This window comes from Panicum virgatum, chromosome 7N (assembly GCF_016808335.1).
Source record: "Panicum virgatum strain AP13 chromosome 7N, P.virgatum_v5, whole genome shotgun sequence".
In the NCBI taxonomy this organism is placed as follows: Eukaryota; Viridiplantae; Streptophyta; class Magnoliopsida; order Poales; family Poaceae; genus Panicum; species Panicum virgatum.
The window spans coordinates 18,704,006-18,776,094 of record NC_053151.1 but is presented as its reverse complement, the minus strand read 5'-3'; the positions used below and the strand labels follow the sequence as shown (position 1 = coordinate 18,776,094).

Here is a 72,089-nt window from a genome sequence, read left to right as displayed (position 1 = left end):
GAGAAAAAGAATGGTGCTGGCGGGAGCTTAAGAAAAACTTCACGGTTCCAGCTGAATCCGAAGAGATATGCAAGCGCTGGACCCTGAGTAAGATGGCCAAACAACTGCGATCATTCAAGAAAATTTTGACGAAGAAATATATCAAGACCGGGACCACACCCATATTTACCGACGAGCTCGAAAAGCTCAGGAGTCACTGGGATGCATTTGTGGAATACAAGTCTTCAGAGCTTGGGCTTCAGAAGGTGCAGAAGGCCAAAGACAACGCCTCGAAGAAAGTGTACCATCACACTCTAGGCCAAGGAGGCTACAAGCTTGCAGTACCCAAATGGGAGAAGATGGAGCAGGATCTACTTGACAGAGGCATCCAACCTGCGACCATGAACTGGCCTGAAAGGTCAAGGACCTGGTTTTATGGTCACGGGGGAAGCTTGGACCCAATGACTAGTGACTGCATCTATGGCCCAAACATCCAGCGAGCAGCCCAGAGACTACAGGAGGCCATACAAGCAGCGGCCGAGGGAACATTCCAGCCGGATAGAGAGAGGGACGAGCTGACTTACGCCCTTGGGAATCCAGAGCATCCGGGCCGCACAAGAGGCAAAGGCGTGGTTCCGTGGAAGTATGGGTTCAGGGATTACATTGATTCATATAGAAGCCGGCAAAGAAGAAAGAATGATGAGCGGGAGCACCTGCGAAGGCTAGAGGAATGGCTCATGTCACACGATCAAAGATTGGAGGAAGAGGTTCAACGCCAAGTGGCCGTAGCAATAAGCCAGCAACAACAAGCGCAAACGTTGCCTCCAGAGCCTAGTGTCGCAGCCGATCACCTGTCTCAGCGGAAAAGCAGCTGCGCTTCCACAGACGTCGCCGCCGCCGAGCCTACGGGGATCCAGGCCGCAGTTGAAGCGTCGGCCCCGCAGCGATTTCCAGTGGATGAGATCACCCACCGGACACCTTGTGACCTGCAGACTGCCGTTAAGAACTTAATGTTCACTGTTGCGTACGGTACCGCCATGCCAACCGAACCAGGCGACGTGTACCACGGCCAACAAATTCCGCCTAGATACACAAGAGTTGGCGTGGAGCAGGTGTGCCAGGGTTGGGAGACGCTCGAGCTTGATATTCCTGGAGGCGATGGGGAGAGGACACTAGCAGAAGCCATTCATGGCTACATCCTATGGGATAAGCGCTACATTGTCCTAAAGTCGGATGATCAAACACCAAGACCAGCATCTCAGCATGCCTCTCCAAGACCGGCATCTCCGCAAAACTCCCCAAGGGCAGCACTGTCTCGGCAAGGTTCACCGGCACATTCTCCATCACCATCATCTCATGCGCCGATGAACACTCAAGCGTCACCGATGCCTCCATGGTCACCCCCTCCGCCGCCGGCAAAGAAGCAGAAACGGCCGCCGGCAAAGAAGGTAGCTGCACCGGCTTGGGAGCCTCCAAAGAAGAAGAAAACCAAGGAGGCTCCTATTAAACCCTGGGACATGAGCCTTGAAGAATGCGATCGGATAACTCAAGAAAGAGTTAAAGAGCACTTCAAGCCGAAGCCGAAGCCGGAGCCCGAGAAAGTCATAAATCCGATAGATTTGAAATTTTTTAAGGGAATGCGCGAAGCAAATAAGAGAAAATTCATTCCGAGAGACCCCCCTTCAGACTACGAACGCACAATTATCAAAACTACTGAGAAAAAGAAGAGACAATCAAAGTCGTCGTCGTCCGACGTTCCACAGCTCGGAGCCCAAAAGAAACAATCAATAGAGCCTCTCGTAGTGGGACAGACGACGCAAGAACAAGACTTTGTTACATTTCTGAAAGAATCAAACCTGATGGCCGCTCAGATTACAGGGGGAGAAGATATTCCAAAGGCCGATGTGGTCGTCAAATGGACATTTGAGATCGGCAAAACTCTTGTACCCCCCGAAGTAGTGTCTGTGCTTCCAACGCAAATGTATAAGCTGCACCAGCACTACATGCGTGCGATGGCCTATTGCATCTTCATGCAGGGCGCAAAGATTAAAGATGACGATTTCTTACGGGGGGAGGCCATTATATGGATAAACTGGGAAGAAATTTACCAACTATTCCATCAGGAGGCCCTCAACATCTCTATGGTCGGCTTGTGGGTTCTGTAAGTATTTTACTCTCCTTACGTATTGTTTTGCATGATCTCAACATACTGATCTATTGATTTATTCGGTATCATGTAGAATGGAGATAATACTTGCAGAAGAAAGGGATACTCTCACCTCGGCTTCATCGACCCAATTACTTGTAATTGGAGGCTTCTACGGGACAATCCCGATGACATATTCCAAAACTTGTTCAAGTACATAAGCGTTCATCACAACAAGCAAATGATATTGTTTCCTTACAACTTTGCGTGAGTGATTCCTTCCGTCTAACTCTTTCTATTCTATAATCGAATTGTTTAAACCTTAACTACCAAGTACTGCCTCCGTATAATCTTGCAGTGAACACTTTGTCCTAATTGTCATAATTCCCGAGAAGAGCCTACTCGTGGTTATGGACTCATTGAGGAGACCTCCAGAACAATACGAAAATCTTCTTAACATGATGAAAAAGTAATTCTACCACTACTCCGTCCATGATCGATAATTTGAATCACTTTGTTACTTGACTATAATTGTTCTAATTATGCACAGGGTTTGGAAAGAATTCGCTAAAAATCATCCAGGCAAATTTGACGAGGAATTGAAGATCAAGACAGATTTTCCGGTACGCGCTTGGATGATTCGTTGCACGATTCATTAGTTTTATTATATATTCATGTAAATACCTGATAATTTCTTCTCTCTTAAAGTGTACGAGGCAGAAACCAGGCACTGTATTGTGCGCATACTATGTATGAGAGAACATCCATGGTCTGGTAGGTCCTCCAAAGGGCTGGACAGATTGGGAGGAGGAAGTAAGTAAAAAAACTTGTTAATATTTGAACTCGTATTTTAATTAGTCGAAATTAATTATCCCCTTTTTCCATAGGTCGGGGAGATGCGCGATAAACTCATACCGGAGGAAAAGATTATGGCGATTCAAGAACAATTCTCCGGATTTATTGTTGAGCAAGTCCTCGATCTAAAAGGCGAATTCTACTATGATGGAATATCTAATATTGACAATCACAGTAAATATGACAATATACGCGTATATATGTAATTAAGAACGAATATAACTATGTAAATATATATGTGTGTCTATGTATTAAATTTCTATTTATGAGTATGTATGTATGTATTAAATTTCCAAAAGGCGAATTCTACTATGTAATTAAGAATGAATATACCTATGCAAATATGATGGAGTATGTATGTATTATATATATAAGCACTCCAATAATATATATGTGTATATATATATTTATATAATATTGGTCCTAGACATTTTCATATGTAAAGGAATTCACATGTATAGATATGTGTATACATATATATATAAGTGAATTAATTTATATATGAAAACTATCTAGGACAAATATTATATAAGTAACTATATATATATGTATATATTAGTGGAGATCATACACACTGAATTCCAATACATAAGTTTAATTGAAATGCAAAAGTATAATTGAAATAGAAAAAGAATTGAGAAGAGAAAAACATGAAAAAAAAGAGACCTTTTGTCCCGGTTGGTAACACCAACCGGGACAAAAGGGTGCGCCAGCCACGTGGGCACTGGCTGCACCTTTTGTCCCGGTTGCCACACCCGGGACAAAAGGGCACCCCCTTTTGTCCCGGACAGGCGTTCCCGGTTGGGAAACCGGGACAACAGCGGTTTCCCAACCGGGACAAATCAACGTTTTTGTAGTAGTGTACTGATCTAACCCACACCATATCTCCTGCAAATTTGTATCCATTCATCATCTGGTCATATGCCCTGTGTGGCCCATGCATGCTCCTATGATTGAGAGGTAGCAGTAGCAAATCATGCATGGCGACGTGTTTTAAATGAAAGATGCTAAGCAAAGATAGCGCTAATGTTGCCGGGAGACAAATGCATCAAGCCAAAAGATAGCGCCTTCCTCAGACAACGAATCTTGGTGATCAGGATCTCCATGGCAATTTGTGGCGAAGTTTTATAGTCACCCTCCATTCCATAATGCAAGTATTTTCATTTTTGTTCCAAGTCAAAGTTCTAACTTTTTTATAGTAAAACTTCTACCTTTTTATTAATTTTATTAAAATATACCATCCACGTCAAATTAGTTCATTAAGTCCACTATGAAATTATCTTTATAGTGTATTTATTTAGTATTATAGATGTTAATATATTTTATATAAACTTATTTAAGTTATACGAAACTAGCGTCTCAAATTTTAAACCAGAGAAGTCGATCATGGAACAAAATGACGAGGTAAAGCATGTTATACTTATGGGTGTAAAATGTCTGCTTTTGATCACTCAACTAATCAAATTCCAACATATCATTCCTTTAAGGTTGGCCTCAAATGCTAAAAACCTTGGAGAATGTCTAGTGTTCACAGCAAAATCAGCTTTCAAATGAGATGCGCATCAATCTTTGAAATTGGCACGAGAAAAGGCGTATGATAATTGGAGTCCACAATAAAAAGATATGGCAAGAAGAGTTGAACAACAAATTCAAACTTTGTTCATTTACTACTTTCTTCAAGAAGTTTCTTTTAACATGACTACTTTGTCGAACTTAAAACCAAATGTTTGGTTTCATCTGATACGAGCCCTTCAAACATCAGAAGCCTTTATATTACCTAGCTCCATGTGTCCTTGTCTCTTGAAAGATCTCTTTTCTTGAAATTGGATGCATCCTGCATATTGATAATCTCATACCAAAGATTCTTCCCTACAGAAATCTCATCTTAAAGCTAGCATCAAAGTCAATAGGTTAAGATATTTTGATTAGTCTAGCTTAAGAGCAGGGCTGTCGAAGGCCAGGAGCGAGGTGCCCGACCGGTCCGGGCCCCCAAAAATGGAGGGCCACAAATTTTAACTAGCCAAAATCCATACTATGTTGATCGCTTCGATGCTTTCTATTCCTCGTCGCTTCCTATTCCTTATCCAGTGAATCCGTGGTTTCTAAACGAAACGTCGCCGCTGCTATCGCATCTGCGTCTCTTCCACCTCCTTAGCAGATAGTGGCAGTCCGCAAATCGCCATTAGCTAATCACCAGGACCAGACGCCGGCATCCGGCCACCAGCACACCGGCAATAATCATGCTCAGCAAGACTCCAATCTGCAGTCCTACCCAAAGTGAGATGAGTAGTGTTCCCTGTCACGACCAGCCAAATTAAATCAGTTAGTTCAACTGCTTTTTCTTTGATCCGTGAGGTCAGTATTATCCTTAATTTTTTCATATTGATAGTTGATATATTTGAGACATAATGAGGTATTTGTGTGAAAGTGCACCTTAATTTATTAACCATACAATTTAAAAATAGTTAGGGCTCTATTTTGCATTTCGCATCGGGCCTCATATTCTTGGAGATGGCCCTGCTTAAGAGGCGCATTTGTCGGATCGGCTAACATGCTGCTTTTTCTTTCTCTAAATACTTTTTAAAAAGTTAATGTACTGCAGTGGGGACTAGCTTCTCTCAGTCTTTTCCTAAGTAGAAGGATCAACTTATAGGTATGAATTTTACTATATCCATGCAGAGGACAGCAGGAGACGAATGTCAAAGCGCAATGACAAAATAGTAGAGTTACGGTGGAACAATAATCAAGCAGCCCAAATCCACCTTGGCATCGAGGTAACGCCGCCGCTGTACACTTATACTATTGTGGCAGAAAAAGATTCCCAATTGCCCTTTGCCAGGTAGCAGCCCCTGCGCCCTCTAATTTGTTGACTACTCCGATATACTCTCTCCGTCCTCAAATATAAGTCATTCTGGGATTCAAAATTTGTCCTCAAATATAAGTCATTCTAAGTTGAGAGTGAACCCAATCATCTCAATAATGCATCGTTTTCGAATCCTTCTCAATAGAAAGATGTGCATACAACTATGTAAGGGAGGTATATGTGGAGGAGGTACATGAGAAAATGCATGCTAGTTTAATTAACACATTTCTAATGCTTAATAATTAGAGGTATGAGTATTTTTTCTACATAACTATAATCTGTCCTAAAAATTCTAAAATGACTTATATTCTAGAATAGAGAGAGTATGTTCGCATCATCAGCAGTAACCGTCGCTGGTGACCATAGCGGCGGCGGCGGCAGCAGCCTTCTGATGTTTCGAACGCGACCAACCACAAACGACCATCCTGCATGCACTGCCTTGGTGCCACCCGCCAGCAAGGTGGGGTGCCATTGGGCCCATGCGGCGTCAGCCCATGTGGATTGACAAAAGGTGAATTGGTGTATCCCCCATTCCCCCTTAGCTCGTTCCTGTCCCTCTCACCTTTCAGTAAGATTTGCTTTGTTTGCAAAACCAGCAGTGCAAAGATACTATGTGCTCAAAGTCCAATCGGGATCGCCGAAACAAAAGTAACAGGTTCCGCAAAAATAAATGTGAAGGATCCAACAGGGGACCAGAGCGCTTTTAAAAAAATTCTTCCCGATCCGAGAGGTAACGTAACCGTCAAAGTAACCTAAGCCAACTTGTGAAAAGCTCACCCTAAAAATGATTAGGAAAAACATCACTTAACTACTTGAACGTCAAAGTGACATAATCTCAACACAAAGTAGAGGCAATTGTAAAGCGCTTCACTCGAATAAAGTTATGACCAAAACTTCACTTAACCAAGCATGTGCTGGTTCAATAATAATTAACAAAGCTTAAAACTAATTAAACTGAAACAAAACTTAACCAAAAGGCCGATCAAGAGTTTCACCAAACAGACTAAAACTAACACTTCTAAAAAGCAAATGAACCGATGGCTCGGTGGTGGTAGCACGCTCGGGTGGAGCGCTACCCGTTCGTGTTTGACTCCCATAGGGAGTGAACGCGGGTGTTGCACCGGGGATTTCCCTTAAGGCCAGTCTTAGTGAGAGTTTCATTGACACAGATACCTAGACTGAGAACTAGGTAACCGTGCCAGATGAGTTTTCATGGTGATGAAACTCTCCTCACATGCCATGAAACTCCATTCTTCTCTCACTTTGCCATCAGGGGCGGGCCCCATTGAATTCAAGGGTATTGAACGGAATACCCATTATTTTTGATCAAAAAGTTTATATATATAGCCTACCCTATGTATTTGACTGAAAAAAACAAAAATAATACAACAAAACAGGCTTCATGTGTCCTAATCTCTACTTTGGCCCAAAAATCTAGCAGCCCAGCTCTTCCCGCCGGCCCACACAAGCTCATGCGGCCCAAAAACCATGCTCCAGACTGGTGCCCCACTCCTGACCTGCCTCCAGTCTCCCGATCCCCACCAGCGCCGCGCCGTCTCCTGCCCGTCTTGCCCAGCTGCCGGCCGCCGCCTTGCCTTGCGCCTGCTACCCGGCCGGCCATCTTGCCCCCGACGCAGCAACATTGCCTGGACAGCGGCCGGAGAAGGGTGGCCAGCGAAGGCCAAGTGCTAGGCCTGCAGGCTGCAGGGACTCTGCGTCTTTGCAGGGCCGGCGGTAGCCGAGCGGCCACTACTACAGAACAGGCCTTTGTTCCAGGCCATTTGTCCCGGTAGCCTTTGGGCCCGAGACAATAGGTGGCTTTTGTTCCGGGTCCAACGGCTAGCCGGGTCAGCGGGGGGGGGGGGGGGGTGGGGACAGGGGCCTTTTGTCTCGGTTGGAGGCACCAACCGGGACAAAAAGGTGGCCTTTTATCCCGGTTGGTGGCTCCAACCGGGACAAAAGGCTGTGCGGGTCTTTTGTCCCGGTTGGAGCCACCAACCGGGATAAAAGACCCCCCTTTTATCTCGGTTGGTGTCTCCAACCGGGACAAAACTCCTTGGCCCCCTTATCCCCTTCCCTCTCCCCCCGCCCTTGCCATTCAGCTCACTTGTTCTTGCTGTTCTTGGCTCGGGAGCGAGGAGTTCTTGCTCATTTCTTCACCACATTTGTGAAGATCTTTGATTCCCCGTCCATCCATCGGCGCTAAAGGTTTGGGGCTTGTTTTTCTCTTCTTCCTTGGCTTGTATAGCTCATTTCATGCTTTAGAAATAGAGAAAATGTGTAGCTAGCTCATTTCTTGGACATTTAGATTGCATATGTAGGTGTGATTTTCTTTTAGATTTAGATGAGTATGTGGATAGTAGAAATTTTTAGAATGAGTGTAGACACTTCATGTGATGTACTTGTATATATGATCATATTGTGGATAGTTGATTTTTGTATTCATGAATGAATTAATGAAATGAGTATATTAGAATTTTTTATATTATGAATGGATTATTTTGACACTCTAGTGATGTATTTATTTAGGCTCACATTGAAACCATCTAGAAGTTAAAAAAATCTTTGTTTCGAAACAAGTATACATCGCTAATCTCCATCCAACGGTGATGGCACTACCTTTCGGGGATACACAATGCGCTATAAGGACGTCGCGAATCGGCTGGTCGCATCACCAGCACTTCCGATTGATAAGAAGACAACATTTGACGCAGTCAGCATGGCCGTTGTTGTACTGAGAGCATATCAACGAGCACGCTGTCTGTGCCAAGTGTTGTGCCTATTAATAGTAAATGTTGGTGTTGCGACTGGCCGATTGGTGACATCCTTGTACCGCACCGTGTCCCCCCGAAAGGCAGTGTCATCACCGCAGGGTTGAGGTTACTGACATATACATTTTCAGAAATAAAGTTTTTTTTCTTTTTTAGAGGGTTTCTGGATATTGAAAAGAGTGTACTCCTGGAACTGAAGGGTGTCAAAGTAATTAGAAGTTATAGAGATTTCTTTCAATTAATTAGAGATTTCTTTCAATTAATGATACATTTCATCTTTTTTATATAATTTCATTGTTATTTGCAAGAGTTATTAATCTGATCATTGTAATTATAATAGTAAATAATATTTGCATTGTAATGGTAAGAATTTATAATTTTATGGAAAATAAAGGTATTTTCAGTATAATATGGCTTCAGCAGCTGGAGGGAGTGGCGCCGGTGGGGGTGATCGTTGTCCTTCTGGAGAGAAGGGCACAACTCGAGTAGGTCGTCGGTCCAAAAAACCTAGTGCTTTTCATAGGACAGTGCTCCGTTATTTGGAAAAAGAATATAGAGAATGCATGGCAAGGGGCAAGGAACCTCCGTTTGATCTTGAGGATTTATTGCGGCGTTACGGTTCATCACCACCAAACTCGGAGGTTTCAGCTCCGCCATCTTTTTCTGCGCCAGCAAGAAATCCGTTAGAGCATTCTGCGTTCCAACGCAAGGACGGTTGAAAACCTATGTGTTGTTGTCCGAATTTTTAAGTTTCATGTATAGTACTCCTTTGTTAAGTTCTGTAATGGATTAAGTACTCTTTTTAATTAATCAAGATGTATGATGGATATTGCAGATCTTTTAATTATTCATGTTATGTTACATTTAGTTTAATTTAGGTCTGATATATTTTATTTATTTGATATGTGTAAAGAATTCAAATCGATTTATTTAAAATGCAGATGGACCGGCAATGGATGTACAATGCTGACCGACGTTCGAAAGAATTCATTGATGGCCAGCATTATTTTTTGTCTGTGGCTGAGGCAAACAAGCAGAATTGTTTTATGTGCTGCCCGTATGTTCATTGTAACAATAACAAGGATTACTCATCTTCAAGAATCCTACACAGTCACATTTTCGCAAATGGTTTCATGGAGAAGTATGTTTGTTGGACGAAGCACGGAGAACAGGGGGTTACCATGGAAGACAATGAAGAAGAAGATTTTGACGACCACTTTCCCGGGAATGCTGGAATCGGTGCATTCGATGACGATATTCTCATGGAAGAGCCCGAAGTAGATGTAGCAGAAAATGATCCCAGCGACGATCTGGGGCAGGCATTGCACAATGTGCAGGCAGACTGTGAGAGTGAAATGGAGAAGTTGAAGTTCCAGAAGTTGTTAGAGGACCACCGTAAGTTGTTATACCCATATTGTCAAAATGGATTGAAGAAACTTGGCACCACCTTGGAGTTGCTGCAATGGAAGGCGACAAATGGTGTATCCGACAAGGGATTTGGTGAATTACTCAAACTTGTTAAAAAATGCTTCCTAAGAACAATGAATTGCCTACCACAACGTATGAAGCCAAACAACTTGTTTGCCCTTTAGGATTGGATGTGCAAATGATACATGCATGCCCCAACGACTGCATCCTCTACCGAGGCGAGTACGAGAATTTGGATGCATGTCCCGTATGCAGTGCATTGCGTTACAAGATTAGAAAAGATGATCCTGGAGATGTCGAGGGGGAGCCTCCCCGGAAGAGAGTTCATGCGAAGGTCATGTGGTATTCGCCTATAATACCACATTTGAAGCGTCTGTTTAGAAATAAAGATGATGCTAAGTTGATGCGATGGCACAAAAAGGAACACAAGAAAGACTCGATGTTGAGACACCCCGCTGATGGGTCGCAGTGGAGAAAAATAGATAGAATGTACCCTGAATTTGATTTGGATGAGAGAAACATAAGGTTCGGTTTGAGTACGGATGGCATGAATCCTTTTGGTGAGATGAGCAGTGGTCATAGCACTTGGCCTGTGACTCTTTGTATGTACAATCTTCCACCATGGCTCTGCATGAAACGAAAGTTCATCATGATGCCAGTACTTATCCCAGGTCCAAAGCAGCCCGAAAATGACATTGATGTGTACCTAAGACCGTTGGTCCAAGAACTCTTAATGCTCTAGGGCGATGAAGGTGTACGGATGTGGGATGAATACAAACAGGAAAACTTCAACCTACGAGCATTGCTGTTCATAACGATCAATGACTGGCCTGCTCTTAGTAGTTTGTCAGGACATTCGAACAAGGGACACAAAGCATGCACACACTGTTTAGATGATACCAATAATATATGGTTGACTCACTGTAAGAAGGTTGTATACATGGGTCATCGTCGATTTCTTCCCGTCAGGCATGCGGTACGAAAGAAGGGCAAGTATTTCAAAGGCCAAGCAGACCACCGAACAAAACCGATGCACCGTAGTGGTAAAGATGTCATTAACATGGTAAAAGATCTAGAAGTTATTTTTGGAAAGGGATCTGGTAGCCAACCTGTTCCGAACGAAAACGGAATGGCGCCCATGTGGAAGAAGAAATCTATATTTTGGGAGCTACCATATTGGGAAGTCTTAGATGTTCGTCATGCAATTGATGTGATGCACCTCACGAAGAATTTTTGCGTCAACCTGATAGCATTCTTGGGAGTATATGGAAAGACAAAAGATACAGTAGAAGCACGTCAAGAATTGCAACGTATGGAAGAACAAGATGTCTTACATCCACAACAGCGAGATAATGGACGGCAATACTTAAGTCCTGCCAGCTATACTCTTAGCAAGGAAGAGAAAGAAACCATGTTTGACTGCTTGAGCAGTATAAAGGTTCCATCTGGATACTCATCCAATATAAAAGGAATCTTAAATTTGGCAGAGAAGAAATTTACAAATCTCAAGTCCCATGACTGCCATGTGCTTACGACCGAACTTCTTCCGGTTGTGCTGCGGGGGATTCTGCCTGATAACGTCCGGTTAACCATCGTGAAGCTATGTGCCTTCCTCAACGCAGTTTCTCAGAAGATAATTGACCCGGAGAATTTGATAAAGCTGCAAAACGATGTGGTGCAATGTCTTGTTGGCTTTGAGTTGATATTTCCACCATCTTTCTTCAACATCATGATACATCTTCTAGTGCACCTTGTGAAAGAGATTGATATCCTCGGAACAGTATTTCTACACAATATGTTCCCATTCGAAAGGTTCATGGGGGTACTCAAGAAGGAAGCATCGCCAGTGCCTACGAAACTGAGGAGGTCATTGACTTTTGTGTTGACTTTATTGATGACCTTAAACCGATTGGAGTCCCTGAATCGCGATATGAGGGGAGACTAACTAGAAAATGTACATTAGGAAAGAAATCTTATGTCAGCATAGATGATTTCTCATTCAAGAAAGCGCATTATACGGTTCTTCAACAATCATCCTTGGTTGACCCATATATCGAGGAACACAAGAAAATTCTGCTCTCCAATTTCTCGGAAAAGTCTGAGGCATTGATTACACATGAGCACATGAACACTTTCTACAGTTGGTTGCGGAAGCATCTAATGCATAACATGGATATAAGTGAACAACTGTTCTTATTGGCTAGGGGACCATCTTGGAATATCTTAACATACCAAGGGTACGAGATAAATGGAAACACATTTTATACGACAGCCCAAGATAAAAAGTGTACCAACCAAAACAGCGGTGTTCGTATGGATGCCACGGACAATAATGGAAAAAAGGACACATATTACGGCTACATTGAAGAGATATGAGAGTTGGATTACGGTCCCAATTTCAAGGTGCCTCTATTTCGTTGCCAATGGGTTAAGCTATCTGGAGGAGGGGTAACAAAAGATGAGTATGGGATGACAATAGTTGATCTCAACAATCTTGGGTATAGAAACGAGCCATTTGTCCTAGCCCAGGATGTCGCTCAGGTTTTCTACATTAAGGACATGTCTAGCAAGACAAAGAAGGGGATATACAAGCAAAAGGATGAGACTAAGCGACACATAGTTTTATCAGGAAAGAGAAACATCGTGGGAGTGGAGGACAAGACAGACTTGTCAGAAGAATATAATAATTTTATTGCCATTCCACCTTTCGAAGTAAATGCTGATCCATGCATCTTGCTAGCCAATGATGATGCTCCATACTTGCGCCGTGATCATAATCAAGGGACATTTGTGAAGAGAAAGTCTGTTACCGCTAATCCTTCATGTACTTGAATCATTTTATATTATTGTATAAAAACGTAATCGCAATTCGAATACTTTTATTATATATGTACTGTACAATTATACTTTATGTGTTATATATATATCATTTTTTATATTTTTCACTTAAATACCAGACTCAATTATAATTTTCATTCAATAATGGATTAATCAACTAATTTTATTTATTTCATGAAATTACATTCACATTAACACACTATACTCTCTCACTAACACACACAATCTCACTAACACACACTATTTCTCAAACTCACACACTACTCATTAATATCATGAAATTGCTTAATTTTATGTAAAATTCACTTTTTAAACGTTAATATCGTGATAGAATCCACTTTCTGTCGAAAAGCAACAGTTTGAAAAAATTTGTTCACCTAATATATTTTTGCATGGTCAAAATAACAAATATGATTTCAAAAAAGTTAGATATTTCGTTGACCCAATCACTTGAATGAAAATTAATTATTTTTGTTGCGTGTATCAAGTTTATATAGAGATAAGAAATTTTGTTCCATTATTTTTGGAATCAAAATTTATGAACTGAATTAACAAATGAAAGCCTATTTTAAAAGAGAAGTAAAAAAAACAAAAACAAACATAAGATTTGGCGAGAATGAGGGAAAACGGGCCCCTTTTATCCCGGGTGGTAGATCCACCCGGGACTAAAGGTGGGCCGCGGGCTGGGAATTTTCCTGGCCCGCTCAAAAACACCTTTTGTCCCGGGTGGAGCCACGACCCGGGACAAAAGGCCCCCATTTTGTCCCGGGTGAAGCCACGTCCCGGGACAAAAGGCCCTTTTGTCCCGGGTGGTGGCTTCACCCGGGACAAAATTCCCCCATCCTATATATGTGTGCGCCTTGTTCCTCTTCTCCCAACACTTGGTTTCTTGATCTCCGCTGCTTCTCCGCCGCCGCGTCCGCCATCTCCGATCCGCTACTTCTCCTCCGCCGTGAGCCCAGGAACCTCGCGGAGCCGCCCAACCTCGACCACAGCCCCTGCAGTGGCCGGAATTTGTGCCGAACGCCACCGCAGGTATTTCCGTCCGCCGCCACGATTCCTCGCCGCCGGTGGACTCCATGCCGCCCTGACCCCCGGCCCGCTGCACCTTCGCAGGTCCCTCACGAGTTGAATCACGGGATCCAGGAGCCCGGAGGACCCCTGCAGTGCCTCCTCCACGAGCTTCGCCCATTCGCCGCCGCTCGCCATCGCCGTCGACCCTGCTGCATGCCGCTGCACTGCATCTCCGGCCGACCCGAGACCCCGGTGAGCACCACCCCAATCCCCTATTTCGTTTGCGCTAGCTGGCATAGCCCGTGGCACAACCTAGGTTCCAGGACGCCGCACGCCGACGCTCCGCCGCCGCCGCGCCATGGCCGAACCCATCCTGCTACACCGTAACCCCGCGCTAGGACTCTGTGTGGTTTAGCCACGTTGTGTAGATGCTCCCAGTACCAAAACTCGAGCCATACCGTGCCCGGTACCGCATGAACGCGGCTCGCCGTCGACCCAGAGCGGCCCCTCACCATGGTCAGCCGCGACCGAGCACCGATTCCTCGCCCAGAGTGCTCAGGTGAATCACGTGTTCCACGCTGATCACTCCAGACCCAAGTACAGGTTGAATCGACCCCCGGAGCACCGAGAATGGTGAGCTTCGGCGAGCCTGAGCCGAGCGCCGCCGCGGAACTTGAGTTCCGGTGATGCAGCGCCGCCGCGTCCCACGCCAGTTAGGTCCCGGCCGCCCGATCCGCAACCAACGCACCAGATTAGATCGAGATTGGATCAAACCCGAACCGCCAGATCCAGATCCGACAGCCCTCATCCTTAGATACCGCTTCAGCCTATCTTTTTTGTTAAAGAGCCCCTGGACTTTTCGGGAATTAACCCGCGATCCACTGCAGTTCAAAAATAATTCCAGATCAGCCCTGTTTTTAGCATTTAGGCCCCTGAGCTTTCCAGTTTTCGAACCCGCCATCCAGTCCCTGTCTTTTTGCACGTTAGACCCTATATCTAACCTTTAATTATGTTTTAGTCCCTGGTTTTTGCGTAGAAACCCATGTAGTTCCAGTTTTCTCGCAGTTTAGTCCCTGGACCTTGTTTTAGCCCTAGATTTCGCGTTCTAGCTCCATTTTAGGTGTTCTTTATGTCCACGCGATTGTTGTAACGTGTAGAATAGGTCTAGCTCAGTTTTGTTTGCTATTTTTATGTATTGTTGTACTGTTTCTTAGCATTTGCTTTTGTTTGCATGTATGTGTATGTGCTGGACCTTGTTTTGGCGTTGCGATCGTGAGTAGATGTTGATCCTTTGGATGAGTACTAGGAGCCACCTTCCGCGGGGCACTTCGAGCAGCAGGAGCAGTTTGAGGAAGGCAAGTATAACATGAACATTCCTATCACCTTTAAATAAAATTTCATACTGCGCAAATATGTCAAAAGTTTATAATATTTCTTGAATATTTCATGTATATTTCTTAGCGACTACAAAATATTGTAGAAAATTGCATTTTGACTTTGTGAAATACTTAGAGAATGACTTAGTGAATTACTTGGAGAATGAGTTAGTAAATTACTTGGAGAATGACTTAGTGAAATACTGTGTGAATTAATAAGTGAATATTTCATTGAATTACTTAGTGACATACTTGGAGAATTACTTAGTCAATATTGATGTGAATTACTTAGAGAATTTTTTAAGGGTTTTATTTGTATTCATATTTTAGTTACGATGGACCCGCGATACACAGACGTGGAAGACGAACAGTTCCTGTTGAATATGATTGCCGAAGGTCAAGGAGATGTCCCTGAACAAGCTGATGATGGCAGCAATACCGACATATATTTGAATATGTCCGGTGATGGAATTGAGCCACCATCTATTCAGGATGATGATGCTGCTGAACAAAGTGCTAATGTACATTTCACAACTATACTTATTTGTAGTGACAATCATATTTTCATCTGAATCTATATGAATACTATGAATGTTTTTTATAGCCGTCTGGATCATCGTCGCAGCAGAAAAAGACGAAGCGAGGCCCAACAAAAAAACTGGAAGGGCGGTTCATTATAACGGAAGTTGGTCCAGATGGCGAACCGATCGCTCCAGAAGCTGCCGCCAAAAAATTCATAAGACAATCCGGATGTATTGTCAGGGACCACATCCCGATCAGCTTCAGGCTCTGGAAAGCTTCCAATCCAAGCGAGGAACGGGATGCGGTACCCGAAAGAGAAAAAGAATGGTGCTGGCGGGAGCTTAAGAAAAACTTCACGGTTCCAGCTGAATCCGAAGAGATATGCAAGCGCTGGACCCTGAGTAAGATGGCCGAACAGCTGCAATCATTCAAGAAAATTTTGACGAAGAAATATATCAAGACCGGGACCACACCCGTATTTACCGGCGAGCTCGAAAAGCTCAGGGGTCACTGGGATGCATTTGTGGAATACAAGTCTTCAGAGCTTGGGCTTCAGAAGGTGCAGAAGACCAAAGACAATGCCTCGAAGAAAGTGTACCATCACACTCTAGGCCAAGGAGGCTACAAGCTTGCAATACCCAAATGGGAGAAGATGGAGCGGAATCTGCTTGACAGAGGCATCCAACCTGCGACCATGAACTGGCCTAAAAGGTCAAGGACCTGGTTTTATGGTCACGGGGGAAGCTTGGACCCATTGACTGGGGACTGCATCTATGGGCCAAACATCCAGCGAGCAGCCCAGAGTCTACAGGAGGCCATACAAGCAGCGACCGAGGGAACATTCCAGCCGGATAGAGAGAGGGACGAGCTGACTTACGCCCTTGGGAATCCAGAGCATCCGTGCCGCACAAGAGGCAAAGGCGTGGTTCTGTGGAAGTATGGGTTCAGGGATTATATTGAATCATATAGAAGCCGACAACGAAGAAAGAATGATAAGCGGGAGCACTTGCGAAGGCTAGAGGAACGGCTCATGTCACACAATCAAAGACTAGAGGAAGAGGTTCAACGCCAAGTGGCCATAGCAATGAGCCAGCAACAGCAAGCGCAAACGGTGCCTCCAGAGCCTAATGTCGCAGCCGATCATCTGTCTCAGCGGAAAAGCAGCTGCACTTCCACAGACGTCGCCGTCGTCGAGCCAACAGGGATCCAGGCCGCAGTTGAAGCGACGGCCCCGCAGTGATTTCCAGTGGATGAGATCACCCAGCGGACACCTTGTGACCTGCAGACTGCCATTAAAAACTTAATGTTCACTGTTGCGTACGGTACCGCCATGCCAACCCAACTAGGTGACGTGTACCACGTGCAGCAAATTCCGCCAGGATACACAAGAGTTGGCGTGGAGCAGGTGTGCCAGGGTTGGGAGACGCTCGAGCTTGATATTCCTGGAGGCGATGGGGAGAGGACACTAGCAGAAGCCATTCATGGCTACATCCTATGGGATAAGCGCTACATTGTCCTAAAGTCGGATGATCGAACACCAAGACCGGCATCTTAGCATGCCTCTCCAAGGCCGGCATCTCCACAAAACTCCCCAAGGGCAGCACTGTCTCGGCATGGTTCACCGCCACATTCTCCATCACCATCATCTCATGCACCGATGAACACTCAAGCGTCACCGTCGCCTCCATGGTCACCCCCTCCGCCGTCGGTAAAGAAGCAGAAACAACCGCCGGCAAAGAAGATAGCTGCACCGGCTAAGGAGCCTCCAATGAAGAAGGAAAAGAAGAAGAAAACCAAGGAGGCTCCTATCAAACCCTGGGACATGAGCCTTGAAGAATGCGATCGGATAACTCAAGAAAGAGTTAAAGAGCACTTCAAGCCGAAGCCGAAGCCGGAGCCCGAGAAAGTGATAAATCCAGTAGATTTGAAATTTTTTAAGGGAATGTGCGAAGCAAATAAGAGAAAATTCATTCTGAGGGATCCCCCTTCAGACTACGAATGCACAATTATCAAAACTACTGAGAAAAAGAAGAGACAATCAAAGTCGTCGTCGTCCGACGTTCCACAGCTCGGAGCCCAAAAGAAACAATCAATAGAGCCTCTCGTAGTGGGATAGACGACGCAACAACAAGACTTTGTTACATTTTTGAAAGAATCAAACCTGACGGCGACTCAGATTGTAGGGGGAGAAGATATTCCAAAGGCTGATGTGGTCGTCAAATGGACGTATGAGATGGGCAAATCTCTTGTACCCCCCGAAGTAGTGTCCGTGCTTCCAACGCAAATGTATAAGCTGCACCAGCACTACATGCGTGCGATGGCCGATTGCATCTTCATGCAGGGCGCAAAGATTAAAGATGACAATTTCTTATGGGGGAGGCCATTATATGGATAAACTGGGAAGAAATTTACCAACTATTCCATCAGGAGGATCTCGATATCTCTATGGTCGGCTTGTGGGTTTTGTAAGTATTTTACTCTCCTTGCGTATTATTTTGCATGATCTCAACATACTGATCCCTTGATTTATTCGGTATCATGTAGAATGGAGATACAAACTTGCAGGAGAAAGGGATACTCTCACCTCGGCTTCATCGACCCAATTACTTGTAATTGGAGGATTCTACGCGACACTTCCGATGAGCTACTCCAAAACTTGTTCAAGTACATAAGCGTTCATCACAACAAGCAAATGATATTGTTTCCTTACAACTTTGCGTGAGTGATTCCTTCCGTCTAACTCTTTCTATTCTGTAATCAAATGGTTTAAATCTTAACTACCAAGAACTGCCTCTGTATAATCTTGCAGTGAACACTGGGTCCTAATTGTCATAATTCCCGAGAAGAGCCTACTCGTGGTTATGGACTCATTGAGGAGAAATCCTGAACAAAACAAAAATCTTCTTAACATGATGAAAAAGTAATTCTACCACTACTCCGTCGATGACCGATAATTTGAATCACTTTGTTACTTGACTATAATTGTTCTAATCATGCACAGGATTTGGAAACAATTCGCTAAAAATCATTCAGGCAAATTTGACAAGGAATTGAAGATCAAGACAGATTTTGCGGTACGTACTTGGATGATTCGTTGCACGATTCATTAGTTTTATTATATATTCATGTAAATACTTGATAATTTCTTCTCCCTTAAAGTGTATGAGGCAGAAACAAGGCACTAATTTATGCGCATACTATGTATGTGAGAACATCCATGGTCTGGTAGGTCCTCCAAGGGCCTGGACAGATTGGGAGGACGAAGTAAGTAAAAAAACTTGTTAATATTTGAACTCGTATTTTAATTAGTCGAAATTAGTTATCCCCTTTTTCCATAGGTCGAGGAGATGCGTGATAAAATCATACCGGAGGAAAAGATTATGGCGATTCAAGAACAATTGTCCGGATTTATTGTTGAGCAAGTTCTTGATCCAAAAGGTGAATTCTACTATGATGGACTATCTAATATTGACGATCGCAGCAAATATGATAATATACGCGTATATATGTAATTAAGAACGAACATACCTATGTAAATATATATGTGTGTGTATGTATTAAATTTCTATTTATGAGTATGTATGTATTATATATATAAGCACTCCAATAATATGTGTGTGTGTATATATATATAAGTGGAGATCATACACACTGAATTCCAATACATAAGTTTAATTGAAATGCAAAAGTATAATTGAAATAGAAAAAGAATTGAGAAAAGGAAAATAGAAAAAAAGGGACCTTTTGCCTCGGTTGGTAACACCAACCGGGACAAAAGGGTGCGCCAGCCACGTGGCACTGGTAGCACCTTTTGTCCCAGTTGACAGACCCGGGACAAAAGGACCCCCCTTTTTGTCCCGGCCAGGCGTTCCCGGTTGGGAAACTAGGACAACAAGGGTTTTCCAACCGGGACAAATTAACGTCTCTGTAGTAGTGGGCGAGCAGCCACCGTGCGCTAGGCAGCACTGCCGCACGGGCTCCGCACCTCCATGGTGGCTGACGGCAGCCGAGCTGTGTGTGAGCGGCGAGCGAGGTATTGCGTCTCGACGAAGGTACTAATTTGTTGCTTCCGATTTGAATCTTGTTTGACATGTTCATTTGTACATGTATTATGGAGCACTAGCGAGAAGAAGTACTTCATAGGGACTAGAAGTACACAGCTTTCTTCTTCGATTGAAATATTTAGAGACGAGATTGTGAAGCCTCCTATTTAGATAACTCGTTCTCTTTCTCTTATATTATATAGTACTATAGTAGCCTATTCAGTTCTTCATGATTGTGGTCCACCTTGATTGCAAGGTTTCTATTTGGTTTTCTAGCTTTATTTATAGTTGTAGTAGGCAGAGGCATCTTCATGAAAAGAAAACAAAAGGAATAAACAAGGTTTGCAGTTCTTCATCCTTTTCAAGTTTATTATTGTTTTCGTTTCAAAAAAAAGTTTACTATCGTTTGAAAATTTAGTTATGCTTTTTGACTCATATATTGGTCTAAAAATATCATATAAGAAAGAAGAAAAGACTTTCTAGATACAATTAGCAGTACTTCTACACACTTAGTACAAATATGCCATTTGTACTAATTGATGCTATACTCAATTTAGATGCCAAGAACCAGGATTTAGGCCATGAAAAAAATTACCCTTGTGAGATTTTGAATACCCATATTCGAAATCCGGGGCCCGCCCCTGTTTTCCATGTCAGCAAAATTGATGGTATTTAATGTCATGAAACCCTCCATGAAACCCCCACTGAGACTGGCCTAAGGGGTACCGAGCTGAGTTGGTGTGAGTGGATGTGAGTGGGTGAGTATGTGTGTGTGTGTCAGCTTGGTAGGGCATTCCCAGACTTCTCGGCAGCCTATTTGCTTTCGAGTTCTCGGCAGCCTATTTGCTTTCGAGTTCTCGGCATCCTATTTGCTTTCGAGTGTGCGATCGGCATGGGTTTCCAGTTGAGTTTTAAATGATTCTCAAGTGCTCCTGTGTGACATCCGGCCCAATTTAGATGGCCCAGTAGTGGCCCATGAGTACTGCGTGCACATATTTAGTACCACCTTACTAGTTGAGCAAGGGTAGAGCCAACTTATAAGCTTTTGTCCTCCAGCCATAGCACCTTCATGTTAACCCTTTTACGCGAAGCGAGGACGAGAGCGTAAGTGAGGTGCTATGTGTAAGCGGGCTCCCCCTCGGAAGGGCTGGGCTATGCGGTGTTGGGGGTGGGGTGTTACAAATGGTATCAGAGCCGACCCTCGCGGTTGCGCGTACGGGTCAGTGTACGGACATATGGCGCATGTCGCGTGTGTTCCCGGGTAGGGACACATGGCATGGCATTTGGCGCCGGCACTGAACGTGCGGGCGTGCGTATGAGGATGTCGGGTTCATTGAGGGGGGGTGTGACATTCGGCCCAATTTAGATGGCCCAGTAGTGGCCCATGAGTGCTGCGTGCACATGTTTAGTATCACCTTACTAGTTGAGCAAGGGTGGAGCCAACTTATATGCTTTTGTCCTCCAGCCATAGCACATTCGGGTTGACCTTTTTACGCGAAGCAAGGACGAAAGCGTAAGTGAGATGTTATGTGTAAGCGGGCTCGCCTCTCGAAAGGGCTGGGCTATACGGTGTTGAGGGGTGTGGATGCTATAAAAAAACAAACCTTAACTAAGCATGCAAAGACTAACAACAAGAAATAAATAGCTATTGATTAAACAACGAAAACAAAATAGACTACTGTTCACATACATAAACGGCAATGTTTGGTTTCTACAGTCAAAATTTCGCGAAAAGAGAATCTTGCATGCATATAGTACTAAATGTAGTCTATTTGTAAAACTTTTTCATAGATGGGTGTAACTTTTCATGACGAATCTAATGACAGTAATTAATTCATGATTTGCTACAGTGAGCTTCAAGCTCTTCAGTCTTGAGCAATACAGCACACAGTAGACGTAGGGTATTACGCTCCGGCGGCCCGAACCACTCTAAACCTGGGTGTGTTCATCGTGTTCTGGGTGTTCTTGAGTGAGATCGAACTAGTCGCTAGCTAACCCCCGAGTACTCACCCTCTGGGCTTAGGCGGGTGCATTCCGCCACCCGGCTGTGGTTTGCCACACCACGACAACGTTGTAATAACAAATAATGTTCTCCAGTTCTGACATTTGAACACACACACCTTGTTGTATATAAAAAAGACAATAATTGATTCACACAGACGTAAATCACACCACAAAATGTAGCCAGCAGCCAGCTTCATTGATTATTACAAACTTTGTCAGCAGGAATGTTTTTCACGCAATCAACATTGTTACACTCATCATGGGGTTTTAGGGGCCGGGACAGATAAACACAACACAGCCGCACCTTATTTCAAAGCAAGCAAGCAAGCGCACACACATAGCCAAGCAAGGCCAAACAGATGGTATGTTTGTCTCAACAGAGACGCACACGAATCAACATACCATGGAGCACACAAACACGCTGAATTGGGCAGATGCAGGCAGCATCAGACACCAACAATTGTTTATTCTTGAGAAAACAACCGAAGACCTGGGCAGCAAACGACAGAAGAAAGCAGTGCCAGCCGGTATCGCCTCTCATTACTAGCTTGATCCCCCACACGAAATCTATGCATCAGGTTAAAATACACAAGTGATTAGTGGAACCTTATTAAATGAAACTAATAACGAGAAAACATTAACAAATTAGGAAGTGGTGTTATGCATGTGCACATACCAGGAATGGATTGGATCATCACCGGAGAACGGTGGTCCTCAGCAGTCGCTTCTTGTAGTACGCGGGGTGGCGCGGCGCGAAGAGGGAGGGGTGGTGACCGACGTCCAGTCCATCCCACTGGAGGTTGTCCCACCAGTCCTTCACGCAGTCCACGGCGACACGGCGTCCATCTCGACGGTCGGGGTCGGTGGCCGGGAGGCGCCTCAAGCCCCAGCAGCCCCTGAGACGGACATTCTCGAGCTGGGGGGCAAACATTTTGGCCTCGCATATCTGCTGCAGGCAGGAGAGATCGTGCAGGTACAAGTTCTTCTGCCTTGGGAATACCAGCATGCCATTTGGATACCTCGTAGCTATTACATTTTGAATCACTGCCTCCACGGGGAAGACCTGCCTGAGATCACCGCAGCGGACTATGTGGAGGGTTTCCAGGCTGGACAAGTTCCATGCCAATGGGAGGACAAATTGGAGCCTGGGGCACAAGTGCAGATGTATGGCCCGCAGTTTTGCAAAGGATTGATCATCCCAGCTGTCAACTATCCTTCCTCTAGTCCAAATAGAACGGGCCATCAAGAGATCAGACGCCCAAAAGGTCTCCAGTTCATCAAAGCAGATGTCATCATAGTTAGTATGGAAGACAGTGTCCAATTTTGGGCATCTCTCAACACGGCACCACTATGGGGCCTCGCTGCGGGCGAGGAGGTGACGGGCGTCGGGCGGCGTCTAGGGCCATCAGAAGGACGAGGCGGGAACGGCATCTAGGGCCACGGCGTGGAGGCGGGAATCTTCCCGCGTGTGGAGTTTTGGCGGTTTTCTCAAAACCGGCCACCTACCCGGGTTTCGCGGACCCTCCAAAACCGCAGACCGGATCTTCATCCACACGGCGGCATCGCGGAGAAGACTTCGACTCGAAGAAAGAACCTCGACCGTCGGATGAGTCCTTGTATCTTTTTCCGGTTTTGCCCCTACGGGCTTTCTAGTGTTTAATTGAGTCTAGGGGTAGTTTAGTCTTTTGGGTTGAGAGTTGTTGGGGTTAAAAACCCCCTCACCCCCTCCTCTCTCTCTTTTTGCCTGGACAGCACGCCCTCTCTCCTGGGGCCCTCCTCCTCTTCTTCTCTCTGTTCCTCCCTCTCCTCTCTAGGATTAGGACTTTAGGGATGGATTGTTGAGATTTTTGTACTGAGATTGATCGGGAAAGGAGGCCCAATCCTCCTTGTGCCCTCTGGAGTTTTGAATTCTATTCAATCTCGTACGTTTTGTGCTTTGTTTCGGATGAATTCGATTTTCCTTCGGTAAATCTTGAGCACGAGATGACGAGTGGTTTTCTGGTAATCGAGTGACTCTTTGTAGTGATTCTAATACTTCTAACCTAGTGCTAATCCCCCTGGAATCACGAGATCACTCGAATCAAAGTTCTTGGCATTCTAAAGAAAACCCCCGTTTTTGGTCGGAATTCTTCGATTTCTCCCAAACTTTGGAGTGATTCGTCGATTCCGTCCGTGGACATGTTCACAAGTCCTTTGTGATCATGCCTGCAAAATTTGAGCTCCTTTGGATTTGATTTGAACCTCCAATCATCAAAGTTTCCAAGGTCGCGGGCTGAAAAACGCTTCTGGACTCTGCTTTTTCCTATCACCGGATGAACCGACGCTTTGAAGTTGTATGCGTCGGATCAACCGGTGAGTGGGTTTTTCGCACATTAGTGTTTTCTGCTCTTCGCCTGGTTGCACCGGTGTTTTAGCTCTTTACGGGCATCGGATCAACCGGTGAGTGAAATTTGGCTGTTAGGGTTTTGGTGTTTGGATCATTGCACTGGCGTATAGGATTTGTTGAACGTCGGATCAACCGGTGTTCACTAGTCCATTTTGAGGTCTCTCTGGACAAATGCACCAGTGTTCGTTTTGGATTTTGTCAGTTTATCCGGTGCACTATCGTCGGTTGAACCGACACTGTTTAAACCGTAGCGTCGGTTTAACCGGTGAGTGCTTCTTCTCTACTGCCGGCTCTGTGACATCGGTTGAACCCGTGGAGTATTTCTTCACACGTCGGTTTAACCGATGTTAGTATACCGTGCTGTTTTTTGTGCTTATTCTTCACTCTTGATCCGATCTTTTCGCAGCTTATTTGTAGAGTTTTTGCTTGGTGTCTAGCTCTGCTATAACTACACTTGCACACTCTAGAAGTGAGGGTTGGGTGCGCACTTGAGATCTTAAGCTAAGCTTCAGTTTGCGATAAATTTTGATCGGCTCCCATTCACCCCCCCTGGTCGCCAGTTTCAGTCCCACAATTGGTATCAGAGCTTGGTTAAGGTTTTCAATACCTTGACCGGTTCGAATACCATTTGTCGACCATGGCGAGTCTTGGTAAGATCCCTGTGTTTGCCGGCGAGGACTATGCTTATTGGAAGGTGCGTATGCGAGCCGAGGTTTGGGAGATCACCAAGAACCAGGCTTATGAGGTGCTTGCCGTTCGGACCTCACCTCTTCAGGTGTCCGAGCACGAGGCCAATGCCAAGGCTGTCAATGCCTTATTCGCTGGCGTTTCTCGTGCGGAGTTCTCACGCGTCCAGGGTTTTCAGGAAGCCCACAAGGTTTGGACGTGTCTTGAGAACTACCACGAGGGCACACCTCAGGTCAAGGCCAGACTGTTCGAGACTCACCGGCGTGAATATGAGAATTTCACACAAGGGCCGGATGAGAGCATTGGCGACATGTTCAGTTGGTTTCAATCGATTGTGAACAAAGTCAATGCGAACAGATCTGCTGATGCCCTTGAGTACACAGAGCATGAGAAGGCCCTCAAGTTGCTCTATGCACTTGAACGCTCTGTGTGGGATCTCAAGGTGAACACGATCATCAAGCCTGCAGGCTATGAGACTCTGACCGTGAATGAGCTTTTCAGCAAGCTCAAGGCCACGGAGGTGGATAACCAGACACGAGCCAAGCTCAATGGTGCCTCTCCTTCCAAGAGCATCGCTCTTGTGACTGGCCCAGGTGGATTGAGCTCTAACGCTAACTCTGCTCTTGGCTTTTCTCTTGCCTCTCTGCCCTCTGTTACAGATGAGCAGCTAGAGACGCTGGGCGACGACGACTCAGCACTGCGGCGATCCGAACCACTTCATCGCCGAGTGCCCCAGGAAGTCCGGCGGTGGCTAGAACAACAACCCCAACTACTACCGCCACCGCGACCGTGACGAGGGAGGCTCCAACAAGGAGCGTCGGCGCCACAAGCACCGCAGTCGAGACCGGGGAGGACACTTCGACAAGGAGTCGCTCAAGAAGCACTTCCAGTACAAGGCCAAGAAGCAGGAGAAGGCCTTCCTGGCGCAGCTCAGCGACCTCGACAAGAGGACACCGACCGCTCTTCTTCACCGACCTCTGACGACGATGACAAGAAGAAGAAGAAGCGGGACAAGGATGCCACCGGCTTCATCGGCCTTTGCTTGGTGGCTGGTCGGCGCAAGGGCTTCTGCACCATGGCGGGTGAAGCAAATGGTGCTCGTGCATCTTCGGGTGAACATGCTACACCGATGCACGTCGACTCATCTCCTGGATCCGAGAGTGATTCAGAGGTAAATTCCATCATCGACCTCCTTGATACTGAGGTTAGGGAGTTGTACGCCACTCTCGATAACCAGAAGAGGCTGCTTAAGGAAGCAGCTAGAGAGCGTAGAAAGCTTAGGGCTGAGCTGGCTTGTGCTAGGGAGAAATCTAGTGAGGATAAGTGCACTGGCTGCATATCTCACATGAATGATCTTGTTGCTCTCCGAGCCAAGCATGATGAGAACGTCGCGAACTTGGATGTTGCCAAGACCTTGCTTTCTGACGTGTCTCACGAGCTAGCCAAGGCCAAGCATGAGCTTGAACTGGTTAAGGACACTCCCATTGTTAGTGATGTGCTTGAATGCGATGAGTGTCCTATCTTTAAGTCTGATCTAGCTTCTTTGCAGTCTAAGTTTGTTACTGTTGTTTGTGAACTAGAGGAGCTTAGATATAGGCTTGTTCTGCTTGGTTCCTGCAAGCTTTGTCCCACGCTTAGGTCGGAGCTATATGAGAAGAATGCCTTGATTAAGTCTTTGGGGATGACTAAGGTCGGGGAGTCTAGCCCACCTATTGATTGTCATATTTGCCCTGGTTTGATCTCTGATTTGGATAATCTTGCGGTAGAGAAAGCCAACTTGGAGAATGAGAATACCTATCTTAGGGAGATTCTTAGTTGGGTTTCTGCTAGTGAGCCGCAGTTGGGCATGATGATCAAGTAGTTCAAGCGTGGTGATGGGTTTGGGGTCGGTTACACATACACGAAGTCAGACTTTGACAAGTTGTATGGTAAGATCGGCAAGGCTGCTGGAGCTCCAAGTGCTCTGAACACTGCTAGCACGAGCACACAACCTTCACTTGTTGACCCCGTGGATGGTGTGCTTAAGGAACTATCAAAAACACCTCCACAGAAGCAGGTTTGGGTTCCAAAGCCCAATGAACTGAGGAATCCCCTCGATATGCTCCCTGCTGCCACAGCCCAGGTTACCTAGATGAAGGGGGCTGCTCCTCCCTGTCTGCAGGCTAGGCCTCCACCTCCCAAGAGAGAGGTGAGGTACCACTGCGAGTACTGTGACAGAGAGGGTCACCTGGAGGAGTTTTGCTTCAGGAGGAAGCGGGCTGTGAGGCGTGAGCAGGAGAGACGTGACTCGGACATGTACTCTACTCGGGTGCATGGTCCTCCTCGGCGTGGTGGTAGGCAAGCTACTAGGGCGCGCCGTATAGGTGGAGGACAGGGAGATGGTGGTGTTTACCGTGCTCCAGCGGGTGGTCGCTTTTCCGGTCGTGCTCCTGGTCATCCTCAGTACGGCTATGGACCACGGGACCGAGGCTTTGGAGGAGGTTACGATGCACCACGCTTTCCTCGCGGTGGTGGTCGTCAGCCTCGCGGTAGACGGGACAGGGAACACGTTTTTGATCTTGCTAACCCTTCTATAGAGCAAATGGCTCGACACTGGTTTGCTTCTCACTTTGCTAACCCCAGTGTTGAGACATTTGCTCACCCTTTGTCTCACTACTGATGTGCAGGTCGGAGGCTTGGAGAACAGGTGGATCATGGACTCCTGTTGTTCGCGCCATATGACCGGGAATGACAAATGGTTCTCCAGCCTCACCCCAATGCGCAACAAAGAATACATCATATTTGGGGATAATGGTAAGGGCAAGATACGTGGTGTTGGCACTGTTAGAGTTTCTGATCGCTTCACCCTGAGAGAGGTTGCTTTGGTTTCGAATCTTGGCTTTAATTTGCTCTCTGTTTCGCAACTTCTTGATGAGGGGTTTGAAGTTCGCTTCAAGGAGGGTTGTTCTCGAGTTTTGGATTCCAGAGGAGACCTGGTTTGCCGGATCGTTCCTCATGACCAAGTTTTCTTGATCGATTTCTCTGGAACACCTTTTGGCCCTTCTTGTTGTTTGTTGGCTGGTCCTTCTTCTGATCTGTGGAAGTGGTATAGGAGACTTGGACATTTGAGCTTTGACTTGTTGACTAGATTTAGCTCACTTCGCCTAATCCGAGGATTGCCCAAATTGAAGTTTGAAAAGGACCTTGTTTGCCATCCATGTCGCCACAGGAAGATGATTGCCGCTTCTCATCCGCCTGTTAATCAGGTGATGACTACTCACCCTGGAGAGTTGCTACACATGGACACAGTAGGTCCTTCTCGGGTGATGTCAGTTGGTGGGAAGTGGTACGTTCTTGTGATTGTGGACGACTTTTCTCGCTATTCTTGGGTCTTTTTCATGAGAACCAAGGATGAGGCTTTCGAGTTTGTTCGAGACTTGATCTTGAGGTTGAAAAACGAGCTACCCCAGGCCATGCGAGCGATTCGCAGTGATAATGGTACAGAATTCAAAAACGCTCGTTTTGACACCTTTTGTAGTGATCAAGGGCTCGAACACCATTATTCTTCCCCCTACACTCCACAGCAAAATGGAGTTCTAGAACGGAAGAATCGGACGCTGGTTGAGATGGCGAGGACGATGCTCGACGAGCATAGGACTCCTCGAAAGTACTGGGCTGAGGCGATCAATACCACTTGTTATGTGTCCAACCGCATTTTCTTGCGTGCTTTCATGCCCAAGACTTCTTATGAGTTGCGTTTTGGACGCCAGCCCTGTGTTGACCATCTCAGAGTTTTCGGCTGCCAGTGTTTTGTGCTGAAAGAAGGAAATCTTGATAAGTTTGAGTCTCGCTCGACTGATGGCATTTTTCTCGGTTATGCATCTCATTCCAGAGCATATCGTGTGTTGCTTATTGATTCTGACATCGTCAGAGAGACTTGTGAAGTCACTTTTGACGAGACTGCACCGTGCAATGCTTCTGTCTTTGAAGTTGTAGGAGATGATGAGCTCGGCACCTCCATCTTTGAAGATGAGGAGGAAGAAGCTGCGGAGGGTGATGCTGAGGCTACCACGCGTGCTGTGGACCAAGCAGCCTCCGCCACAAGATCGGATGATGACGACGGCCCCGATCCGACTTCATCTACTTCACGGGGGCCGATCGAGCAGGTGACTCAGCCTTTCCCAGCTGCAGCTGTGGAGGCACCAGCTTTGGTTGAGGAGGAGGCGACTTCGACAAGGGAAGCGCCGCGACACATTCAGCGTCATCATCCACCTCAACAGATGCTTGGTGACCTCAACGAGCGAGTCACACGGTCCAAAGTAATAATTATCGCTGGCTTTGCTCATTCAGCGTTTGTTGCCTCTTTCGAGCCCAAAGATGTTGGACACGTACTTTTTGACTCCAATTGGGTCAATGACATGCATGAGGAACTTGAAAATTTTGAAAGAAACCAAGTTTGGGTTCTAGTCGAGCCTCCACCTGCTTGTAATCCCATCGGAATGAAGTGGGTTTTCAAAAACAAGCAGGGTGAGGATGGGTTGGTTGTTCGGAACAAAGCTCGTCTTGTTGCCCAGGGGTTTTGCCAAAAAGAAGGTATTGATTATGAGGAAACTTTTGCCCCAGTTGCTCGTTTCGAAGCTATTCGGATCTTTCTTGCATTTGCTGCTTCCAAGAGTTTTAAAGTTTTTCAAATGGATGTGAAATCTTCCTTCTTGAATAATTTTATTGAAGAAGAGGTTTATGTGAAGCAACCCCCTGGCTTTGAAAATCCCAAGTTTCCAAACCGTGTTTACAAACTTCAGAAAGCTCTTTATGGTTTGAAACAGACGCCTAGAGCTTGGTACGATATGCTTAAAACCTTCTTGCTTGCTTAAGGTTTTAAAATGGGATGTGTTGACAAAACCTTGTTCCTCATGCGCTCTGGCTCTGACTTTCTGTTAGTTCAGATTTACGTGGATGATATCATCTTTGGTGGCTCTTCTCACGCTCTTGTATCCAAGTTTTCTGAGCAGATGTCCAGGGAGTTCGAGATGAGCATGATGGGTGAGTTGCAGTTCTTCCTTGGGCTGCAGATCAAGCAAACTCCTCAGGGCACGTTCGTTCAGCAAGCGAAGTACACCAAGGACTTGCTGCGGAAGTTCGACATGAGTGACTTGTCTCCTCAGCCGACTCCGATCAGCACTTCGACGGCGCTTGATGAGGACTTGGACGGCGAAGCGGTGGACCAGACGGAGTACAGGAGCATGATCGGCTCCCTCCTGTATCTGACAGCGACGCGGCCAAACATTCAGTTCGGCGTGGGCCTCTGTGCGCAATACCAGGCTTCGCCGCGCACCTCCCACAGGCAGGTTGTGAAACGCATCTTCAGGTATCTGAAATTCACCCCTGAATTTGGTCTTTATTACTCTGCGGATTCTTCTCAGGTTTTAGTGGGCTTTTCTGATGCCGACTTTGGTGGGTGTCGGTTGAATCGCAAGTCGACATCCGACACTTGTCAATTTCTCGGTACATCTTTGGTGTCTTGGTCCTCTCGCAAGCAGGCTAGCGTAGCGCTTTCTTCCACATAAGCTGAGTATGTTGCCGCCGCTAGCTGCTGCTCCCAGATCCTTTGGATGAAACAAACCTTGCAGGAATATGTACTGAGTTATGATAGGGTTCCCATCTTTGTAGACAACATGTCCGCCATTAGCATTGCAAAGAACCCTGTCCTACACTCCAGAACCAAACATATAGATATCCGGTTCCACTTCCTACGAGACAACCATGAGAGAGGCAAACCGCAGATATCCTCATCAAACCTCTTGAGCAAGACACCTTTGCTCGCTTGTGAGGGGAGCTTGTGGTTTGTTACCCTTTTTGATCACTGACTTTTCCTTGGTTAGCTTTGTAGGTCTTGTTTTTTTTCTCTTTGTTTTCTAGGATTGATAGTTGCATTGCGGCATATGCATTATACATTTATGCATTTTGCATTGCCTCACTTGCACTAGCATTCCTGTATACATTGCTATGATCTCCTAGTGCTTGCTAGTGTGAGTTTATAAATGTGATCATGTATAGCTTGCTCCACTATGTATATGACATCATCTGAGTTAAGCTATTTTGCTTTGAAAATTTGAAAACATGGTCACCCTGTCTTGGCTACTAGCATGTTAGGGCATGTTGATATGCTTTGCTATCTCATTCATCCTAGTGTAGCCTTTCGTTAAGCAATTCATACTTGACATGATCTAAAATTGATAAAATGGCTTGAATTGTGCTTGAAATGGAATGGGAAGATTCAAGTGGGATTGCTTGTCGCACTGATCGAGCTTTCGGGACGGCTCACTTTGCACTTGTGAGAACCCGTGCAAGGCTGTGCATGACTGAAACGAGTGCCTTAAGCTTCTGATTGCCTTTGGCATAGGCTTGGTCTCGTTGCTAAGTAAAGCATGACAAGCTTTCAACCCCTGGCATTAAATTGCTTGATGCAATGAGATTGCAAATCAATGTTTACAACATGTTTTGGATGTTTTTGGCTCACCTGTATGAGTTTGATTAGCACTGTCTTTCATTCCCTACTTGCTAGTGCTAGATCAAGGGTGATGCTTTTATTTCTCCTAAACTGGAACTTGCCTAGCTCTAGACTGATTTGATATACCCTGTTGAGATAGATGTAGGTCTTATTTATGGATGCACACGTGCTTGTGACTAGTTGTTGCTCATATCCTTGTATCCCTGAATGCTTTCACTTACACCACCTGCATTGCATTCATTGCATAGCACATGTTCATGGGGAGTCTCAGTTTCAGGGGGAGTTTTAGGTCTAAGCCTTGATGTGTGCATGTGCCAACAAGGGGGAGAAGTTAGTGATCAAACAAAAACTTGTTGTGCAGAGGGCTTTGAGAGTGCATACATGTGGTGAGAGTTGCATTGGTAAGGGGGAAATGCATTTCCGTGGGAGTTTCTGCTTTGTTTAGCTCCTGGTTTTCCCTCCGCTTCTGGCATGACTGTGTCGAGCCTTGCCTCTGTCTTTGAGGAGTCAAGCTTGTATTTGATCGATTGCGTCGAGCCGTTGCCCTTGTCTTAGGGAATCGATCTTCGCTTGGTCAAGTGACTTGTTCTTGCTTCTTTCGAGCTTTTGTCACTTATTCAAGTTCTCTCTTGCTTCTTTGTTCTTCACTGTTTTTGTTTCAATCTTGGTTCGTTTGTGGTGTGTTGACAATGCACTCATCAAGGGGGGGATTGAGGAATGTTGAGTACTCTATCCTGCTTGTGATGAGTGAATTGTCAACTGTGCGGTGTGATCATGCGCTTGGGCTTTGGATTGCAGGTACACGGGCGTCGAGTGTTGACGGAGAGTTGCCGTGGAGGAGCTCGGGCCAGGCAGCAGCTGTGGCGTCCACTCCTGGATCGAGGATGCAAGCGACGACAGAAGGCGGGTTTCCTGGTTTGCACCACAAAACCAAGCAGGCGGACGGTGGTAGAAGACGCCAAGTCGTGGAGGCACGGGCGTCGGTCTTGGGACTGACGGAGGCGACGGGCGTCGACGGCTTCTAGGGCCTCGCTGCGGGCGAGGAGGTGACGGGCGTCGGGCGGCGTCTAGGACTGTCAGAAGGCCGAGGCGGGAACGGCGTCTAGGGCCACGGCGTGGAGGCGGGAATCTTCCCGCACGTGGAGTTTTGGCGGTTTTCTCAAAACCGGCCACCTACCCGGGTTTCGCGGACCCTCCAAAACCGCGGACCGGATCTTCATCCACACGGCGGCATCGCGGAGAAGACTTCGACTCGAAGAAAGAACCTTGACCGTTGGATGAGTCCTTGTATCTTTTTCCGGTTTTGCCCCTATAGGCTTTCTAGTGTTTAATTGAGTCTAGGGGTAGTTTAGTCTTTTGGGTTGAGAGTTGTTGGGGTTAAAAACCCCCTCACCCCCTCTTCCCCCTCCTCTCTCTCTTTTTGCCTGGACAGCACGCCCTCTCTCCTGGCGCCCTCCTCCTCTTCTTCTCTCTGTTCCTCCCTCTCCTCTCTAGGATTAGGACTTTAGGGATGGATTGTTAAGATTTTTGTACTGAGATTGATCGGGAAAGGAGGCCCAATCCTCCTTGTGCCCTCTGGGGTTTTGAATTCTATTCAATCTCGTACGTTTTGTGCTTTGTTTTGGATGAATTCGATTTTCCTTCGGTAAATCTTGAGCACGAGATAACGAGTGGTTTTCTGGTAATCGAGTGACTCTTTGTAGTGATTCTAATACTTCTAACCTAGTGCTAATCCCCCTAGAATCACGAGATCACTCGAATCAAAGTTCTTGGCATTCTAAAGAAAACCCCCGTTTTTGGTCGGAATTCTTCGATTTCTCCCAAATTATGGAGTGATTCGTCGATTCCATCCGTGGACATGTTCACAAGTCCTTTGTGATCATGCCTGCAAAATTTGAGCTCCTTTGGATTTGATTTGAACCTCCAATCATCAAAGTTTCCAAGGTCGCGGGCTGAAAAACGCTTCTGGACTCTGCTTTTTCCTATCACCGGATGAACCGACGCTTTGAAGTTGTATGCGTCGGATCAACCGGTGAGTGGGTTTTTCGCACATTAGTGTTTTCTACTCTTCGCCTGGTTGCACTGGTGTTTTAGCTCTTTACGGGCATCGGATCAACCGGTGAGTGAAATTTGGCTGTTAGGGTTTTGGGGTTTGGATCATTGCACCGGCGTATAGGATTTGTTGAACGTCGGATCAACCGGTGTTCACTAGTCCATTTTGAGGTCTCTCTGGACAACTGCACCGGTGTTCGTTTTGGATGTTGTCGGTTTATCCGGTGCACTATCGTCGGTTGAACCGACGCTGTTTAAACCGTAGCGTCGGTTTAACCGGTGAATGCTTCTTCTCTGCTGCCGGCTCTGTGACGTCGGTTGAACCGGTGGAGTATTTCTTCACACGTCGGTTTAACCGGTGTTAGTATACCGTGCTGTTTTTGGTGCTTAATTTTCACTCTTGATCCGATCTTTTCGCAGCTTATTTCTAGAGTTTTTACTTAGTGTCTAGCTCTGCTATAACTACACTTGCACACTCTAGAAGTGAGGGTTGGGTGCGCACTTGAGATCTTAAGCCGAGCTTCAGTTTGCGATAAATTTTGATTAGCTCCCATTCACCCCCCCCCCTCTGGTCGCCAGTTTCGGTTCCTCACCATCCCCCCTGCTCCTGCATCTAAGCTGAATGACTCAAGTGATGGAGGTAGTCCTTCAAGACCAACATGCTCCAACCCAGCACAACCATCTAGGATCAGAGTTTTTAGTCCAGTTGCCCCACACAAGCTTGGCAAAACTTGTATAGCCTTGTTTCCAGATAGGTCAAGAAGCTCCAGCTTCACCATATCCATGAATTCGTCTCTTTTCCCTGTCTCCCAAGGGCTTGTAGGCTCGATTACACAAAGCTTGCGAAGGTTCTGTAGTTGTCTCCATGCAAGGTTGCTGCACCAAAACCTTCCCTTCTTTATATGAACCTCCCTAATGTTTACAGCCATTTGCTCCATTATATCTTGTGACAGATCCAATTCCCAATCTGTATGGCTTATATCCAGCACGCATAGGCTCTGGAAAAATTCCATTATAGGTTTCCCTTGCTTTTCTTTTTCTTGGTGCCCTTGATCTTTGCAGCTGTCTAATCCAACGAATCTATGGCTACGGCAACAATGGAAAGGAGGTGAATAAAAGCTGAAATTGCACCCAGACAGTTTCAATACACGAAGCCTCTCTGACTGCTGAAACATTTCCTATGGTAATGCTGATCTGTATTTGACTGTAAGGAAAAAGGATGTTAGTGTTGGGGATACAGTTATATCTGTCCTTGCTTCAATATCAGATGTATTGACGACTGACTTCCAATGTTCCGTGTACTGATCATCACGGAAGTTCACCGTATGAAACAAGCAATCCTCTAGTCGTATCTGGTGATGAAGAGCCGCAGAGACCTCCCAGGATTCATCAAACTGACCACCTTCGATAATTCCATCACAAACCCAATAGTTGTAAGCGTGGGTACCCCAATTATACTCCATGGTGGTACCACCGCCCATTTTATTGAACCACAACAGGTATGAGATACACTTGGCAGCTATTCTTGGGGTGATGTTGTGATTATGTTGTATGTACTTGACAATTTCTGTAGCCTCATCCAATATTAACTGAGCAGTGTCACCATCGAAACTCTACCAAATAGTCATTTTTTTAGCAAACTCCACCAAATAGTCTGATAAATATACAAATGTGAACTGTCCACCTTTTCTTTTATTTCTGGGTTGAGCCGAAGTCTTCCTCTGAAAGTCCACAATATCTTAGAGCCAAAGAATCCAGGTTGTGGAATGCCACAGCTGACCAAGTCAACTGTATCATTGCTTCCATTACGGAAGACAACTAAGTATCTACTCCCTAATAGGGACTCAAGTATACCTCCCCGACTTCTCCAATCTCAGCTCTAGAACCTTCGTCTACTATGCTGAAATCGTCCTCCTCATCTTCCCTATCAAAAGCAGCCATTACCCTCTGAGGAAGCTCGAGTTCATCAGCGATTGCCCTCTGGAGTGCCCTCCGGCTCTTCCACCTTGAGCAGTCAATGTGGAGGATCTTGGTGAATTTCTCCTTCAGAGATGGGGGCGGGTCCTCTGCTATAGCTATGACTGTGCGCACAGCAGAAGCAGCCAGCCCGTCCCGTCCATCGAAGTAAATGGCCTTATGTGCAGTTCTTCCAGTATCCTCCAAGTAAGGGATTATTTTCTCTACCGCTCTCTTGACGTTAAACACACCATTAAGCTGCATTGTATATTTTGATGCCAATTGATTAGTTGAGGTCACTCTAAATCCCATAAACGTGGCAAGTAGTAATTACTAGCAGACTGGATATACATATGAGGGACAGAAGCCGGTGACCAGAGGGGGGTGAATGGGAGCCGATCAAAATTTCTTCTAAATTTGAACCGTCGGCCTATATCCCGAAAAATCACCCAAGCCCTCAAGCGTTCTGGCCAAAGTTTGGAATAGCTCTGAAGAAGCTAAACCAACACAAAAGGCCTCGAACAAGCGAGCAAAACACGAACAAAATCGGAAGCGAATTGGGAAAACTTCAGAACTGATCTGTCAGGACCGGTCTGACCAGTGCACTGGACCGGTCTGACCGGTCACGTCTGTTCAAGAACTAGTAGACCGGTCTAACCGGTCTTGCCAACCGGTCTGACCGGTGGCACCCAGAAAACCCCCGAAAACTTGGATTCAAACGGTGAATCTCGACTAAACGACCACGAAAATCGATGAAACTTGGGGGGAATGCTTCGCCCCTACCCCGTGAACATATCCCCAAAAGATCTCATCCTAAAGATCAACGAATCTTGAGAATTATGGGGGAGATCAAAAGGGATTGGGGTTTTCTCAAATACTCAAGAACTTCAATTCAACGAGCTAGTGATTCCAGAGGGTTTTGGACATGGCAAGAAGCACGGGAATCACAGCAAAGAACTCATGGAACCGTCGCAATCGTGTGCACCAAAAACGAAACCAAAATCCATCACAACCGGGCACAAGAACGAGGGGATTGAATCGATTCAAAAGCCCAGAGGGCACGAGGAGATAGTGCCTCCTTTCCCAATCAAATCCCACACAAGGTCTCAACAATCCATGGATAAAATCTACTCTAAAGAGAGTAACAGAGGGAGAGAGACACAGGGGCGGCGACCTGGAGGAACAGAAAATTCACGGACAAGTTCTAAAAGCCGCAATTAACCTAACACAAGTGAAGGAGTATTTATACCCGCGGGACCGGTCAGACCGGTACGCTGGACCGGTCAGACCGGTTGGTTAGACCGGTCAGACCGGTGCCAGGGACCGGTCAGACCGGTTGGCCTGCAACACCCCCTGTACACGATCTCATCCGACGGCCGAGGTTCTTTCTTCGAAACGAAGTCTTCCCCGCGATGCCGTTGTCTTGATGAAGATCCAGCCCGCGGTTTTGGAGGGTCCGCGAAACCCGGGTAGGTGGCCGGTTTTGAGAAAACCGCCAAAACCTCACGCGCGGGAAGATTCCCGCCTCCACGCCGTGGCCCTAGAAGCCGCTCCCGCCTCGGCCTTCTGACGGCCCTAGACGCCGCCCGACGCCCGTCACCTCCTCGCCCGCAGCAAGGCCCTAGACGTCGTCGACGCCCATCGCCTCCGTCAGACCCAAGACCGACGCCTGTCACCTCCACGACTTGGCGTCTTCAACCGTCGTCCGCCTCCTTGGTTTTGTGGCGCAAACGAAGAAACCTGCCTTCCGTCGCCGCTTGCGCCCTTGATCCAGGAGTGGACGCCACAGCTACCGCCCGGTCCGAGCTCCGATCCTGGCTGCCCTTCACCGCCGTCCACCGCACGGTCCATCGCCACAGCACCTCTACGGCAGCTCCCCATCGACACTCGATGCCCGTGTACCTGCAATCTAAAGACCAAGCGCACGATCACACCACACAGTTGACAATTCACTCATCACAAGCAGGATAGAGTACTCAACATTTCTCAATCTCCCCCTTGATGAGTGCATTGTCAACACACCACCTGAAAGCATAGAAGTGATAAAAAGACAAGCAAGAAAGCGAAGAACTCAAGCAAGTGACAGAAAAGCTCTGAAAGTCAAGAATAGTCACCTACTCAAGCACAGATCGATTCCCTAAGACAAGGTCAACGGCTCGACGCAATCGATCAAAAGCCAAAACATGACTCCTCAAGGACAGAGGTAACGCTCGACGCAGTCATGCAAGAAGCAGAGGGAAAACGAGGAAAACCAGGAGCCAAGAACAAAGGAGAAACTCCCCAAGCAAAGTTTTTCCCTCTCACAAGTGCAACTCTCCCAAAATGATGCACTCTCAAAGCCCTGTGCACAACAAGTTTTTCAAAAATCAAACAAGTCACCCCCTTGTTCGATCACTTCTCCCAAAATTCTCCCCCTTGTTGGCACATGCACACATCAAGTCTAAAAAGACCCAAAGCTCCCCCTGAAGCTGAAACTCCCCCTGAAGCTGAAACTCCCCCTGAACAGATGCTATGCAATGAATGCAATGCAGGAGGTGTAAGTGAAAGCATTCAGGGATACAATGATATGAGCAACATCTAGTTACAAGCACGTGTGCATCCATAAACAAGACCTGCATCTAGCTCAACAGAGTATATCAAATCAGTCTAGAGCTAGGCAAGTTCAGTTTAGGAGAAATAAAAGCATCACCCAAGATCTAGCACTAACAAGTAGGGAATTGAAAGCAGTGCTACTCAAACTCATACAGGTGAGTCAAACTCAGCCAAAACAAGTTGCAAACATTCCTTTTTCAATCAAATTTATCTCAATCAATTCTTAATGCCAGGGGTTGAAAGCTTGTCATTCTTTACTTAGCAACGAGGCCAAGCCTATGCCAAAAGACAATCAGAAGCTTAAAGCACTCGTTTCAGTCATGCACAGCCTTGCCCGGGTTCTCACAAGTGCAAAGTGAGCCGTCCCGAAAGCTCGATCAGTGCGACAAGCAATCCCACCTGGATCTTTTCAATCCATTTCAGGAACAGTTCAAGCAATTTTATCAGATTTAGATCATTTCAAGTATGAATTGCTGAACAAAAAGCCACACTAGCATGAATAAGATAGCAAAGCATATCAACACGTCCTAACATGCTAGTAGCCAAGACAGGGTGATCATGTTTTCAGATTTTCAAATCAAAATAGCTTAACTCAGATGATGTCATATACACAGTGGAGCAAGCTATACATGATCAAGCTTATCAACTCACACTAGCAGGCACTAGAAGATCATAGCAATGTATACAAGAATGCTAGTGCAAGTGAGACAATGCAAAATGCAAACATGTACAATGCATATGCACAATGCAACTACCAAGCTAAAACTTAAGAGAAAGACAAAGAAAAGCCAAAAGCTAAGCAACTGAAGAATTCAGCAAATACAACGGCTCAAAGACACACAGGACTAGACCAAATGGATCCAACTGAGTACCATGGAAAAGGTAACAATCAGAAAACCACAAGTCCATCCTGAGAGGAAAACGTACAAGCCGAACGCTCACATACCTCGATGAAGATCCCGCTGGACCTAGAGCATAGCAAGCTCGAGGTCACCTCCCCTACGTCCTCAGCGGATCCATCTTCTGCTCGAACAGGTTCTTGTCGAGGTGGAAGATCGAAGTGGAAGTAGTGGTATTGGATCGTCCTCCTGAGCTGAGGTAGTCGAAGCAGAAGGGGCCGGAGCCTGCAGCCGGCGCAGTAACTCCAGATCATCATCGGCACCTGAGGTAGAGCTCCCCCTCAACAAGTGATACCTAGCACAAGAGAAGCTAGGACATAAGGAAATAGCAAACACCAAAGATCCAGAGCAAAACTCAAGCAAATGGTTAGGTGTAGTCAAGCCACATGCAAGGGTATACCAAAAGACACTCTAGAGCACATCAAGACAAAAGATATCCCTAGAAAAATCTAAAGGCACTCAACAACATGAACCAAGGTAGCAAGACTATATGAAGAAGATACTTGAGCTAGCAACCAGAACTAAGGAGCAAAAACTATACAAGCATGAGGGGACTGGACAAAGCACACACCCTGAGCTAGCAAGAGTCATGACAAAATGAAAAACACAAAAACTAGCATACATAGTGGCTAGTCCACAAAAGCACAAGCACAGACCTAGCAAAAAAAACAAGTAGAGATGTAGAATCTACAACAAGTCACACGTAGAAAATGTACAAAGAACTCAAAAGACAAACTCAAATGTACATAGGATACAACAGCCACCATGGGCTAACCATCAGCCTTGGAGAACCATCAAATCTTGATCAAACCTGCATAAGACCAAGATCCATGGAGCACTTGTTCTCCAGGCCTCCAACCTGCTTCACCATCGAGACAAAGGAGGAGCAAACGTCTCGACACTGGGGTTAGCAAAGTGAGAAGAAAACCAGTGACGAGCCATTTGCTCTACAGAAGGGTAAGCAAAGTCAGGCAAAGCGTATCCCCTGTCCCGTCTCCCGCGAGGCTGACGAACACCACCGTGAGGAAAGCGTGGATCCTCAAAACCTCCTCCAAAGCCTCGGTCCCGTGGTCCATAGCCGTACTGAAAACGACCAGGAGCACGTCCGACAAAGCGACCACCCGCTGGAGCACGGTAACCACCACCGTCTCCCTGACCTCCACCTACACGGCGCGCCCTAGCATCTCTCCTATCACCACGCCGAGAAGGACCATGCACCCGAGCAGAGTACATGTCCGCGTTCTGTCTCTCCTGCTCTCTCCTCACAGCCCGCTTCCTCCTGAAGCAAAACTCCACCATGTGACCTTCTCTGTCACAGAACTCGCAGTGGTACCTCACCTCACACTTGGGAGGTGGAGGCCTAGCCTGCGGACGGGGAGGAGCAGCCCTCTTCTTCTGGGCAACCTAGGCTGTGGCAGCAGGGAGCGTGTCGAGGGGGTTCCTCAGCGCATTGGGCTTTGGAACCCAAACCTGCTTCTGCGGAGGTGCTTTCGGTGGTTCTTTAAGCACACCATCCGCGAGGTCAACAAGCGAAGGCTGTGTGCTCGTGCTAGCAGTGTTTCCAGCAGCCTTGCCAATCTTACCATACAACCTGTCAAAGTCTGACTTCATGTATGTGTAACCGACCCCAAACCCATCACCACGCTTGAACTGCTTAATCATCATGCCCAACTGCGGCTCACTGCTAGAAACCCAACTCAGAATCGCCCTAAGATAGGTATTCTCATTCTCTAAGTTGGCTTTCTCTACCGCAAGACTATCTAAATCAGCAATCAAACCAGGGCAAACAGAGCAGTCAATAGGTGGGCTAGACTCTACGATCTTAGTCTTTCCAAAAGACTTGATCAAGGCGTTCTTCTCCTCTAGCTCCGACCTAAGCATGGGACAAAGCTTACAAGCGCCAAGCAAAGCAGGCCTGGATCTAAGATCATCTAGTTCACAAACAACAGTAGCAAACTTGGACTGCAAAGAAGCTAGATCAGACTTGAAGATAGGACACTCATCGCATTCAAGCGCATCACTAACAATGGGAGCTTCCTCGACAAGTTCAAGCTCATGCTTGGCCTTGGCTAGCTCATGAGACACATCAGAAAGCGAAGTCTTAGCAACATCTAAGTTCACGACGTTCTCATCATGCTTGGCACGGAGAGCAACAAGATCATTCATGTGAGATATGCAGCCAGTGCACTCATCCTCACTAGATTTCTCCCTAGCACAAGCCAGCTCAGCCCTAAGCTTTCTACGCTCTCTAGCTGCTTCCTTAAGCAGCCTCTTCTGGTTGTCGAGAGCGGCGTACAACTCTCTAACCTCTATATCAAGCAGGTCGATCGTGGAGTTTACCTCTGAATCGCTCTCGGATCCAGAAGAAGAGCCGGAGTGCGTCAGTGTAGCATGTCCACCCGAAGACGCACGAGCACCATCGGTTCGCCAGCCATGGTGCAGAAGCTCTTGCACCGACCGGCCGCCAAGCAAAGGCCGATGAAGCCGGTGGCTTCCTTGTCCCGCTTCTTATTCTTCTTGTCGTCGTCGTCGGAGGTCGGTGAAGAAGAGCGGTCGGAGCTCTTGTCGAGGTCGCTGAGCTGCGCCAGGAAGGCCTTCTCCCGCTTCTTGGCCTTGTACTGGAAGTGCTTCTTGAGTGACTCCTTGTCGAACCGTCCTCCCCGGTCACGACTGCGGTGCTTGTGGCGCCGACGCTCCTTGTTGGAGCCTCCCTCGTCGCAGTCGCGGTGGCGGTAGTAGTCGAAGGAGTTGTTCTGGCCACCGCCGGACTTCTTGGGGCAATCGGCGATGAAGTGGTTCAGATCGCCGCAGTTGTAGCACCCGGGGTTCTTCTTCCTCTGCCTGTTGTGGTAGACACGCTGGAACTTGCTGATGAGGAGGCACAAGTCGTCGTCGCCCAGCGTCTCCAGCTGCTCATCTGAAACAGAAGGCAAAGAGGCAAGAGAAAAGCCAAGAGCAGAGTTAGCGTTAGAGCTCGATCCACCTGGGCCGGTCACAAGAGCGATGCTCTTGGAAGGAGGGGCAACATTGAGCTTGGCTCGTGTCTGGTTATCCACCTCCGTGGCCTTGAGCTTGCTGAAAAGCTCGTTCACGGTCAGAGTCTCATAGCCTGCAGACTTAATGATCGTGTTCACCTTGAGATCCCACACAGAGCAGTCAAGTGCGTAGAGCAACTTGAGAGCCTTCTCGTGCTCTGTGTACTCAAGGGTACCAGCAGATCTGTTCGCATTGACCTTGTTCACAATCGACTGAAAACGACTGAACATCAGGTCAATGCTCTCACCCGGCTCTTGTGTGAAGTTCTCGTACTCACGCCGGTGAGTCTCGAATAGTCTGGCCTTCACCTGAGGTGTACCCTCGTGGTAGTTCTCAATGCACGTCCAAATTTTGTGGGCTTCCTAAAAACCCTGGACGCCTGAGAACTCCGCACGAGAAACGCCAGCGAACAAGGCATTGACGGCCTTGGCGTTAGCCTCGTGCTGGGTCACCTGGAGAGGTGTGGTCCGAACAGCAAGCACCTCGTAAAAGCTGGTTCTTGGTAATTTCCCAGACCTCAGCTCCCATGCTCTGCAAGAAGGCTCTCATGCGAACATTCTAGTAGGCATAGTCCTCACCGAAAAACATCGGGATCTTACCAAGACTCGTCATGGTCGTCAAGTGATTTTCGAACCAGTTAAGGTATTGAAAACCTCAACCAAGCTCTGATACCAATTGAGGGACCGAAGCCGGCGACCAGAGGGGGGTGAATGGGAGCCGATCAAAATTTCTTCTAAATTTGAACCGTCGGCCTATATTCCGAAAAATCACCCAAGCCCTCAAGCGTTCTGGCCAAAGTTTGAAATAGCTATGAAGAAGCTAAACCAACACAAAAGGCCTCAAACGAGCGAGCAAAACACGAAGCAAATCGGAAGCGAATTAGGAAAACTTCAGAACTGATCTGCCAGGACCGGTCTGACCAGTGCACTGGACCGGTCTGACCAGTCACGTCTGTTCAAGAACTAGCAGACCGGTCTGACCGGTCTTGCCTATCGGTCTGACCGGTAGCACCCAAAAAACCCCCGAAAACTTGGATTCAAACTGTGAATCTCGACTAAACGACCAAGAAAATCGATGAAACTTAGGGGAATGCTTTGCCCCTACCCCGTGAACATATCCCCAAAAGATCTCGTCCTAAAGATCAACGAATCTTGAGAATTATGGGGGAGATCAAAAGGGATTGGGGTTTTCTCAAATACTCAAGAACTTCAATTCGAATGAGCTAGTGATTCCAGAGGGTTTTGGATGGGGCAAGAAGCACGGGAATCACAACAAAGAACTCATGGAACCGTCGCAATCGTGTGCACCAAAAATGAAACCAAAATCCATCACAACCGGGCACAAGAACGAGGGGATTGAATTGATTCAAAAGCCCAGAGGGCACGAGGAGGATAGGGCCTCCTTTCCCAATCAAATCCCACACAAGGTCTCAACAATCCAAGGACAAAATCTACTCTAAAGAGAGGAACAGAGGGAGAGAGACACAGGGGCGGCGGCCTGGAGGAACAGAAAATTCACGGACAAGTTCTAAAAGCCGCAATTAACCTAACACAAGTGAAGGGGTATTTATACCCACGGAACTGGTCAGACCGGTATGCTGGACCGGTCAGACCGGTTGGTTAGACCGGTTAGACCGGTGCCAGGGACCGGTCAGACCGGTTGGCCTGCAGCACCCCCTGTACACGATCTTATCCGACGGCCGAGGTTCTTTCTTCGAAACGAACTCTTCTCCGCGATGCCGTCGTCTTGATGAAGATCCAGTCCGCGGTTTTGGAGGGTCCGCGAAACCCGGGTAGGTGGCTGGTTTTGAGAAAACCGCCAAAACCTCACGCGCGGGAAGATTCCCGCCTCCACGCCGTGGCCCTAGACGCCGTTCCCGCCTCGGCTTTCTGACGGCCGTAGACGCCGCCCGACGCTCGTCACCTCCTCGCCCGCAGCAAGGCCCTAGACGCCGTCGACGCCCGTCGCCTCCGTCAGTCCCGAGACCGACGTCCGTCACCTCCACGACTTGGCGTCTTCAACCGCCGTCCGCCTCCTTGGTTTTGTGGCGCAAACCAAGAAACCCGCCTTCCGTCGCCGCTTGCGCCCTCGATCCAGGAGTGGACGCCACAGCTACCGCCCGGTCCGAGCTCCGGTCCCGGCTGCCCTTCACCGCCGTCCACCGCACGGTCCATCGGCCACAGCACCTCTACGGCAGCTCCCCGTCGACACTCGACGCCCGTGTACCTGCAATCCAAAGACCAAGCGCACGATCACACCGCACAGTTGACAATTCACTCATCACAAGCAGGATAGAGTACTCAACATTCCTCAACATGCCTCCTAGTGAGTAGAAAGAGAGGTCGATGGAAATAGGAGCCATGATATACACGTGAAGGTTACCTATAAAGCTACTATCCTAGCAAGCCTAGTCAGATGGCAGGTACTCTCTTATCTAGCATTTGCTACCTTAAAGGATGGAACCAGAAAAAAATCAGAATCCAAATTTATTTAACAAGAGAGAAACTACAAGCAGCGCAGGCGTTGTCCATATGTATTTGGTCGAAAAAAATCATCTCCTAAATTTAAATGGTATAGAATCATGCCAGAACGTTCAATAGCAGTGCAGAGACCAGAAAAACACAAAGCAGGTGAGAAGTTTGCATTCTACGATTGCAGATCGTACCACTGGCAACTATCACCAGTAAAAACTGAAATGTTCAGCTCCTAATTGCATAGCATCTGGCTGGAATAAGAATTGATATGGTTCTTCCTATAAATGGGGAGCATAGCCAATTATTACAAAATTTTCTGTAAAAGATGTCACGAATTTCAAGTATACAATCAAGCCATATCGATGCGAAATTCTTCCCAGTTAAGATGAAAAATTGATAATGGATGTTCTTAATTTGTATAAGTGTAGCATAACATTGTTAACTCATACATTTAAGCATCTACAGACATTGCTGATATAGTAGAACTGCATGGAGCGGGAAAGGAGGTACCTCCTCTTTAGGCATGATGAATTCTGTATAGGAAGGGGCAGCTAATTAAGACATGAACCTCAAGAAATATAACCCATCTGTGCACCTCCGCATGAACCTTCACAAATACCGAATTCGAATTCTAGTCAAGACAAGAACACACATGTTAATCCATATAGCTAATCTTTAGAGAATTAGACAAAATGTGTACCTTAAAATTGATAATAGGCACAAAGATTTCAGAAGAATATTTGTACCTCTTGTGATCTGGTTTGGCTAGGTAGCTGCAAGGTATTCTGTCTGGAGAAAACCCAAGAAACTTTATCCAGGTGAAAATTTGTTGTGGCAAGGGAGAAGTACAGAAAATTAATCGTCAAGGCAAGGAATTTGCTGTTGTGCAATGATGAGCTCTTCTATTTTCTGGTGTGCAAATAGCCGTTGCCATGGTTTTTTTAGAAAAAGAACATATCCATTGCTCCGTAGAGGAAGAAAACAGAACTGAAGGATCTAGCCCATCTGAAACCTACACATGGATCAATATAATTAATCAATCACCACTTTCTAATGAGCTAACCTAAACAAGAACAAAGATAATTATATCTCCTTGGATTAATATGCACGATAATCCATATAGATATTGTTTTTTAAAAATGAGAAACTCGGCTACGTGCAGAAAAAGATATAATTATTACCTGTGTTCAGAAAACTGTTGCAATGTATTCTGTGCTCGGAAAACACTTGCAATGGTATTGCACCTCGTTCACTTTCTCCCCCCGAAAATTAGGGTGTGGTGAGGGATAAGTGGTCGAAATAGATTTGCTAGTTAGTGGAGCATGAACCCTCAACGCAAGCTAGCACATAACTGCATTGCAACGAGCCTTTTGATCGGTTGCAAGTGAAGTGAGCTTCAAGTTAACGGCTTTGGACATAGCTAGTTGTCAGAAAAAGAACAGCTCCTTGCTTGGGGCTGGAGAAAGAATAAAGATGGGTGGAGCTGTCGTCCAACTATTAAAAGTTAAATAGCTTGCAAATGATCAATTCGGCACCAAAGAGAAACAATTATTATTCTCCATAGTACATTCCTCTTAATGAAAAACGTGCCTAGGCACGGTCGCGAAAAAAAATTGTCCATAGTACAGGTAATGTGTTTGACTTGGAATAATAGTAACATTTTCGTAATGGTGAATGCAATAATTTTGTAGAAACTGATTATTTAGTCACAAAAATATTTTTTCTGAAATTACACACAATTGTCTAGCTATGATCAATTCGCTCTATTTCACATCTCAATGTAACTTGGATTCAAATTTGTTTTCTTTTCTGAGCCCTTGATAGAACAAGATCCTTAATTGTAAAAGTTGAGCTCCATTATGCTACTCATTCTTTGGTCTCTTCTTGCTTGTTATCATCGAACACTCTAATCCTTTCTAAGAACGTGATGAGCAGACCAACTTTTGTCAACGAATAATTTACTCAAGGGTTACTGGAAAAAGTCCATTCTCAATCCTCTAACTAACACGTAGTCCGATTTCCAACCCCAAATTACAAAATCGGACTCTGAGAGCCCTCTAGCTGTTGAAACCAGCCAAATTTGGTCATTTGGGTAGTTTCAAAGGTGGGTTTCCGTTTTCTAAAAAAAATAAATTCTTATAATCTAAAAAATTCATAACTAATACATTATAAATCACAAAATATGAAACCAGCTCCATAAGTATTATAAAAATTAAAACTATACTGATGAAGCAGTTTTGCATTGCGTTCTCTTGATGGCTGTGCAAAACTGCAGATTATACCGAAACAGTTGCTAAGACTAACGAATCTTTCTTTCCCAAGGCTGGGAAAAAAGAATCCAGAGATAAGACTGAGCTCGCGCTTGCATGTGCTTGGACTCGAGATGCAGAAAAAGGTTCAGTCGAAGCATGCATATAGGGAGAGTAAAAGATGTTTGCATGCATCCGTATAGCTGCTTTGTTGGGATATAAGTATATAACTAAGGAAACGGTAGTAACCTCTTATTAAAACGTTTCTCTCTCGTCTTTAACTTAGAGAAGGAAGTGGTCACTGATCCGTTTTTATCTCCCACGATCAACCCATCCTGGTCAGTTATAAATACGCCCTCATGTGTGTACCCCCTTCCATGCAAAATTTTCCCACATCAAAAAAACAAGATGAATGCGAAGAATGCAATTCTCTGCTGCCTTCTTGTCGTGCTCTTGCTACCACTACTACAATAAAGGTTTGTAGGGGCAGGTAAAAACATATTTTTAGGGGCGGGTAGAAAATCTGTGGCTAGTTATCGCTGCTAAAAATACCTCTTTTTTAGGGACGGAAAACGAACCCGCCCCTAAAAATCCATTTCTAGGGGCGGGCCACCCCCTCAACCGCCCCTGGAAATACATTTGTAGGGGCGGTCCACAAGCCCACCCGCCCCTACAAATGGATTCGCCCCTGAAAATCCATTTGTAGGGGCGGGTGGTCTTGTGGACAGCCCCTACAAATGATTTTCCCGCCAATAATTTTTCGAATTTGAAAGTTCCAATAATGTTTTCCGCTATTTTTTGCAATTTGCTGCCAATTTGCATTCAAGCCAATTCAATTCATTCAATGTAGTAGCCGATGGAAACATAGAATATATTCAGTAAATAAAAATTCTTACGCATACAAAATTAAATTATATGAAAACTAAACATCATTACAGTACAAATTGTTAAAGTGTATATTGAATATATGTTTTTCTCCTAATCCTCCCTAGGACCGCTACTAGTGGCGGCACGGTGCTGTTGGTTCTCCCATTCACGAAGCCCAATGTATATATCGTCGGTTGCCAAATCTTGTACTTCATCAAAAAATTTGCCCCTCGCATTGACCACTTCATGCATAATGAAACGGCACAAATCGTTGACTACATTTAGAAGTTGTTTCTCCTGGAGCTGGCTACCGTGTTCTTCAGGATGAGTCTGCAATTATGAAAATCATGGTAAAATTATGCAAGTGCTAGTTACAGTAAAAAAAATTGTGTAGACATATGCATATAACCCTAATAAAGAGTAGGACCTTACACATTCTGGATCTGTAGTATATCTCCCTTGCTGCCTCATATTCTCGCACATGTAGTACCCACAGTACACGGAACCTGCGGGTTGCTTGTGGCACGGGAATCTTGTGCGCAGAGTCATTTCACTAGGTTTGTCGGCGGGATGAGCTCCTCCTTTACGAATGTAGAACTTGTAAGCCCTGTTTTAAAATGAATGAAAAAATAAATGAAAGTTAATTTATATATGTATATTTCTCTAGATAACTAAACATGACGTGCATGGGAAAGATAATAAGAAATTCACTCACAATTGTATAATTTTTAAGAATTCTTCGTAACGCTTGGTTGACCAATCCAAGGAGTCAAAAACGAGAATTTTTTCGAGCTTTGGTTGTATAAGGAAAGCAATCCAGTGATTTCTGAGGAAAAAAATATTATGTACATTTTGTAGGTATGGATCCGAGCAATGGTTTATTATGAAATGGTCGATATTAGACTTACTAGATGTGGTATGGAGCATATATGACATCCATGTCTTCCCATCGTGTCATCATAAGTGATATGTAGGCCGCAACGTTTTTGATGGTCTCGTCATGAAATGTTTTTCGTGCCTTTTCTTTTTCCTTCTTGGTTGGAAATGGCTTTAGGTAGTCTTCAGTGTCCGGCATCCATTTTGGCAAGGCGTGCGCAGCCTCGCAAATTGCAGCAGGGTCAAGGTATCGGACCTTTTTCTTTATAATAATGGCATCATATGTTTGCATCCTGTAGATAATAATGTATGAAAATTACATATTTATGCACATAACATAGTTCTTTATGTGGTAGTACAAAATGAATTAGTATCATGAGCACTTACATGCACCTGAGTCGAACCATTTCAATACCAAGTTGTTGGAGACGGAACATGTGCTGTATGTCTGCAAAATCAAACATGATATCAAAGATTCCGGGCCCCTTAGGTCCGAAAACATCCGGCTGGTGCGGAGCATATATGGTTTTAAGGCCAAGTATACATGCCCTCTTGTACCAATGATGAAGCCTCAGCATATAAGGAGGACCATCCCTTAGTGCCCAGTCCAGTAGCAAGTCCTTTCCATACACAAACTTTAAAGGAGCATCCTCCAAGTCTTAAATTTCATCAACCCCAATTGACAATTTGAATTCCGTGTCAGTGCGGGGCGTAGAAAAGCCGGACCGTCTGCTGCCACTAGAACTTGCTAGATTATCCTTGGACTTAGCCTTCTTAGACTTTGCATCAGACTTTATATTTGTGGCGTGCCATCTATTAACGAATTCTGACCCTTCTTTGTCCTTTTGGTATGGCCGCAGCATTCGAGGCAGCAATGATCGAGCAATCGAAGTCGGGTCCGGTGATCGAGTCCGTGGTGCATGTAGTGATGTCTCTCGTGTTGGTGATACTATGGCCTATGGGGATGGCTCTTGTGGTTGTGGTGATACGGGGGCCTGTGGGGATGGCTCTCATGGTTGTGGTGATACGGGGGCTTGTGGGGATGGCTGTTGTGGTGGTGGTGATACGGGGCCTTGTGGGGATGGTTGTTGTGGTGGTGGTGATACGGGGGCTTGTGGGGATGGCTCTCATTGTGGTGGTGATACGGGGGCTTGTGGGGATGGCTGTCGTAATGGCTGTGATGGCGGAGGTAGCTCTCGTGCTGGTGATGGGTGAGCCTGAGGTGTTGGCTCTCGTGAAAATGGAGCAGCTGGTGATGCCTCTCATGGTTCTGTTGATGGCAGGGCCTATTGATGGCAGGGCCTGAGTAGCCAAAGGTACCTGATCAACCAGTAAGATATCTCGTTTATGCCATAGAATGGTGGTACCAACACATTCTCCAAAGCAACTCTTTCCATCTGCAGTGGGGAAATCTATCTCATTATCCTTATAGCTTGATTTTAAGAGTTGCTCTACTTGTACGCATGCATATCCGATGGGGATCGGTTTTTCCTCAAATAAACCCCTAGCCAGATGCACCTGGGCCTTGGCTACTTCCTTTGTCTTTCCAGCTCTGCCGACCGGATATAGCAACAAGCAGGGAGTAATAGTCATTATGGTATCCACCGGGTACTGCTGAGCTGTGGTTGAGGCGACACTACTCTGTGCACATGCTGAACTCGCTTGGCCAAGTACTGGTGGGGGCATGACCACCATCTGTTGCTGCCCCACCTCTTGGGAGACAGGAATCATAAGTCAGCCCGACTGCTGCTGCTCCGCGAGAGTTGCAAAAAATAAATCCTTGAACCTTGCTTCCATTGCACTCTCTGCTGCTGCCACGATTTCTTCTTTATAGCGGTCATGGCTCCTGTACCTAGCCCGGTCCTTCTCGAACCCATCTCTGATGCTCAACTTAGAGGACATACCTCTAACATGGCCTCTATGCTCTTTAGACCCAATGGTTGTACTGAGCACATCCACCTCCCTATTGGGTTTGAACTCTCCTTTTTTCTGTAGTTTGGCAAGTTTTAACATTCTTTCTGCCACCGCTTCCGTCTCGGGTTGATCAAATTTTGGTTTGCCTTGAACTATCTTTGGCTTTCTTGCTTCAAGCCACTGCCATCCACGGTCGTCCAATCCGTCATAAGGGTCGGGTTTGCCGGTAGCTATTGCCGCCTCTCTTTCACGCCTCCACTAGTCGATCTTCCTTTAGTACCCACCTGGCCCAAGGCGGACTTTATATATGTTGCTCTTTGCCAATTCAGTCTGCTTCTGGCTTAGGGCTACAGCTTTTTTAGTGGTCTTCTGCCGAACAAACTCTTCCCATTGTGCTGGTGTGATGTCCCCATAATCTGCGAATGGCATTCGACCCTTCTGGACATACCGTGTACTCAGTTCGCTCTTCCACCGGCGAAATGTTTCACCTAGCATCTTCGGAGCATAACGCCTAACTTGTTCTCTAGTTTCTCTGGGCAGAATAAAAGTTCTGCTCAACAATTGCCACATCGCTTCTTTTCTCCCCTCAGGAACAAGGGGCCAACTTAGGATCGTTGGATCCAAAACCATCTTTGTCCTTATTATAGCACCGATAGCATTTCGAAACTCTGAAACAATCTGCGGAGGTTCTATGGGCTCTAATGCCGCACTAATTGCATTAACAGTAAATTGCCCTTCGGGGTACAGGTTTCTGCCTCGCTGACCCCGTTTCCTTTTGTTTTGTACGTCAGAGGCTGTACTTGCAGGTTCGGGGCCCGAGCTTTCATTGTCTTCCACTGTGGGGCTAGGTGCTTGGCGTCGGCGCTTACCCCTTCCTGTCGGCACCTGCATGGTTCACGATTCATCAAGTCTAAATGCATAGTCTATGAAAATGTATGGAATTGCTTCATTGTAATTTGTCGTGTTTTCATTACCTGTTGTTCCGGTTCGTAATCCGGATCAAGCGCCTCCATTGAACGACGTTCTCTTTGTGGAGCTGGGTGTGGATCAAGCGGATCTTCCCACCTACCGTTTACCCAAGCCCCTTGTCCAATCCTAGGGCCATCATCATCCCCACTCTCAAACTCGTCCGTCGCGGATTGGACTTCGACGTCAGCTTGGGTCTCCAACTCCATTTGGGATGCAATTTCTCGAAGCTCGTTTTGCATCTCTGCGTCATCCCTTCGAGGGGAGGATGATGACGGAGGATCCATCTATGACTTCTACACGGATCACGAACATTTCACATTTAATATATAATTACTTGAATAAAAATGCTACAAATGCAGACTTCATAAGTACAATATGATTCAATATTACTAAAAAAAATATATAAAGTATACAATTAAACCATAAATGAGAAATGCTACAGAATATAAATAAAGTATACATTCAAATTGCACATGACAATACCATGAGCATATGACATTCAAATTACAATAATTCAAAAAAATTAGAAATAAACATTATTAGAGTGTACATGACAATATCATGAGCATACGAAATTCAAATTTCAATACTTCAAAAAAATAAGAAATAAACATTATTATTCAATATCATGAGCATATGCCATTCAAATTACAATACTTGAAAAAAAAGAAATAAATAATATTAGAGTGTACATGACAATATCATGAGCATATGGCTTTCAAATTACAATTATCTTGAATAGAAATAATACAAATGCACATTATACAAATATCATGAGCATATGACTTAATTGAACTGAATTAATTATTTTTGGAAAACTCTAAACCCTAAACAGGGACTGCCAGCTGGGCCCCACTAGTCAATGAGAGGCCCAGCCCAGCCCCAGCTCCCGCACACCATGGGCATGGGCATGGCCACGGCGGCGGCGGCGTTCGGCCGTTGCAGGGCAGGGAGGCGAGGAGATGAGGGAGGCAAGGCGGTGGTGGGGCGGCGCGCAGCGGCGAGCAGCTGCGGCTGCACCCCGGTGGCGGCGGAGCAAGAACCCAGGGGGAATGGGTTGGGGAGGAAGAGGAGGTTACGGGGAAGCTCACTGCGGGCCCGATTTGACGGAGGGCGGCCGGAGAACTGAGATTGACGAACGGGCGTCGTTCCGGCGGAGGAGCATAGGTGGCTTCGGCGGCGCAAGCCCCGATTCGGCTGGGGTAGGGCTCGGCCGAGTTCTGGGAGGGGCAGAGGACCTCGAGCACGAGGAAGAAGAGGGGGCCACCGGTCGAGGAGGGGGCCGCCGCGGAGGCGCCGCCGGTCGAGGAGGGGGCCGCCGTGCGGAAGGCGCTGCTGGTCGAGGAGGGGCCACCGCGGGTAGGCTCCAAGGCGCAGGCAGGGAGGAGCGGCCACGGACGCTTCGGCACCGGCGGGGACCGGGGACGGCGGTGCAAGCAGGCGGCGCGGCGGCGGGACGGGCAGGAGGCGCGGTGACGGGGGAGGGGCACGAAAAATTTCGGCAGCCTGACGGCGTCCCGCTCACTCGATCCGAAAATGTTTCTAAGTCCCGGCGGGGGAGATATTTATATAGAACCATTTGTAGGGGCGGGCCGGGGCGTCACCCGCCCCTACAAATCGATTTTTAGGGGAGGGTCGGCGACCCGCCCCTAAAAATTGATTTGAAGGGGCGGGTGACGCCCCGGCCCGCCCCTACAAATGGTTTTCTATTTATGGCTGAAAATTGTAATAATGCAAATAAAATAGTAAAACAAATGAAAAAATTGTGAAAATTTTACCACAGAGTTATTGTCACTTGTGTAACATAAGAAAAATATCTAAAACACATTTTAGTGAATATATTGAATAGAAGTGTTGAAAGAACAAAGTATGGCTATGTCATACTTACATCTCATATAACTTAAGGCAAACTTTATGTTTTGAACACTCTTCAACACTAAACATGCTGAATTGTATTAATTATATTTTTCACGTGTTCTACAGCTCACTAATTGGCTATGGTAAAAATTTCAAATTTTTTTGAAATGTTTTGCAGCTCCTTTTGAATTAAAAGAATTACCAGAATTATTTTGAAAACAATTTGTAGGGGCGGGCCGGGCGACACCCGCCCCTAAAAATCGATTTGTAGGGGCGGGTGACGCCATGGCCCGCCCCTAAAAATAGTTTACCATTTATGGATGAAAATTGTAATAAAGCAAATAAAATAGTAAAACAAATAAAAAAATTGTGAAAATTTTACCACAGAGTTATTGTCACTTGTGTAACATAAGAAAAATATCTAAAACACATTTCAGTGAATATATTGAATAGAAGTGTTGAAACAACAAAGTATGGCTATGTCATACATACATCTCATATAACTTAAGGCAAACTTTGTGTTTTGAACACTCTTCAACACTAAACATGTTGAATTGTATTAATTATATTTTTCACGTGTTCTACAGCTCACTAATTGGCTATGGTAAAAATTTCAATTTTTTTTGAAATGTTTTGCAGCTCCTTTTGAATTAAAATAATTACCGGAATTATTTTGAAAACAATTTGTAGGGGCGGACAGGGGCGTCACCCGCCCCTACAAATCTATTTCTAGGGGCGGGTGGGGGGCTGGCCCGCCCCTATAAATTGTTTTCAAAAAATATTCCAGTATTTATTTTAATCCAAAAAAATAGCAAAACACATGATAAAATAGTCATATGTCACACTACTATCCCATACCTTTTAAGGCTAACTTTGATTCAGAATCCCATAAACAAATATCTCAAAATCTAATACAAAATTAGGCTAATGTTTGAACAATTGTATTACCATAAACAAATTACATTCACTTTCGCACATTAATACAGGAATGCACGATATATTTAAGCGGTAACAATTCTCGATTCACCATCTTTGCGCACCCAAGGCTTCTCATCTTTAATCTTCTGTGGAAGGTCTGTGAAGAGATTCATTTGATCATACTGATTGTATTATTCCACATCATCGATTCCCTCAACTCCTATGATATCTTGTTTTCCAGGGACAACAATGTGTTTTGTCTTCTTTGCGGGATCAGCTATGTAGAGTACATGTGCGACTTGTGAAGCAAGTACCCATTGGTCGTCTTTATATCCAATATTGTTGAGGTCTACAACCGTGAGTCCATATCCATCCACCTCAACACCTTTCGGATGTTTGACCCAACGACACCGAAAGACCGGTATTTGTATATTGGAACTATAGTGCACTTCCCATATATCTTCTATGACACCAATTGTATTTTTTTCCTGTTCTCTCGTCTAAGGCTTCAATACGAACACCACTGTTCTGGGACACAGTCTTCTTGTCTTTGGCGACAATATAGAATAGATATCCATAAATATCATACCCTTGCCATGATGTGACCTGGCTAGATGGACCTACTGCCAATCTTTTGATTGTTTGTTCCTCCACGGACTCCCCATCTGGTAGATGCAGGTCCTTCAACCATGCAGTCAGTCGACACTTGTATTCTCTCATGATCCAATCAGCCGAGCGACCATTACTTTCTGCACGAATCATGCTCAAGTGTTGATTGACTAAAGGTGTCATTATCGTGAGGTGCTGCAAGATGCTATAATGTGCTTGTTGCACACCTTTGAAATCTTTGTCGATGAAGATTTTTCTCCCAACCGTGCCCACACCTTCCAACCTCCCCAAAAAATGTGGAATTGGCAAACCAAGGGACACGTTATCCTTTTGTTGTCGGTCAAAACCCACCGGCGAGTAGCGACAGGCAACACGAAGAGCCGGGAGGTCGCCGGGGCGCTGGCAGGCACTGCTTCCTCGGACAACGGCCCGCAATCCGGCACACGCCGAAGATTCCGGAGAATGTAAGGCGTGACACCTGACCTATACCCGATCAGGAAGGTGCGAACGTGCTTGCAACGATTTGCCTGCATACACAAACATGTGGAAACGTAAGTCCGAGCCGTGGTCGGCTCCTCAGGATGACTCTTGCATCGGCTTTAAAGAGCCGATCGAGTCCCGGTGTCAGATTGGATCTGCATCTATCCGAATATTTGTGAATAAAGCAAATAATTATGGAAAACTTGCTTCAATTAAATCTAACTGATTTGATCCACGACGGTAAAAGCCTCATTGCTAGATTGGAACATCCTACACATAACTAGGCCTACCGAACATAATAGATAACTAAACCATAACCGAAAACAGAGGCCTAAGAACTAGCAAGAGCCGATTCCCGGAACAATCCCTATCAAGGCTAAGGTAAAGCATCTATTACATCACCGGAACATCCAATCCATTTGCAGGGCCTAACCTAGCAGATATTGAGCTAATTCTTATAAAATAAGAACAAACCATAACAGATTGGATCTACTAGATAGAAAAGAAGCAAGGTGTTAACTCTATGCAACTAATCCTCTATGATGAGAACTAGCTTAAGATCAAGCATGAACACATATAGAAAACATGATATTCGTAGATGGTAAACAATAAGAGCATAATAGATCTACTAAAAGCCATGCTACGAACATCAAGATAACTAGTACTACTCGCCATCAAAAACGCTTCAGTACGAGTAATACCAAGGTAAAGGTAAGAACAATACTGCCCTGATCGCAACAAGATGATCAGGGCAGCATGGCGCTTACTTGGATGAAACCATAAGATTAGGGGTGGCGATGCACCGAGAGTTGTTGTTTGCGAGACATGATGACATTCTCCTTTTTTTCATGAATAACATAGGGTACATATTTATAGTCCGGAGACTTGGGAAACAATCTAATTCTATCTTGTCCTGATCGGACTCTATCTCTAATCTTGAACTAAATCTAAAGATACATGGCCCATGTGGCCCAAATGCTCACGCAAGAGCCGATTTACAAGCCTTCTTAATCTTCTGCTTTAAGCCCAACTTACTTTCGGAACACATGCCCCCCAGGTTTTGGCAATGATAATTCCAAAACCACTCCGTCGCTTCATCTTCCCGTTAATGTTCATTAAAACACACTGCAACCACCAAGGAAGACACAACGTCTCTGCAACTGGCTCCTCATAGAATGTGAAACTGCCGATCCATCTTCCATCCTTTTACTATTTAATCTCATCTCGAATCGATTTCACCGCACATTCTTCTTCCTCCCAGAGCCAATAGCGCAGAAAACCCCACCTCCAATAACCATGGCGATTTCTTCCTCCTCCGGCTCCAACTCCTTCGGAGACCCTTCCTCCTCCTCTTCTCCTTCTTCTTCTTCCCTCTCCGCTTCTTCCATCGACTCCATCCCGGAGAGCCGAGAGCCGACTCCTGAGTGGAACCCGACAGCAGCGTACGAGGCGCTGGCTTCTCTGCATTGGGATGCAGAGGAGTTCGACTTCGGGGTCGTCTCTGAGGAGGACGAGCCCGAAACCAAGGGGGAAGACCTCCAGTTCCTGTTCCAGGAGGAACTAGAGAGCATCAGCGACGACGCTTTCTCTTGGGATGGAGTCGACTCCTCGAAAGAGGAGATCGACTCCTCCTCCGGCGACGACCCGATGGGAGGGAAACCCTTCCGATTCCTCGGGTCCTCCGAGGAGAACAGCGAGGAAGAGAGCAGCAGCAGCGGCGGTCGGAGCAGCGACTTCGGGTCTGAGGGCGGCAGCAGCGCCTTCGACGACGACGACAGCTACGACGACGAGGATGACGATAGCGACGACAACGATGACGACAACGACGGCGGAGATGCGCCGGCCCGGAGCCCCAAACGCCGTAGGTACTAGGTACCTACGAGTAGTAGAAGTAGTACTATAGGAGTAGAATTGTAAAGCCGAAGGATTAATTCCTTTGTAAAAATCGGCTTTTTCCTTGTAAAAACCTTTCCTTTTAATGAAGTTAATTTCCTTCAATTGCTGTGTGTTTGATTTATTTTCCAAAAAACCGATGGCAACGCATCAGGCTTCTATAAATATCTAAGAGCCGACGAAATTCAAACTAGAAGCAACCCGCACAAGAGTAGAGTATCACTTCCACCTTGAACCGAACTCGAAACAAACTCTCAAATCCGAGCGTAATTCGAAAACCCAGCTCTACAAATTCGAGCAAGAACTTCTCCAAGCATCCAGAATTCAATTCAGAACCCATAGCAATCAAACCCTAAACCAACAGATCTGAACCATGGCGGACTCTGTAGCTCAAACAACAAATCCTATAGTTGATGATGCGGCAATCTGCAGCCTGAATGTAATATTCAGCCTAATCCTTTTGGTTTTCCTCAGCTTACTAAGCCTCTGAAACATTAAACTCTGAAACCTGACACCATATGCATACTTCTGAATTTCTGAACTTCAGGTATCAGACATTCTTCTGCCGCATCCTTCCAATCCAAAATCTTTCTGTCTTGGCCCTCGAACCTATGAAAACACCATAGATTTGATCTCTTGTGAAGCAAATAGGATTCCTTTCATGAATCAAAACATTGATTTGAATTCCTGGGCCGACTGCCTAAGAGCCTGGCCCAATCCTCCTAAAAGCTGGATTACATGGTATAGCAGAATAGCAAAAGCTCACATGCCCTTGTGGCAAGAATTAAACATAGCTGATGCACTTAGCTTATCACTGTCCCCACTTGACAAAGATGAAAACCTTCTGAAAACCATCGGCTATTTCTGGTCCGATGCTCTGAACTGTTTCCTCTTTGGTCATGGACCCACGACCCTTACTCTGCTAGATGTCAACATGATTACTGGCCTTGATATTGAATCTCCAAATCCTGCTGCTCACAGAATGGCAGAAGTTCCCTTCAAACTTTCATCTAAAGCTGACTGCACAAACTGGAGCACATATATGAATCAGCACATGAAAACAAAAGGCCCAGTGAGCAAAAAGGAACACACAGCCTTCTTAAATCTTTGGCTAGAGCACTTCATCTTCTGTGGCCCTTCTTTAGCTCCAACTAAGAATTATCTTCCCTTGGCCTATCATCTAGCCCATGGCAACCGCACTGGCCTAGGTAGACTTTTCCTTGGAGAAACCTACAGATATCTCCATTTAATGACATCTAACTTGCTTAACCAAAAGAAACTGAGAACTGGAGGCCCTTGGTGGTTTATTCAGTTGTGGGCACAACTGTACTTTCAGCACCAGATCCCAAACTTCCAAGGCCTGACCAAGAATTCCTTTCCTGATGAGAGTGGCAAACCAATTAGATGTACTAGTTATGGCCAAGCTTTATTTAGTCTTCCTGGCAGTAAACTGAACCCGACAGATGCAGCAAAATGGTTCAGAGTCTTCTACAAAGGTCTAGACAACCCTCTCTTTTTCCCATTCACTGAATCTGAAGCCTTTGAGAACCCAATTGCCTTCAGATTAGATAGCTTTGCCGATGACAACAACACTCGGCGTCTGTATTCTTTAATGATCCGACCTGGCTTCCTTCCTGTTGGCATCAGCACCTCCAATAGAATTATCAAGCCAGGTTACGAAACTTACCAACCAGTCATAGCAGCTCGGCAATTTGGCCTAGGACAAGTCCCTCCCCACTTCCATATTCACCACTTGGTGGAGAGTAGAGCCGAACTGCCCGATGGTCTCACCAGCTCAAGATGCTACAGCATGTTCGATGATCTCCACATTCCAATACTATCCGATCTGTCCTTTGATCCTTCATCAATCGATTTTAGCACATGGTGGGGAATGTGGAAAACACATGTATTCAGGAAAGCTCTAGGTCCTCGACTGCAGCAAATTGACCCTGAATACGTAATCCCCGAAGAAGAGGTACTGAATTTATGCATTCATTCTTTCTAAGTCCTCTATTTTTTTCTCTTAACTAATCCTGCTCACCCTGTTTGCAGCAACAAGATGGTCCAGGACCTATGACCAGCAATGGGGAGCCATTCCACTTTCTTCCAACTGCCCCTGATGTACTCTTATGCAAGGGATCACCATCAATGAAGAAAGTGATAATGACTATTCAGCCAGACTTACTTCAGTCGGTTTCCAAACGAAGACAAGCTTCTGCAATTGTTGCCCCCCGAGTTCCAACCAAAAAGAGGAAGATGATTACAAAAAGGATCATTAAGAAAATTGTCCCATCTTCTCCAAGTCCATCAGATACTAACTCCAACCAGGTGATTCATCTTTTCTGAAACTTCTTCCTCATGCACATATATTCTGGTTGACCGTAATTTTATTTTCAGGACATGGCTGAAGACATCCCCAATGCAGAACGCCCAGTACAACATGAGATGACTGCAAATCCTAATGTACTAATAGAGGCAAGCGAGGGGCAACCTGACACGGTCAATGTTCTTGATGTCGACACAAGCTCTATTAGGACGATCGCTCTTGAACCGCCCAATGCTTCTTCTTCAGAACAAGTAACATTACAAGAACCAATTCTAAACCAGCCGATAGCTTCATAAATGCCCCTTGCTCTAACTTCAGATATGTCCATAGGGCTTTGACATTTCAGGTTTGCTTTCCTTTGACCCGGCATCAATGGGTCTGACTGCCCCTGGAGCAAAAGCACCATCTTTGCAGCAATCGGCTAACTTGGCAAATCAGCTTCAACTCATCAAGGATCTGCTATCTGCTCCGATCATTACTCTAGTTGATGATTCTAGCAAGATAAAAGAAATTCTTGAGCAGATAGAATCCCAGCTTCCAGAATCACTTCGAGTCAAACTTTGGCCAGCCGACCATCTTCGTTTCTTGAGTCGACAGATAATATCAGGCGATGACAAGGACGACGAAGAAATCATTGCAAGAGCTGACGCTGTACGTGCGAAGCCATCCATGCCATAGAAGGATTCCTGAACTAGTAGAACTATTCAGAAAACATTTGATGTTGCCTGTTAAACCTGAAACTTGTACTCATTTAAAACACCTTAAGTCGATGGTTACACATCGGCTATCTTGCTTCTCATATGTATTTTTACTAGCCAACTCAACGTGTTGGCCTCTCATTCATTTTTTTTACCGGCCAACTCAACGTGTTGGCCTATCTCTTTCTTTTTTTTTACTGGCCAACTCAACGTGTTGGCCTTTGACCTCATCGTATTTTTTACTGGCCAACTCAACGTGTTGGCCTTTCTCGGTACAGCCAGATGGATCTCATCGCTCTTGTTACTCGCTTCCCCACATGCTCGGGAAATACTTCTTGAGGTGTTGGCCATTGACAGCAACAGGAAACTTGACGCCGTCCAATTCCTCGAGCATGTATGCATTCCCAGGCAAAACCTGATCAATCTTGTATGGCCCGTGCCAAGTTGGAGACCACTTGCCATACTTTTTATCTTTAGTTCCCAATGGCAATACTGCCTCCCAAACCAAGTCTCCAACCTGGAAATTCATTGGCTTGACCTTCTTGTTGTACGCACGAGCAACTTTAGCCTTGTTTTCCTTAATCTTCTCCAATGACCAAAGTCTTAGCTCTGTCAGGTCCTCCACATTGTCATTCATCAAGGCTGCATATTGTTCAGTTGTCAGATCGTTCTAGGAACTCGACACGCCTTGATCCAACCGTGATTTCCCATGGCAACATAGCGTCTTGGCCGTAGACTAAATGGTACGGCGATGTCTTGGTGGACCCGTGACATGAAATATGATAAGCCCACAAAGCTTCTGACAACACCTCATGCCAGAGCCTATGATATTCATCAATCTTTCTCTTTATGAGCTTGATGAGGCTATGGTTGGATGCTTCAGCCTGTCCATTAGCTGGGGCATAGTATGGAGATGATCTGATCAGCTTAATCCCCATGTCATCGGCGAACTTCCTGAATTCCTCTGATATAAAGACCGATCCTCCATCAGTTGTAATGGTTTGAGTAATCCCAAATCTGTGAATGATGTGCTCTTTGACAAAGCTGATTACATCTCTTGATGCTACTGACCTCATGGGCACTGCCTCTACCCACTTTGTGAAATAATCTGTAGCAGCTAAGACCCACTGGTGACCCTTGCTAGATGACGGGTTGATCTGACCAATCATTTCCATGGCCCAACCTCTGAATGGCCACGGTTTGATGATAAGATTCATTACTGATGCTGGCACTATCTGAATTTTGCCAAACCTCTGACATGCCTGACATCCCTTGTAATATTTGAAGCAAACTTCAAGCATAGTGGGCCAGTAATAACCCGATCGCCTAATCAGCCACTTCATCTTATGAGCCGATTGATGAGTACAACAGGTTCCCTCGTGAACCTCATGCAAGAGCCGATTTGACTCTGATGGTCCCAGACATTTAAGCAGTAGTCCTTCCAAGGTTCTGTAAAACATATCATCACCTATCAGAACATACTTCATAGCCTTGAGTCTTATCCTCCTGGGTACCCCCCGAGTCAAATCCTTCAAGTAATTGAAGATATCAGCTCTCCAGTCTCCAGGTTCTAGAAACTGAACCTCTACGTCGACCCCGTCGGCTGCTTCCTTGTACCCGGAAGCCATCTGTGCCAAATCATTGGCTTCATTGTTCAGAGTCCTGTGTATCCAGTGGAAATTGATGTACTTGAATTGTGACATCAACTCACGGCACTGCATCCATATCGAAAAAAGAGCCTCGCTCTCACATCTATATTCTTCCGTGAGCTGAGAAATCACCAGCTTCGAATCTCCAAATATTTCCACCGCTTCTGCACCAGCTTCGAGGAGCAGTTCCATCCCTTTGCGAACGGCTTCATATTCCACCAGATTATTGGTGCATGGGGCAGTCATCCTGATGGAGAAAGAGTAAGTCGCCCCTCGAGGCGACACCAACAGAATTCCCACACCGCACCCATCATCACAACCGATCCGTCAAAAAACATAGCCCAAGAACGAATAAATAGTGTAGCAATATCAGTGCTGATCTTGTATGCAACAAGATCCGCCAGTGCCTGTCCTTTGACTGCTTTTGCAGGCTGATATCAAATATCGAACTCTGACAATGCAAACATCTATTTTCCAAGCCGGCCTTTCAGAACAGGAGCCGACAGCATGTGCTTTATGACATCCGATTTGCATATGACAATTGTTTCCGCCGAGAGCAAAATATGACGAAGCTTTGTACATGTAAAGAATAAGCAAAGGCAAAGCTTCTCGATTTTAGGATACCTGGTCTCGGCGTCTAACATGCGCCTGCTGAGGTAGAAAACCACCCTCTCCTGGCCGTCGTGCTTCTGGATTAACACCGAAGCAATGGAAGTGTCACCCACGGATAGGTACACATAGAACGGCCTATCTTGCTGAGGAGGAACCAACACTAGAGGCTTTGAAAAATATTTTTTGATTTCATCGAAAGCTTGCTGCTGTTCTGCCCCCCAGCGAAACTCATCATCGGATTTGATCTTCACTAAACCCATGAACGGTTCGATGCGCCCAGACAGATTAGAAATAAATCGTCTGGCAAAGTTAATTTTACCAATGAGCTTCTGCAACTCTTTCTTCGTAGTAGGTGGCTTCATCGTCTTCACAGCTTCTTGACTCTTCAGGCCGATCTCGATTCCCCGTTCATGCACCAGGAATCCCAAAAATTGACCGGCCGATACGCCAAAAGCACACTTCTTTGGGTTCATTCTGAGCCCAAACCTTCGAGTCCACTCCAAGACTTGACGCAGATCTTCTAGATGCCCCCCAGCTGATTTGGACTTGACCACAACATCATCAATATAAATTTCTACCAGTTGGTACGTTGCACCGGCATTTTTCAATCCAAAGGTCATAACCAAGTAATCGAACAAGCCGACCGCACCTGGTACTCTGAACGCGGTTTTGTGTACATCTTCTGGGGCCATAAAAATCTGATTGTAGCCGGTATTACCATCCATAAAACTCATCATCTTATGACCAGCTGCTACGTTGATCAATGTTTCCGCAACAGGCATCGGATATTCATCTTTTGGCGTTGCTCTGTTGAGGTCTCTGAAATCTACGCAGACTCGCCATAGGCCATCTTTCTTTTGGACAGGGACCACGCTGGAGATTCATTCCGCATACCGACATGGCCTGATGAACCCTGCATCCAGCATCTTTTGCACCTCTTTCTTAACCTCCTCCAGGACTTCGGCCTTCATTTGCCGTGCTGGCTGCTGAAACGGCCGATACCCTTTCTTGAGCGGGAGCCGATGCTCAACAATGTTTCTATCCAGACCAGGCATCTCAGTATAATCCCATGCAAAACAGTCCCGGTACTCCTTCAACAGTGCTATCATTTGATCACGCAAGATCGGGTCTAACTTTTTGCTGATAAATGTCGGTCGCGGCTTATCCCCGGGACCGATATCGACTTCCTCCAAATCGTCAACAGACGTAAACCCGTACCCTAACTTGCCGCCGTCTAAAAGATCGACATCGACAGCAAACACAGGGAGATAACAAGAAAAAATTTTCGGCCAACCGCATGGGCTGGCCGTTCCCATATTGCCATTATTATTCAAAACTGAATGCTCAGCAAAGGCCATTGTTTGTACACGATGTGACAAATGTAACCCCAAATATATATTACTCATTTTTTGGGGCCGGTCGCTGGGACCGGCCTCTTTAACCTTGATGGATTCTGTAGCTTGCCAGGATGTGTCTACTCTGTGAGGCCAGTGGATAAGACCAGCCTCAGTCCGTTTTTTGTCGCTTCAATCCAATCACAGTCCTCCAGCGCGATCCCTGAGATCGGCTCTTGCCCTTCTGCATCCCAGGCATTCATGTCTGCAAGCGAAACCTCGCTGGAATCATCTGCACGGACAACCTCCACTTCATCGCTATCCCACTGGACCAAACACTGGTGCATCATGGAAGGGACACAACAATTGGCGTGAATCCAATCCCTCCCAAGCAGCACTGTGTACGTACTCTTGATATTGACGATGAAGAACGAGGTTGGGATGGTCTTGCGGCCAACTGTCAACTCTACATTGAGGACGCCCTGCGCCTCTGACGGTTGACCGTTGAAATCATTGAGCATAACGTTGGTCTTGATTAGATCAGCAGTAGAACGACCCAATCGGCGCAGCACTGAGTACGGCATCAGGTTGACTGCGGCGCCAGTGTCGACCAACATTCTATTCACAGGTTTGCCATCTATGAAGCCCTTGAGATACAATCCCTTCAGGTGCTTGTAGCTTTTCTCCTTGGGCTTTTCGAAGATGATCGGCTGTGGGCCGAGATCCAGCTGCGCGATGGCCAATTCTTCCTGTTGGGGTGTCCGAAACTCCGACGGGAGCACGAACACCATGTTCACATCAGCCGATGGCTTCTCATCGGCTCTTGGCTGCTTGGGGCGCCACTCCCTCCTTGGAGGACGCCTTTCCTCCCTTCGCGGTCGCCTGACTTGCTCCGTGAGATCCGAACGCGCTTTCCTCAGCACGTCGAGGTACTTTGCTTCCACCTCTTCGAGATTGCGCAGGCACTGCACTCTACGCTTCTGTTATCAGCTGAGCCCATCAGGACACCATCGTGGACGATGATACTTGTCTTCCTCTTCTGGCTCGAGATCATCCCTGGATGGCCATCTCACATGGTCATCGTGACATTTTCTGGGCCCTAAGCGTTGGAACACTGATGTCTCGCCTTGCTGGCGTCCCTGAGGCCTGCACTCCAAGCAATCATCTATAGTAGGCAATCGGCTCATGCCGGAATTCCAACAGTACCTAAAGAATGGGCAATGCCAGTGGTCTCGTATAGCCTAGCGTCTCCCCAGCGTCCTCCCTGTTCGGTGCTCGTACTCATCTTCTTCCGATTCATATCGGCGGCGCAACTTGTACTGATACTGGTATTTTTCCAGAAGCTGATTAGAAGCTGGGAGCTGATTGCGGATGTGACGCACTTGCTCTTCGGTCACATGTTGCTACTCCAGCTCGTGTTCATCCTGCGGCCGTTTGCCAGAAACAGCCTCTTTCCTCTGCTCAACACGACATCGGATGGGTCCTGCCATGTTGATCTGAAACGCCAAATTATGGCCCTCAGGTCCAAGACCCAACAGCTCTACCACGTTAGCTTGTGGGAATGGTTGACTGTCCACTTTCATCGTGTGTTGGGCCAGAATTAATCGGCCTTGCTCGATAGCCGATTGGATCTGCCGACGCAGCTCCTTGCAGTCATTCGTGGCATGGGTGAACGAGTGGTGCCACTTGCAGTATAGCCTCCGCTGCAGCTCTTGTGCTGTTGGTAGCTTGTGATTCTCCGGAAGCTTCAACTGCTTTTCCTTGAGAAGTAGATCGAATATCTGCTCTGCCTTGGCCACATCAAAGTCAAAGCCCTTCACAAGCCCCTTCTATTTGACCCATTTGCACGGGATGGGGTTTGCCCCCCGAGCCCACTCTGCTACAGCCACTTCCTGTTCCTCGCCAGAGTCATCAGAATTACAAGCTTGGGCCATATTGACATGGTGCTTGAACTTTTCCTGGTATAGATCAGGGTGGTAGTGTTCATACGCCGTAAGCTTCTGCACCATGTGTGCCAGCGAGGAAAATTCCAACTGAAAAGCCAGATCCTTGATCGGCTTTGCGAGTCCCAGAACTGCCAAATCAACCGCTTCTTTTTCTGTTATGCGTGACATGTAGCATCGGTTCTTGACCTCTCGGAAGCGCTGCACATACTCTGAAACACTTTCACCTCTCTTCTGCCTGACTTGGGCGAGGTCGGCAATCCCGGCTTCAGCAGCCTCTGAATGATACTGGGTGTGAAACTGATCTTCCAGCTGCCTCCAAGTCTGGATCGAATCTGGGAGCAGTGATGTGTACCATCCAAAAGCTGAGCCTGGGAGAGACTGGGAGAAGAAACGGACCCTCAGAGGATCCGATACTGAGATCATCCCAAGCTGCGTTAGGTATCGGCTCACATGCTCAATGGAGCTGGCTCCTTCTGATCCACTGAATTTGGTGAACTCCGGAAGCTGATACTTGGGTGGCAACAGGATCAAATCGTAGTCACTTGGATACGGCTTGGAATAGCCGATCGCCTTTCTCTTGGGCAGGATGCCAAATTGGTCCCTTAGTATTGCACTGACCTGCTCCACGCTAAGAACTCCTGGGGCCGAGGGTTCAGCGCTCGGCCCGGTAGCATACTTTGCCAGCCATGCCTGTTTCTCTGCGTCTGCTCCTGAGGCTCCTGTACCCACCAGCTGCCCCGTGCATGTTGGGTTGATATTGTCAGGTATGTACACGCATGTGTAGCCATGCGGGATCTCTTTGGGTGGCTCGCTCAGGAACTGTTCTTCCCCGGGGTCACCGCCGATCTTGTGGACGACGTAGATCGGCGAGCTCTGCTGTCCTGCTGCTGCGAGCGAGTAGGACACTGGCGTCCTAGATTGCAATGCAGCTTCCCCCCTGCGACTCCCTAGAATTGGTCCCGATGGGGATTACTGGTTCTTGATCACCTCCTGGACAATGCGATGTGCCATGCGCTCGAGCTCGTTCACCAGGCTCTCTGACTGCCGATGAAGCGCTTGAGCCACCATATAGTTCATCTCCTGGCGTAGGGCTCTAGTGCGCTCCTCTGATGGCACAGACAAATCAACATTGTCGAGAGCGCCCTCTGGTGAGAACCCCTTCCATCTGATGCCATGGTTGCGGGTCCTCTCAAAGGAGCCGATGAGATCGGCTTCGAACTGAGCTTTGACCTCATCATATTTTTGCTTGTGTTATGGAGTCAGCTCTTCATATGTGACAGGTTTGGTGACCGGCAGAACAGGAACTTGGTCTTGAGGTCCAGTCATCTCTGCAGCGGGCGTTGTTGTTGATGAATGTCCCACCGGGCGTGCCAGAATGTGTTGTCGGTCAAAACCCACCGGCGAGTAGCGACAGGCAACACGAAGAGCCGGGAGGTCGTCGGGGCGCTGGCAGGCACTGCTTCCTCGGACAACGGCCTGCAATCCGGCACACGCCGAAGATTCCGGAAAATGTAAGGCGTGCCACCTGACCTATACCCGATCAGGAAGGTGCGAACGTGCTTCCAACGATTTGCCTACATACACAAACACGTGGAAACGTAAGTCCGAGCCGTGGTCGGCTCCCCGGGACGACTCTTGCATCGGCCTTAAAGAGCCGATCGAGTCCCGGTGTCAGATTGGATCTGCATCTATCCGAATATTGGTGAATAAAGCAAATAATTATGGAAAACTTGCTTCAATTAAATCTAACTGGTTCGATCCACGACGGTAAAAGCCTCACTGCTAGATCGGAACATCCTACACATAACTAGGCCTAGCGAACATAACAGATAACTAAACCATAACCGAAAACAGAGTCCTAAGAACTAGTAAGAGCCGATTCCCGGAACAATCCCTATCAAGGCTAAGGTAAAGCATCTATTACATCACCGGAACATCCAATCCGTTTGCAGGGCCTAACCTAGCAGATATTGAGCTAATTCTTATAAAATAAGAACAAACCGTAACAGATTGGATCTACTAGATAGAAAAGAAGAAAGGTGTTAACTCTATGCAACTAATCCTCTACGATGAGAACTAGCTTAAGATCAAACATGAACACATAGAGAAAACATGATATTCGTAGATGGTAAACAATAAGAGCATAATAGATCTACTAAAATCCATGCTACGAACATCAAGATAACTAGTACTACTCGCCATCAAAAACGCTTCAGTACGAGTAATACCAAGGTAAAGGTAAGAACAATGCTGCCCTGATCGCAAGAAGATGATCAGGGCAGCATGACGCTTACTTGGATGAAACCCTAAGATTAGGGGTGGCGATGCGCCGAGAGTTGTTGTTTGCGAGACGTGATGATGTTCTCCCTTTTTTCATGAATAACAGAGGGTACATATTTATAGTCCGGAGACTTGGGAAACAATCTAATTCTATCTTGTCCTGATCGGACTCTATCTCTAATTTTGAACTAAATCTAAAGATACATGGCCCATGTGGCCCAAATGCTCACGCAGGAGCCGATTTACAAGCCTTCTTAATCTTCTGCTTTAAGCCCAACTTGCTTTCGGCCCCTGTTAATTTATGGCGATAACACCTTTAGGTAACCTAGGCAAGACTCGATGACTTCCTCGGTACTGTATCCCTCTATCATGGACCCCTCAGGATGAGCACGATTCAGTACGTATCGATTGAGGATGGACATAAAACGCTCATACGTCCACATTTCATGAAGGTAAAGTGGACCAAGTGCCCGTATCTGGTCGACAATGTGAATCATTAGGTCTCCGGTTATGTCAAAAAAACCCAGAGGGAAGCACATCTCGAGCTGCGCCATAGTTTCTGCAATGAATTCTTTGCGATCCTGCAACTCGTCTTCATCTATCACCTTTTGTGAAATCCTTTTGAAGAAATAACACAACCGAGTGATTACCATCCTTACATATACTGGCTTGATTGCTCTGATTGCAATCGGAAGGAACAACGTCAGCAACACATGACAATCATGACAGCTATAGCCACATAGTGACAAATATTTCATCGACACTAGTTTCCTTATGTTGGACGTGAAACGACTAGGGACTCTGATCCCTCTTAAGCTCTCGCACATTGCCTTCTTCTCATCACGTGTCAAGTTGTAGCTAGCTGGGGGAAGTTCGTATCTACCATTCCCTTTCTCAACAGGGTGAAGATCTTTTCTTATCATCATGGCTACCAAGTCCTGTCGTGACTTGTACGTATCCCTTGTTTTGGCAGATGTCTCCAGGAGGAGCCCAATTGTGTTACCAAACACATTCTTCTTGAGGTGCATACCATCGATTGCATGACGGACCTCAAGATCTGCCCAATACAGCAAGTACTTGTAGAAGATGGACTGTTTCTTGAATGGTACGCCTTCGATAGGTGCCTTATCTCTCTTTCTCTTCTTCCCATCTTCCTTCTTCTTCCCATAAATGACCTTGACGTTTCGGACCATATTGAAAACATAATGCCCGTCTCGTCGTTCTGGAGTAGAACGGAATTCAGGGTTGCCATCAAAATGATTATAGAACTTCTTACTTCGGTACCTATGCCCCTCAACCAAGAAACATCTGTATCCAAGGTAAACTACCTTCCGAGAACCCTCAAGGAAAGACGATACAGTGTCATCCACGCACACCGTGCATCCCGTCCTTCCTTTGATCTGTCCTGACAGGACAAACAACGCCTGATAATCATGGATAGTGACGAATATAATAGCTCTAGAATTAAAAGGCTGCCGTGCAAAACCATCATATATATTGATACCCTCCTTCCATAAAGTTTCCATCTCTTGCATCAGAGGCTCAAGAAAAATGTCTATATCAATGCCAGGATGCTTGGGGCCCTGTATAAGCACGGATAGCAAAAGATACTTCCTCTTCTGACACAGCCATGTAGGCAGGTTGTACATTGTCAGTATCACTGGCCATGTGCTGTGGGTGCTACTTCTTTCACCAAACGGATTCATTCCATCTGTACTCAACGCGAACCGAACATTTCGTGGGTCGTTCCCAAATTCTAGATAGTATTTGTCATTGAATTCCTTCCACTGTCGAGCATCAGCTGGATGTCAAAGTTTTCCGTCACCCTTTTGCGCTTATCTGAATCCCACCATCGCATCAGCTCAGCATCCTTTGGGTTCGAGAAGAAACGCCTAAGACGATCGGAAATTGGGAGGTACCACATAACCATGGCGGGAATTCTGCTCTGCTTCTCAGAAATGCCTAAAGTAGCGTCATCTGGCTCAACGAAGGCCCCCTTATTCACATTGGTTGGATCTTGATTGTCATCACCACAGTATCTAGCATTGTTTTTGTACCGACTTGCGGAACATATAGGGCATTTCTTCAGGTCTTTGAAACTATATCCACGATATAATATACAATGATTAGGACACGCATGGATTCTTTCCACACCCATGGTGAACGGGCTGACAAGCTTCTTTGCTCTGTATGTGTTGGCTGGCACTTATTTGGCTTTGGAAGCAACCAAGCCAAGATACGCAGCAGATCATTGAAACTACCATCTGACCAACTATGCTTAGCCTTCAGAGTCAACAGCTCAAGTTTGAAATGAAGCACGGTCCAGTGTTTCGAGCATCCCTTCGAGCGGTCATAAATAAGTTCCCCAGCTGATTTTTTCACCGTCTCGAAGTTTGCTAACCCCCGGGCACTAGCAACCAATACCTCCGCTTTGGTGTGGCGCAACAACTGGCCGAGAAAATCACCATCGTCAAGTTCATCATCACTACTATCACCATCCATGGGACAGTCGACGTCATCACCATGGGATCCAACAATACCACCACCATCAGCAGCAGCATCAGCATCATTGTCGTCGACACCGTCATCATCTCCAAACCAATCTGTTAAAATCCCCGTCTTGTACGATTTCAACAAGTGGATTATCCGCCTGAGGTGGAGCAACCGTCTCGCCATGTTTCTTCCAGACCGTGTAGTCCTTGACAAAACCTCTCACAATCACATGCGATCTGATTGTAGTTGGGTCGCTGAATACTCTCAAATTCTGGCAGTCATTGCATGGGCAATGCATCAGCTGTGTATTCTCATTTCTTGCATGGTTCTCGGCAACTTGAATGAATTTGTTAAGCTCTGCACGAAAATAGGCGTCTGTCCTTTTTACAGTGTACATCCATGTCATATCCATCTCTGAACAGTAACAAATAATTCAAATGAATTAAAAAAGCAACTACTTACGTAAATAATTAGAAAAAACATAAATTCATTTCTCCATAGTATAATAACCATAAATTACATTGCAAATATACATACTAATCTATAATCGTAGATATTAATAAAATGTAATTTAGATAGTACTAAATAAGAAAATAAAAACAAACATATTATTGTAACACAATTTCTTGCAAAAAAAACTATCATGCATGTGAGTGAAAATAGGGGAAAAACAAATCTTCTTCTCTCTCCTCCATAGATCTAGTGAGTACTTTACTTAGAAATGAGGCTAAAATATGTAGATCCAATACAAATGATTAGATAATCTTGTTCTCCATCTAAAATAGCATAACTTCATCCAAAAGTTTGAGGCAAATGGTGTCTAAAATGGCTAATCCACACCATGGAGATCTAGAGCTAGTTAGAGGGAAAGAGAGCACCATTTGAGCCACAAATCTAATAAAAGAGCTTAGGAATGACAAGATATTAGCGTCAACTTACCTCCTAGGGCCCCCAAACTTCAAGGAAATCGAGTTGAAAACCTCTCCCGCCTTTTTTCCTTTTTTTGATTTTGTGGAGCACCTCTCCCGAGACAATAATGGAGGGTCGGGAGGAGGAAGAAGCACCCAGATTTTTATATACCTTTTTAGGGGCGGGTGGGGGGGTCAGCCGCCCCTAGAAATAATCATTTTTAGGGGCGGCTCACCCCCTCAGGAGCCATTTTCAGGGGCGGCAGAGGGGGTCAGCCGCCCCTACAGATGCTATTTTTAGGGGCAGACCGTTTCTACAGTACCCTCGCTCCATTTATAGGGACGGGTGACTTTTTGGTCCGCCCCTAAAAAATGAGGTGTTGCTACAAATCGTTTTTGTAGTAGTATACACACGGATCATGCTTTAGCCGGTTGGTTCTCCTGAGTCCCAATATCTCGTTTTCATTATGTTCTAATTTATCAGCTCTATCGCGAGCGAGATTAATTTGCATGATCTTTATTTCCTTTTTCCACTAGGTTTATATTCAGTCATCTGATGTTCTTTTTATTCGAGAAAGATTCCTCCAAATTCTGTACCTTCTTCTCAAACAAACTAGAAGTAGCGTATATTATTGTACATGTTGTTAGTAATAAAGAACATTTCCATGCGATTAACAACGCATGCGAATGTACATTATTCGCGGCATGTGGATTTGTTTACTTTTTTTTTTGCAGAGTGCGGCTATACATCTCCTATGATGCCATTCTGTAAAGGATGGATGTGCAAGGCCGAGTGCTGG

The 72,089-nt window shown here is 46.1% G+C and overlaps 1 long non-coding RNA gene across 3 annotated transcripts; it reads right to left on the bottom strand.

The window, feature by feature from the left end:
• Positions 1-21,985: 21,985 nt before the first annotated feature.
• Positions 21,986-45,914, bottom strand: LOC120683306. 3 transcript variants are annotated; one of them, XR_005678761.1, is made up of 4 exons: positions 45,593-45,910; positions 45,158-45,423; positions 44,922-45,042; positions 21,986-22,406 (listed from the first exon to the last, which is right to left on the bottom strand). It is a non-coding gene; the product is annotated as an uncharacterized LOC120683306 (long non-coding RNA). The 3 variants fall into 3 exon arrangements; XR_005678762.1 differs by lacking the exon at positions 21,986-22,406 and adding an exon at positions 35,145-35,668 and having other exon boundaries at positions 45,593-45,913; XR_005678763.1 differs by lacking the exon at positions 21,986-22,406 and adding an exon at positions 44,115-44,163 and having other exon boundaries at positions 45,593-45,914.
• Between the last annotated feature and the right edge of the window lie 26,175 nt (positions 45,915-72,089).